Source organism: Chanodichthys erythropterus, chromosome 3 (assembly GCF_024489055.1).
Source record: "Chanodichthys erythropterus isolate Z2021 chromosome 3, ASM2448905v1, whole genome shotgun sequence".
Lineage (NCBI taxonomy): Eukaryota > Metazoa > Chordata > Actinopteri > Cypriniformes > Xenocyprididae > Chanodichthys > Chanodichthys erythropterus.
Window position 1 is genome coordinate 10,072,375 of NC_090223.1, and position 72,089 is coordinate 10,144,463.

General features: G+C 37.2%; 1 protein-coding gene across 5 annotated transcripts; it reads left to right on the forward strand.

Annotated features, from left to right (window-relative positions):
* Positions 1 to 6,882: 6,882 nt before the first annotated feature.
* On the forward strand, positions 6,883 to 50,902 carry LOC137017037 (uncharacterized). 5 transcript variants are annotated; one of them, XM_067380933.1, is made up of 14 exons: positions 6,895 to 7,215; positions 10,783 to 10,822; positions 14,452 to 14,632; positions 16,025 to 16,351; positions 16,703 to 17,047; positions 21,933 to 22,046; positions 23,961 to 24,287; positions 31,809 to 32,099; positions 33,896 to 34,222; positions 38,527 to 38,835; positions 44,562 to 44,873; positions 49,139 to 49,444; positions 50,359 to 50,385; positions 50,751 to 50,902. In XM_067380933.1, exons 3-14 carry the CDS (start codon positions 14,536 to 14,538, stop codon positions 50,849 to 50,851), a joined length of 2,883 nt encoding a protein of 960 aa, XP_067237034.1. In that variant the 5' UTR covers positions 6,895 to 7,215; positions 10,783 to 10,822; positions 14,452 to 14,535; the 3' UTR covers positions 50,852 to 50,902. The 5 variants fall into 5 exon arrangements, with proteins under 5 accessions (XP_067237035.1, XP_067237034.1, XP_067237033.1 ...); XM_067380934.1 differs by lacking the exons at positions 10,783 to 10,822; positions 14,452 to 14,632 and having other exon boundaries at positions 6,883 to 6,954; positions 7,066 to 7,215; XM_067380932.1 differs by lacking the exon at positions 10,783 to 10,822.
* Positions 50,903 to 72,089: the final 21,187 nt, after the last annotated feature.

Sequence of the window (72,089 nt, forward strand, 5' to 3'; positions counted from 1 at the left end):
ACAGCTCAGTGACGGCAGCAGGTTCAGGCTGGGGCTGCTCCGGGACGGCAGCGAGCTGCTCGGGCTGCTCCGGGACGGCAGCGAGCTGCTCGGGCTGCTCCGGGACGACACCGGGCTCGGGCTGCTCCGGGACGGCACCGGGCTCAGGCTGGCAAACTGGTCCATGGTCAAAGAAGCCTGAGTGCATCCTCCAGGCCCGCAAAACAGCCAGAACATAGAATGTGAGCACAGCCCTTCTGGCCATGACGGGACTGACAGGAAGCGCATGCGGGGCTGGAGCATTCTCACTGGCTGGAGCGGATTCTGGAGCGGACTCACTGGCTGGAGCGGATTCTGGAACGGACTCAATGGCTGGAACGCCCCCTGCATCCTTGAGCAACGCAGGGGCGGCCATCTTGCCCGTGGGCACTGGCAAAGCAGCCATCTTGTCCATAGCGTCCAGGGCGCTTGAGTGCGTTGAAACAGGCGAGCTTGAGTGCGTTGAAACGGACGAGCTTGAGTGCATTGAAACGGACGAGCTTGAGTGCATTGAAACGGACGCACTTGAGAGCGTTGAAACGGACGCACTTGAGAGCGTTGAAACAGACGCACTTGAGAGCGTTGAAACAGACGCACTTGAGAGCGTTGAAACAGACGCACTTGAGAGCGTTGAAACAGACGCACTTGAGAGCGTTGAAACAGACGCACTTGAGAGCGTTGAAACAGACGCACTTGAGAGCGACGCGGCCGGCTGATGCTTAGGAATGCCCGCCGCTCGGGCAGAAGTCAGCGGTTGATCAGCCACACTGGAACGCAGCCCTCTCGGCTCCCTGACTGATCTGGAGGTAACGTGACATTGCGCTGGGTGATCAACGAAGGCGTGACGTTGCTCTGGGAAATCAGCGGCGACGTGACATTGCTCTGGGTGATCAACGAAGGCGTGACATTGCTCTGGGTGATCAACGAAGGTGTGACGTTGCTCTGGGCGATCAGCGGCGACATGACTCGTTGTAGTGACCGTCATTTTGTGTGCGTTCTCGGGCTTGGCAGCCATTACAGGATTCTCCGTGGTGTCGGAATCCTCTGCGACACCCACAGTGAAAGTCGAACCAACTGCAAGCAAGGCAAAGTCCAGGAATTCTAGGAACGATCCGCGGGGACCATTGGTGAGTACGTAGTCCTTTAGTGGTTCGTTTAATCCGTAAGCGAAAAAGTCAATGAGGGCACAGTCCGGCAGATCAGATAGATAAGCAATATCAAAAAAGTTCTGAATGTGCACCTCGAGGGTACGGGTACCTTGGCGTAGGCTGACCAGTTGCATTGCTGGGTCCATGTTGCGACAGGAAAGACGCTCACCGAAGCTGCTGGATCTGGTTGTGGCTAAGTCTTCTGTAACGACTGGGAGACTCAGGCAGGGGATCCAAATGCAGCATTTATTAAAGATAAGCGTCGTCGTACAAGCAGGGTAAACCAGGGGCAAACAGGAACAGCAGAGGGTAGACAGAATCGTAATCCAGGTACAGGCAGAAGTCAGAACGGGCAGATAACATTCACAGGTCGGTAAACAAAGCAAGGGTCAGAGGTAGGCAGCACAGGATCGTGAAACAGACAACAGGCAGGAACAGTAACACAGGACAGGCAGACAAGGAATAACGCTTAGAAATGACACACGGGGTAATCAAGACTTAGCCCCGAGGTGGTGTGTGTGTGAGTCCTTTATAGTCCTGGTAATGAGTATCAGCTGGGTGCGATGATCAGTGTGGAGTGTGCATGGCTGTATGTGGCAACAGGTGATAGGTGGAGTGAGTGCATGTGATTGACAGGGAGGATTATGGGAAATGGAGTCCGGAGTGAACAGGAACAGATGGTGATCGTGACAATTATAACTGCTCCTCTTTTTGGTCAGAAGTTACCATGTTAGTATTCCTTCGTTGTAACAAATGTAATAATAATAATAATAATAATAATAATAATAATAGTAATAATAATATAATAATAAGAAGAATCCTTTCTACCATCATCTTTTTACTGTTTATACTTTTTGTAACTTCTTATTTTCCCAAATAGATAAACTATATCCATGAAACCAAGATTGTTTTCTAGGAATAACTTGTTCTCCACCTCATGTTGAAGAAAATGTTAAATGACAAAGAAAATTCAGGCAAGATCAAGAAAGAACAAAAAAAGATATAGAAAAATTGAGCATAGGCTTTTAGGGCATCCAAGTTAAAATAATGCCTTTAAATTATCAGAACATGTTTAATTTGTTCACTTCAACACTAACGTAACAGCCAATACACACAAAGACACACACACACTCATAATACATGAAATAAATTTAGAATTCTTATGCACTGTTGCCACTAGTTAGTTAACTAATTATTGTAAAATCAATAGTCTATAACAAATAGCCTACATCTACTAATGGAAATTTTTAAATGCGTTTAAAGGCGTCATATGATGCGACGTATGATGATCAGGCGTCATATGATGCGACGTACATACTTCAGACGTACCAATCACACGTCATTTTTTATGTAAATTTCTCACGTACGCTGCTGTCACGTCGCCGCCTACGATTAGATCTACAGTGACGTTGCCGTGACGTCGCCGCGGGTCTATCGTCTGTCCTCCCTATCAATCCCATTCAAAATTTGACACGGTCTGACGGTGACGTAAGGGTAGACTGCGCCTTATCCTTCGCCTGCTTAGCCTTAGAACTGGCACGGACCGCCCCTCATATGTGTGTTCCCTCTGCTGACAGCGCATGTGTCATGAAACACCGCTGGATGAACGGAAAGCGAAGAAGGACAAAAATATTGGCGCTACATTTAAATGTCTTGCACTGTAGCATAATAAAATGATTCTCACAGTCGTTTTATTTCTGTGAATTGAATTAATCTTGAACTTGTTCATAGTTTATGTATTATGCCTGAATTTAGTTTATTATGCCTGAATTTATTCAGTTGAATTGTGCCTGCTACACAAATTAGCTTATGTCCATGCTGATGTCCAAACTTGATGCCTCATATTACTGCCTTTTTATTTTTTAGCATTATTATTATTGCAAAATTTGATTCTGTTCCCTTTGGAATCTGTGTTCCCCTTTACACAAGCACAACTTGATGTACGGGAACCCAAAAGGTTAAAAAAGTATGTCTTTTTCCCCAAAACTTTTTTTAGAAGCAAGATTTTCCCATCAATTCAATCTTTATTCCTTTTCCAATTTAAAACGTATTACCGATTTCAATGTCATGTTTATTAAAGGTGCCCTAGAATGTTTTTTCACAAGATGTAATATAAGTCTAAGGTGTCCCCTGAATGTGTCTGTGAATTTTCAGCTCAAAATACCCCATAGATTTTTTTAAATTAATTTTTTAACTGCCTATTTTGGGGCATCATTAACTATGCACTGATTCAGGCTGCGGCCCCTTTAAATCTCACGCTCCCCGCCCCCGAGCTCTAGACTATATTACAGTGCATAAACAAAGTTCACACAGCTAATATAACCCTCAAATGGATCTTTACAAAGTGTTCGTCATGCATGCTGCATGCATGCATCGGATCATGTGAGTAAAGTATTTATTTGGATGTTCACATTTGATTCTGAATGAGTTTGATAGTGCTCCTTGGCTACAGCTAACATTACACACTGTTAATAAAGAATGAAGTTGTGTTTATGAATTATACAGACTGCAAGTGTTTAATAATGAAAATAATGACAGCTCTGGTCACCGTGAATACAGTAAGAAACGATGGTAACTTTAACCACATTTAACAGTACATTAGCAACATGCTAACAAAACATTTAGAAAGACAATTTATAAATATCACTAAAAATATCATGATATCATGGATCATGTCAGTTATTATTGCTCCATCTGACATTTTTCACTGTTGTCCTTGCTTGCTTACCTAGTCTGATGATTCGGCTGTGTGCAGATCCAGACGTTAATACTGGCTTGTCTAATGCCTTGAACATGGGCTGGCATATGCAAATATTGGGGGCGTACATATAAATGATCCCGACTGTTACGTAACAGTCGGTGTTGTGTTGAGATTCGCCTGTTCTTCGGAGGTCTTTTAAACAAATGATATTTATATAAGAAGGAGGAAACAATGGAGTTTGAGACTCACTGTATGTCATTTCCAAAAAGCACCAAAAAGCACATCAATGGCATTCTTGAGTTTATACCAGATTGACGTTGCATTAAAGCAATCTCCATTCTGAACCATGTTACGTCTTGTGGCTCACTGGAGAAGTCAATTGTAGAATTTTGCAGAATGTGTTCTGCAAACTGAAGTAATAATAAGACAAATTAACTTTAAAGTATTGTACCATTTTAATGAACATTTAATATTTTTATATAATGCTATGTCACACCTTCAAAGTAAACATGCCACATGAAAAAGCATCCCTCTGAAGTGGGTGATGTGATTGATTGATTTCATTAGTGCCCTTTGAAATATGTTAATTTTGTTAAGAATGTTATATTGCACCCTTGCATCTTGCATGTGAAATATACACTGCTCAAAAAAATTAAAGGAACACTTTGAAAACACATCAGATCTCAATGGGGAAAAATATCATGCTGGATATTTATACTGACATGGAATGGGTAATGTGTTAGGAATGAAAGGATGCCACATCATTTAATGGAAATAAAAATGATCAACCTACAGAGGACTGAATTCAAAGACACCCTAAAAATCAAAGTGAAAAAATGATGCAGCAGGATAGTCCATTTTGCTGAAATTTCATTGCAGGAACTCAAAATGGTACTCAGTAGTGTAGTGTATGGCCCCTTATGTGTTTGTATGCATGACTGACAACATCAGGGCATTCTCATAAAGAGATGACGGACAGTGTCCTGGGGTATTTCCTCCCAGACCTGGACCAGAGCATCACTGAGCTCCTGGACAGTCTGAGGTGCAACCTGGCAATGTCGGATGGACCAAAACATAATGTCCCAGAGGTACTCTATTGGATTTAGTTCAGGCGAGCGTGGAGGCCATTCAATGGTATCAATTCCTTCATCCTCCAGGAACTGCCTGCATACTCTTGCCACATGAGGCCAGGCATTGTCGTGCACCACGAGGAACCCAGGACTTTCATCCTCCAGTGTAGGTCCAAGGATTTCATCCCGATACCTAATGGCAATCAGGGTGCCATTGTCTAGCCTGTAGAGGTCTGTGTGTCCCTCAATGGATATGCCTCCCCAGACCATCTCTGACCCACCACCAAACCGGTCATGCTGAATGATGTTACAGGCAGCATAACGTTCTCCACGCCTTCTCCAGACCCTTTCACATCTGTCACGTGCTCAGTGAACCTGCTCTCATCTGTGAAAAGCACAGGGTGCCAGAGGCGGACCTTCCAATTCTGGTGTTCAATGGCAAATGCCAATTGAGCTCCACGGTGCTGGGCAGTGAGCACAGGGCCCACTAGAGGACGTCGGGCCCTCAGGTCACCCTCATGAAGTCTGTTTCTGATTGTTTGGTCAGAGACATTCACACCAGTGGCCTGCTGGAGGTCATTTTGTAGGGCTCTGGCAGTGCTCATCCTGTTCCTTCTTGTACAAAAGGAGCAGATACTGGTCCTGCTGATGGGTTAAGGACCTTCTATGGCCCTGTCCAGGTCTCCTAGAGTAACTGCCTGTCTCCTGGAATCTCCTCCAGGCTCTTGAGACTGTGCTGGGAGACACAGCAAACCTTCTGGCAATGGCATGTATTGATGTGCCATGAGTTGGACTGCCTGTGCAACCTCTGTAGGGTCCAGGTATCGCCTCATGCTACCAGTAGTGACACTGACCCTAGCCAAACGCAAAACTAGTGAAAAACAGTCAGAAAAGATGAGTAGGGGAAAAATGTCAGTGGCCTTCACCTGTAAAACCATTCCTGTTTTGGGGGTTGTCTCATTGTTGCCCATCTAGTGCACCTGTTGTTGATTTCATTAACTCCAAAGCTGCTGAAACTGATTAACAACCCCCTCTGCTACTGAACTGACCAGATCAATATCCCAGGAGTTTAACTGACTTGATGCTATTCTCTGATTAAAAACTGTTCCTTAAATTTTTTTGAGCAGTGTATTAAAGAAGGCAACAATGACAACATATAGTTTTATACATATTTATTTATTAATTTTTATTTCATATAAGGAACAAAATATAACATAATATCTGTTTGTGACAATAATTTGAGGAGCTCAAATTTTATCACGTGTACTTTGGAAACAGTGAACATTGTTAATACATTTTGTATACTGTAGATGTATATCATAAACATGTCATCTCTGTATTTTTTGCAATAATAATAATAATGCTAAAAAAATAAAAAGGCAGTTATATGAGGCATCAAGTTTATATATATTTTAAATAATTACATATTTTTATTTATCAGATCACATAATGATCTACACTCTTTTGAAAACTACAAATAATAGTAATAATACATTCCTATCATGAACGAGATTAACTGTCTGATGTGTCAAACCAGAAACTCCAGGCATTTAAAATGAGCTTAAGTAATTCAACTTTGTTGTGTGTTCTTATCATTGAAAGTCAACGCCCACAAAAGTAAACATGACGAAAAATATAAAATCATTAATTTGTTATCATTCCAAATGTAAGATAACTGTTATCTGATTATTAATACTTAAAGATTGTTGCATTAAGTTAGTAGAGTACTGTGATTGATTGATTGATTTCTTTATTTATTTTTACCATGTGTTTCTCATTTTCATTTTCTTTATTTCTGTAAACTAGTCTACACCTTCACTTAATTTTGTATTGTAGGCTGTTGTCCAAGAACTCAAAAAAGAGTTTGAGCAGGAGAAAAAGAGAGAATGATCTGGTCCATTCAAACAGCAGATGGCAGTAATGCTCAATTCTAGTTTGGGATCCGCTGCACAGAAGGAGAACCGTTATAGTCTCCGCCATTACAGGTTTCTGACTGAGCTTCTCTGCAGTCTTTCATGTACGGGACCGTCAAAGTTCTTCTTTTTTAGTAGCATATAAACTATAGCCTAATGAAAATGTATTAGTCAGTTCCAGTCGGTATTAAGATCTCTCTGTTGGTGTTTAGCAGGTTTTAAACACTCATCGCTGTCGGTCGGGAGGGTGTGGTTCAGAAACAACAGCGAACATTAATAATATTCATCGAAATCAGATTTTACTGGAATCTTCGACAGCATGAAGAACAATTTCAAATTCGTTCAGATGTTTCTACTAATGTGCGGTAAGTTCATGATTTCTGTTTATTATTACTACTTTCGGTTTCACTCTGACACCGGAAACAGAGGACTTGGGTAAAGTTGGTTTTATATTCGCACATTCGGACATCCGTATTCAATGGCCTTTGTAATCACACTACATTGGACATTCAGTGGACATTCACAAGTAAATATGCCATTAAAACAATACTTGCCTATTCTGATCGACTGTGAAAAATGTTGACAATCGTTGGTTGTCAATATCATGTCGCTGCTTAAAATTCGCAAACATTAATTTATTGCACATTTATTGGAAAGTCTGAATTTATCAGAAGTCCGAATGTGCGAATATAAAACCAACTTTACCCAAGTAAACCGAGGCCGGGGTGGACAACATGATCCTGGAAAACCAGTCATGCAGAGTTTTGCTTCAAATTAAACTCTGAACAAGCTAAACTAGGTTTTACTGATTACTGGGGAGCTTCGGGCAGGGGAGTTTTTTATATCATGGTTGGAGATAGGCTCTCCAGGACCGACATTCGCCACCCCTTTTTTAACTTGTCCTTCACTATTTGTAGTCTCCTGCACTTTTATTAAATACACGTAGGTGCTCTCTTGTTGAATGGAAGCTGTGTACGATAAATTAATTACAAACAAACCGCGACACGACCGAAAATGGCACGCTTAAAGGGACATGGGGGCACGAGTTTGATATTCGCTGCATGTTCGCCTAGGCTTCCACTGGGTGGCGCTTACACGAATATTCATGATATCCTGCTATTGTGGGCGTGTCCTTGAGACAACGCGCAAGTGAAAAGAACTGAAAATATTCGGGTTTTTTTAAATATTATAATTATGATAGGAAATTATAGTTTAGTTTCGTTTTATTTAAAGTTTGACAAGGCAGGATATTGCAGCACAAAACCCTGAAATGTGTCAAACATAACACATAGGCTACTCAAACAACCTTATGTAGGCCTACCTGATTTAAAACCATTTAAAAAGCAGTCAAATAAAATAATTCTGATAATAATAATATCATTTATTTCTGTGAGGTAATACAGCTCAAATACTTCGGTAAAGTTGGTTTTATATTCGCACATTCGGACTTCTGATAAATTCAGACTTTCCAATAAATGTGCAATAAATTAATGTTTGCAAATTTTAAGCAGCGACATGATATTGACAACCAACGATTGTCAACTTACAACATTTTTCACAGTCGATCAAAATAGGCAAGTATTGTTTTAATGGCATATTTACTTGTGAATGTCCACTGAATGTCCAATGTAGTGCGATTAACAAGGCTATTGAATACGGATGTCCGAATGTGCGAATATAAAACCAACTTTACCCAAGTAGCACAAATGCACAGGAAAAAAATAAGCAGCTACTTTACAAGATGACGTTATACTTGTTATTATCACCAATGTCATATGGTTTTGTTTTGCTTTTGTGATGTTTCCACATCATACTCATCATCTTGTAAAGTCACTGTCTGTTTTGGATTGATGTGAGAGCTGAAGTCTTGGATAGCTCTGGCAGTGTGTGATCCGGACATAATGAAGGCTGTTCCCGAGTGCCAAGGCCCTGTTTATATATTTACCTCAGAACCTCACATTGCCTCTTTTCACACATTGTTTTTTTTAATGTTTTTTCAATTTGAGTTACATTCATAGAGTAATTACTTCTGTACTTGTTATAACATTTAATGTCATTAATATTTAGGCTAAAATCTGCAAAAAAAGAGTCAATTTTCAGGATAATATTTTAAAGATAATTTTGTACAATCCAAATAAGCTTTACAGATCTTTAGAAAGGGTTTTAACATGTCTGTCATGTCTTTCAATTATTGCACATGCACCTATAGGTCATCAGTTACAATAACTTAGGACACTAAAGAGACCTTTCTACTGACTCTGAAAAACAGCAGAATAAAGATGACCAGGGTCCCTGATCACCTGTGTGAATGTGCCTTAGTCCTGCTGCAGGAGGTATGAGGACTGCAGATGTGAACAGAGCAATAAACTGCAATGTCTGTAATGTAAGATGCCTGAGACAGTGCTACAGGGAGACAGAAGGACAGCTGATTGTCCTTTCAGTGCCAAACCAAATGTAACCATAAGTCCCCCCAGACATGTTTGAGAATGTGAAATGCCTTGATGGAAGAGTGGAGTAACATCTCACAGCAAGAGCTGCAAATCTGGTGCTGAGGATGAGATGCACTAAAGCAGCTGGTGCCACTTCAGACTTTCAAATACTCTGTCCATCAAATGTCTGTGAAATTTGTTCAGTTTATGTCTCAGCTGTTGAATCTTTTTGTTTGTACAAATATTTACATATTAAGAAATTTGCTGGAAAAACAATTGAAAGTGAAAAACTAATAATCAAGAAATTAAGGATGACAGAATATTCACAACAGTCTAAAGCTTATTTTTATTAGAACACAGATACATTTGTAGAGGTTTATTTCAAGTTGTCAACACTATGAATGACGATGAAGAAAGCAGGCTAATCAAACTATTCAAAAATGTTTTAAAGCCTCAAATAATAAAAATAATAAAAAAATCATTACGTTAACAGTTTATCTGAATGCCTGTCTTGTACTCAATCAGGCAAAATAGCTCAGACGATTTATCATATTACACAAACTATGCCTTGTTTTGAACATGTGAACTGTTGACTAACATTGAATATTTTATTATCTTTTTGAAATAATCCATTTAACCGAAGTGATTTGAGGAGCGTGTAATATTTTCAGTTCCATTCGCCTGCGAGTTGTCTCAAGGACACACCCACAAAATGAGGATATCATGAATATTCACGTAAGCGCCACCCAGTGGAACAGAATATTTCAGGAACCGAATATTTTGTAACAACGTTCTGCAAATTCCCCTCACTGCAAAACTAAGTCAAATATTTCTTTCAAATTAAAGGTGTCCTAGAACGTTCTTTCACAAGATGTAATATAAGTCTAAGGTGTCCCCTGTATGTGTCTGTAAAGTTTCAGCTCAAAATACCCCATAGATTTTTTTTATTAATTATTTTTTTTAACTGGCTATTTTGGGGCATCATTAACTATGCGCCGATTCAGGCTGCGGCCCATTTAAATCTCACGCTCCCTGCCCCTCCCGAGCTGTCGACTCTATAATACATTGCATAAACAAAGTTCACACAGCTAATATAACCCTCAAATGGATCTTTACAAAGTGTTCATCATGCATGCTGCATGCATCGAATCATGTGAGTAAAGTATTTATTTGGATGTTTACATTTGATTCTGAATGAGTTTGAGGCTATGCTCCGTGACTAAAGCTAACATTACACACTGTTGGAGAGATTTATAAAGAATGAAGTTGTGTTTATGAATTATACAGACTGCAAGTGTTTAAAAATGAAAATAGTGACGGCTCTTGTCGACTTTAATGTTTACAGGGCAATAGTAAATGCCTAGTGGGCAAAGGAAGCTATTGTATTTTGCCTGTATCTCGCTTTAGACAGTACCTCCCCTCACGTACGTACAGTACGCACATATTTTTAGAAAAAAAAAGTACAGCGATTTACAGAAATGGTTTTGTTTTCATGTTCCAAAGGTTGTAATACATTCCTAGACACAAGACTGGGTTACTACAGGTGAGATTTTGACAATATCTCCCTTATTTTCATGAAAAAAGTACAGTAATTCAACAAAAGTTTTTTTTTTTTCTTTTTTCTTGTTCAAAGGCTGTACGTTCCTAGTGACCAGACTGACATAGTGCAGGTGAAATTTACCAATACCTCCATTACCGTATATACAGTGCACAAATATTTTTAGAAAAAGGTACTGTAATTCGCCAAAAAGGTTTTGTCATGTTCCAAAGGCTGTAGTACGTACCTAGATACAAGACTGGCTCTGCTGAAGACTGATTTTTGCTGAAATTAACCTGTTTGAGAATAAATGAATTACAAACAAATGGATAGAGCAGTGCGTTCTGAAGCACAACTAGTTCAGATAAAGGTGAGATGATGGACAGGAAGGGAAATGAACACTGCTGCCACTGGCCAATTCATACTTAAATGACAATGTCACATAGGGGTCATTCCGTGTCAAATCAACCAGAGGTCCCCGGCTCAAATTTTGTTAATACTTTTTCTGTTGAAATACAAACATAAATAGTGATGAAAGCCAAAATATTAAATGTCACAGATGTATTACTGAGTAATCCACTATTTTGTAGAGGGGGTCAAAATGACCATTTTCACCTGAGATTTGGAGCTGATTTACAGGGGAGAAAAAATGACTTTATACAGATGGCAGAATCATATTTTTACATGGGGAAATTGATAGATCTATTAATAAAATCTGTTGAATTTAGCAATCTTTGTTTCATTATATGCCAACAGTGACAGTTCAAACCTGGGGAAAAAGCACTTCTTGTGTTTTGTGCCTCAAGTTTGCATGCCTGCAACTCTAAAAGTATTCAAGATATCTTAATATCCTTCTAGATTCTTATTCTTAATAAACTTTCCCTTTTGAAATCTTCATTTTCGAGGCCCTATATAGTTTAGTGTTTAAAAAGTTAACTACATTTGGTTTGTGACCATTGAAAATGGGGAAAAAATTCAACAATTTGAACATGAAGTCAAAAATATGAGAAGTATAAAATATGAGAAGCTATACAATAAGAAATAAAGACAAGCAAACAATTCAGTCAAACGTACAGCGCACTACAATGGTAAAGTTATATATATAAAGTTATGAAACTTCACTTTGCCCTCAGCCAAAACGATTTGCCCAGAAACAAATTATAAATTCGTGAGACCAAAGATTGCCAAGATGAATGATATCTCGTTTTTAACCACTACAGAGACATCTGTGCCAGCAGCGAATGTCAGAAGGACTAGCCGAGGTACAGCTGCTCTCGGCTGGGTACATGAGCACCGAGCGCCCGGTGATCGCCTGGATCTCACAACTCCAAAAACATCAGATCAAATTTTCAAATAGGCGCTATCTTTATAAATAAACCACAGATTTGAGCTTTAAACAACTACATTCTTGCCTGAAAAACTTTTAAAACTACATTTCCTGACACAATAAAATAGTTTCTAAATTACGCAGGTTTTCTCCTCCGCTCGCTGGTAGGTGTTGCTGCATGGACGTCTGAACTTTGCCCTCCTTGGTATCAAGGTTATTATAGTTTTGCATTTTTCATTAGTTTTTATTTTTATTTCATTTTGACTTTTTGTTTTCAAATTCAGTTTAGTTTTAATTAGTTTTTAAAGTGGGTTTGCTAGTTTAGTTTAGTTTTTAGTTTTTGAAAATGCTTAGTTTTAGTTTAGTTTTTATTAGTTTTAGTGTTAGTTTTAGTCTTTTTTTGTAATTTGGGTTATTTGCCAAGGGCAAGATTCAAAAAGGTCAGAAAAAGTATTGTGTAATAATAACTCAACAAAAACATCATACAATTTTAGAAAATATTCATTCAAAAATAAAACCAGTACATAAAATGTACATATGGGCACAAATATGTACAGTCTCAACACTCCGCAGTAAGTGCAAAATGTGTAAGTGACGTGTGCCAGTAAAAAACCTAAAGAGCCAACAGACTAAGGAAGACATACATGAACCGCATGTATTCAACCCATTTTTAAGCCACAACAAGACATTTCTGTCAGATTGTCAGGGAGCTCAATCTGAGAAAAGAACATGACAAATAACAAATAATAATAAAAAAAAAACTTTAAATACAGCTTTTCAATTTTTTTAGTGTGTGTGTGACACCACAAAATTGCCAAAAAATCTACCAAAAATCTACACATCTTTTATACAGAATTCACACCCTATACAAATACCACAGCTGTACAATTTTCACACCCTATACTAAATTTACAATAGCCTACTCTAGTCTGGATTGAAGCAGCAAACATTCAGTGTAAAGGCCAATTCATACCGCACTGACGAACGCCAACAAACTCGTCTGTTGGAGTTTGATCGGATCGGTGCGATACACCTGTTGGCGTTGGTCTGAGTCGGTTTTCACCGGACTGAACATGTTTAATCGGCGTTAGTTTGGTAGTCTGAGCATCCAACAAACTGCAACCAACTCTGACGTAATCTGACCTGACTACGAACCGTTGCCATGACGATGAGGCAAGTCCCCTGCAAAGACACCTGTTTGATCGCGCCCGCGCCTCACGCACACACAACAAAGCAGCGGAAATGTGACATCGCAGCTTGTTCGTTATAAAAAATAAAATACAGTTAAAAAAATGAAAACATACAAAAGCTACAATAGTCCATAGTGCAATCTTTGCCATTCAGCAAGAGCACGTTAAGAGAGGTAACGTTAACCACCATGCAACGCAGGTTTACCTTCAGTGACACTAAAACTCTGTAAACTTGATTTTTTTTCTCTCACAGTCATTTTCATTTTGGGTGAACTATGCAAACACATTTGGATTGAAGCAGCAAACATTCACTGTAAGAGTAAACAAATGACATTATTTAATATTTGAATCACAGCTTATATAGTGTTTTGCATTGACAACCCAAGTGCATTTTACCTCAAACTTGCGTCTAGTTAACGTGCTGCAGTAGCAATCGCTTCTCGGGTCGACATTAACACGCTGACAAAGTTATATTCAGAATGAAAAATATTTTTATACCACTTTTTAATGTGTGTTTGTGTAAAGGTGTTCACGAGATACCAACCTTTAGCGAACTTGCTTTCAAAGTCGAACACTCGTTCTCATGGAGACGCGGTGTGCACGGAGGGGAGGGGCTGTGTGTGTGTGTGTGTGTGTGTGTGTGTGTGTGTGTGTGTGTGTGTGTGTGTGTGTGTGTGTGTGTGTGTGCGCGCGCGCGCGCGTGTGTATGTGAGAGACGCAGGGAAAGGAAATGCAGCTGAACTTTATTTGCTCTATGAAAGACATTGATAAAGACGAAAACTAAGGACATTTAATCTATAATTTTATTTTAGTTTAGTTAGTTTTGCCAAACACACATTACAGTTTTAGTTAGTTATCGTTTTTTTGTAATGCCTCGTTTTTATTTTATTTCAGTTAACGACAATGTTTTTTCCCACCTAGTTTTCGTTTTTTCGTTCGTTTTCGTTCGTTTTCGTTAACGATTATAACCTTGCTTGGTATTCTGAAACACTGAATGTTGGTGTTCAGCAAGCAAAGCTCGTCTTCGTCTTGTGACAGACCGCTTCAAGCCGAGACACAAGAACAAGATCTGCTGTATGTACTCCATTGATGTTTACTGTGTCATTTTCTTCTTCGAGAATGACGTATATCACTACAGTCCAGCTACACCACGCCTATCAAGTAAGGGTACTGTTGGCGGTGGAAACGCAAGCCTGATCAAGATGTACCGTACTGAACCAAACCGAAACTGTACCGAACCGAACCGTACCGCTCAGTGGAAACGAGGCATAATTTGGCTCCAAATCTCAGATGAAAATGGTAATTTTGATTACTCAGTAAATATACATATGTGACATTTAATATTTTGGCTTTCATCACTATTTATGTTTTGTCTTTCTACAGAAGAAAATGAACAAAATCAAAAATTTGAGCCAGGGACCTCTAGTTGATTTGACACAGAATGACCCATAGAAGACTTGTCAAAAGTACTGACTTTGTAAATTTACTGAAAAGTACTGAAATTTTGAGCGGATTCATAAAAATCTCTGATTGTATTGATGCACTCCTCTGATATGTCTGTTTGGCTACAACTGGAAATATTTCCCTTACTGTATGTACAGTACACAAATATTTTTTTGAAGAAAAAAATACTGCAATAACTCTAAAAGTTTTCTTTTAACATGTATTGGTGAATTGCAGTAACTTTTTCATGGAAATATTTGTCCTGTACATACAGTAAGCGAGATACTGGCCAAATTACAGTAAGTCAGTCTGACAAATATTAATGTACTAAAAGCTTTGGTGTTAAAAGTCATCTTTATTTACCCAGATCAGATGTTTTTACACAGTTGGGGAATTGGCAGATGTTCCCTTAGGCATCATGCACTGTGTTAGTGTCAAAGCATTCTCAGATAGCTTAACTAAAACCAAACTGTTTAAAAAACGAACAGTTGAACATACATCAACATGATAATAACTACCTAAAATGACAGAAATCAATTTGAAAAAAAAAAAAAATGAATTTTTTGAAGTGTAATTTGATTGTTTCATTTGGCTCATGTCCCATTTGTTTACTTGGGGATGGTGGAGTTTATGACCTATACTTCAGCCACCCACCAGGGGGCAATCGAAACGATTTGGCTTCACTTGTTTTCAGGACAAGTGTGCCACACCCGGTGCTGGCCCACATCATTTAATATTTGTTTATAGCATATTAGTCAGTGCACTTAAGAAATGTGGATATTCAGAGTGGTATTTTGGTACTTTGTCATAAATGCACATGAAATAAATGGATAAAAATAGCTCAAAGTCCAACTCTGTAATTTTGTCACCTGAGGTATTACCTTTTTGGTGTTGTATTATGTAACATTGAGAGTGCATTACCTCCCAATCTTAACATTTGTTGGGGAATTGTACAGTTTTATTGTTCTTGAGGATTCTATTAAATAGAGCGTTCAGACAAAGGGTAAAAACTGGTGCTGCAACAGTGTAAATTATAGTAAAAGTTTTCTTGAACATTAAATCATGTAAACCAATTTTGCAGACCCAATAAACAAAATTATGAACCCATAAATGAGCATAATAGGTGCCTTGTAGTAAGTCAAATATTGTTTCTAAGTCAAGACTGATTTCTGTTGAACTGTTCAGTAACATGAGCAGCAGTGTTATATGAGTTTAATCTCTGAGAAACTGTTTGTGTTTGTTCTGCAGGAGTGTTTGGTGCTGAAACAGATGAAGAGAAGACTGTGTCAGTGATGGAGGGAGATTCAGTCACTCTAAACCCTGATCTTACTAAAATACAGGGAATTAATCGGATGAAGTGGAGGTTTAGAGATTCACGTTCAGTCATCGCTCTAATCGAGGAAAATGACATTTCATATCCCACTGTCACTGAGATGTTCAAAGACAGACTGAAGCTGGATCAGACTGGATCTCTGACAATCACAAACATGAGAACTAAACACTCTGGACTTTATAAACTAGAGATCAACCACAACACTGGGACCTCAGATTTGAGTTTCAGTGTTACTGTCTATGGTGAGGACACTTTTTTATTTTTGAATAATTAGATGTTTTGAAGTTTATTGTTGTTTTATCAATTAAAATGAATTAAACTGAGATTTAAACTGCAGTCTGTAAATCCTACAAAAACAATCATAGAATAGCTTTTGCCTATAGAGGGAGCAGATTCAATCAACACAAATAAAAGATACACTTAAAGAAATATGTTTAAGGAAAATTAAGTGTAACGCTTACATTGGATTAAATAGCATAAACTAGTTAATAAATGGTTCCTATATGCCTTATGTAGTAACCATAAGAAAATTGACTGTTAAAGTTAATATTATAATGCCAGTAACTGTTTAATGTTTAATCTGTCTCATGCAGAGTCTCCAGCTATTATTGATGCTTTTAAAGGTGAAAATAAGAGTGTATCAGAGACAGAGGGAGAATCTGTCACTCTTCAGACTGATATTAAAACACATGGAGATGAGCTGATAGTGTGGAGGTTTGGAGATGAAGGAAAACTCATAGCTAAACAAGATCTAGAGACCAAGAGTCTAAGATTATATGATGATCCTGATGAGAGATTCAGAGACAGACTGAAGCTGGATCATCAGACCGGATCTCTGACCATCACAAACACCAGAACCACAGACTCTGGAGTTTATAAAGTGAAGATCAGCAGCAGCAAACAGATTTTACAGAAGAAATTCACTGTTACTGTCAGCCGTGAGTAACTCAAGACTATTAATGTAATGATTGTTTATCAGCTGTCTGTAAATGATTCATAACTTCTCACCCTGAACTTTTATTATCTAAAACAGCTTGTCTGACACCTGTAAATACAGTAGATCTGATAAATAATGACTTTCTTTATCACTCAGGTTATATTGTGCTGATGTTTATAGTGTTTGTTATAGATCAGACTCATTCACACTAATGACTCTATCATTACAGTATCAGATCTTCACTCAGGTTATATAGTGTTGATGTTTATAGTGTTTGTTATAGATCAGACTCATTCACACTAATGACTCTTTATCATTACATTATCAGATCTTCACTCAGGTTATATAGTGTTGATGTTTATAGTGTTTGTTATAGATCAGACTCATTCACACTAATGACTCTTTATCATTACAGTATCAGATCTTCACTCAGGTTATATAGTGTTGATGTTTATAGTGTTTGTTATAGATCAGACTCATTCACACTAATGACTCTATCATTACGGTATCAGATCTTCAGTCAGGTTATATAGTGTTGATGTTTATAGTGTTTGTTATAGATCAGACTCATTCACACTAATGACTCTATCATTACAGTATCAGATCTTCACTCAGGTTATATAGTGTTGATGTTTATAGTGTTTGTTATAGATCAGACTCATTCACACTAATGACTCTTTATCATTACAGTATCAGATCTTCACTCAGGTTATATAGTGTTGATGTTTATAGTGTTTGTTATAGATCAGATTCATTCACACTAATGCCTCTTTATCATTAGAGTATCAGATCTTCACTCAGGTTATATAGTGTTGATGTTTATAGTGTTTGTTATAGATCAGACTCATTCACACTAATGACTCTTTATCATTACAGTATCAGATCTTCACTCAGGTTATATAGTGCTGATGTTTATAGTGTTTGTTATAGATCAGACTCATTCACACTAATGACTCTTTATTATTACAGTATCAGATCTTCACTCTGGTTATATAGTGCATATGTTTATAGTGTTTGTTATAGATCAGACTCATTCACACTAATGACTCAATCATTACAGTATCAGATCTTCACTCAGGTTATATAGTGTTGATGTTTATAGTGTTTGTTATAGATCAGACTCATTCACACTAATGACTCTTTATCATTACAGTATCAGATCTTCACTCAGGTTATATAGTGTTGATGTTTATAGTGTTTGTTATAGATCAGATTCATTCACACTAATGCCTCTTTATCATTAGAGTATCAGATCTTCACTCAGGTTATATAGTGTTGATGTTTATAGTGTTTGTTATAGATCAGACTCATTCACACTAATGACTCTATCATTACAGTATCAGATCTTCACTCAGGTTATATAGTGTTGATGTTTATAGTGTTTGTTATAGATCAGACTCATTCACACTAATGACTCTTTATCATTACAGTATCAGATCTTCACTCAGGTTATATAGTGTTGATGTTTATAGTGTTTGTTATAGATCAGACTCATTCACACTAATGACTCTTTATCATTACAGTATCAGATCTTCACTCAGGTTATATAGTGTTGATGTTTATAGTGTTTGTTATAGATCAGACTCATTCACACTAATGACTCTTTATCATTACAGTATCAGATCTTCACTCAGGTTATATAGTGTTGATGTTTATAGTGTTTGTTATAGATCAGACTCATTCACACTAATGACTCTTTATCATTACAGTATCAGATCTTCACTCAGGTTATATAGTGCTGATGTTTATAGTGTTTGTTATAGATCAGACTCATTCACACTAATGACTATCATTACAGTATCAGATCTTCACTCAGGTTATATAGTGCTGATGTTTATAGTGTTTGTTATAGATCAGACTCATTCACACTAATGACTCTATCATTACAGTATCAGATCTTCACTCAGGTTATATAGTGTTGATGTTTATAGTGTTTGTTATAGATCAGACTCATTCACACTAATGACTCTTTATCATTACAGTATCAGATCTTCACTCAGGTTATATAGTGCTGATGTTTATAGTGTTTGTTATAGATCAGACTCATTCACACTAATGACTATCATTACAGTATCAGATCTTCACTCAGGTTATATAGTGCTGATGTTTATAGTGTTTGTTATAGATCAGACTCATTCACACTAATGACTCTTTATCATTACAGTATCAGATCTTCAGTCAGGTTATATAGTGCTGATGTTTATAGTGTTTGTTATAGATCGGACTCATTCACACTAATGTCTGTCTTTATCATTACAGTATCAGATCTTCACTCAGGTTATATAGTGTTGATGTTTATAGTGTTTGTTATAGATCAGACTCATTCACACTAATGACTATCATTACAGTATCAGATCTTCACTCAGGTTATATAGTGTTGATGTTTATAGTGTTTGTTATAGATCAGACTCATTCACACTAATGACTCTTTATCATTACAGTATCAGATCTTCACTCAGGTTATATAGTGCTGATGTTTATAGTGTGTGTTATAGATCAGACACATTCACACTAATGTCTGTCTTTATCATTACAGTATCAGATCTTCACTCAGGTTATATAGTGCTGATGTTTATAGTGTGTGTTATAGATCAGACTCATTCACACTAATGACTCTTTATCATTACAGTATCAGATCTTCAGTCAGGTTATATAGTGCTGATGTTTATAGTGTTTGTTATAGATCGGACTCATTCACACTAATGTCTGTCTTTATCATTACAGTATCAGATCTTCACTCAGGTTATATAGTGCTGATGTTTATAGTGTTTGTTATAGATCAGACTCATTCACACTAATGACTCTTTATCATTACAGTATCAGATCTTCAGTCAGGTTATATAGTGCTGATGTTTATAGTGTTTCTTATAGATCAGACTCATTCACACTAATGACTCTTTATCATTACAGTATCAGATCTTCACTCAGGTTATATAGTGCTGATGTTTATAGTGTTTGTTATAGATCAGACTCATTCACACTAATGACTCTTTATCATTACATTATCAGATCTTCACTCAGGTTATATAGTGCTGATGTTTATAGTGCTTGTTATAGATCAGACTCATTCACACTAATGACTCTTTATCATTACAGTATCAGATCTTCACTCAGGTTATATGTTTATAGTGTTTGTTATAGATCAGACTCATTCACACTAATGACTCTTTATCATTACTGTATCAGATCTTTACTCAGGTTATATAGTGCTGATGTTTATAGTGCTTGCCAGAGTCCTGCAACGGGTCGGGTACCCGCATAAAAGTGGATAAAACGGGTGGATTGTGACATGCCTAAAATTCACGGGCGGGGATGCGGGCGGATAATTAACTCCTTGCGGGCAGGTAGTAGCGCGGATGAAAAATATGCACAATATTTGTATGTCTAAATTACCATTATACGCAACAACGATATGACATTTGACCCATCACGTCACCACCACTGTGACATTGCGACTTTTGTTGATGCTTCTCGTAACCTAGTTGCACAGATGTCTATGGCCTAGTTGGAGCAAGCGTTGCATCTCCATGTTTTCTGTGCTGATGCGGTCGTGATGAGTTCATGTAGGCTAACATGTAAGGGTTGCGCTGCCAATTTGCCGGTTCTTTGTGACAGCTTTTAGGTGCTTTATTCAATAAAGCACCTAAAAGCTGTCACAAAGAACCGGCAAAAAAGTAGCCTTATGATTATGTAAAATATAGCAAGGAGACATGTTAATTGTTTATTATTAAACAAGTGTTTTCTGTGTCAGTGGCTGCAAAGATGAAGTTGACGATGCTGACTCGCGATCTTCGCAGTAGTGAACGCGCCTGAGAGAAATGCACATTTCATTCGGATTAAGCAGAGAGCAGTCTGTTTTCTTTCGTTTTGAATTGCTCTGTTTAAAAGTAGACATTCCAATATAGATATTTTCCTCAGGTCTGTGAGGCAAGTAGGCTAAGTTACCTTATACGTTCATTTATGATACGAGCTCCAGTTCTCCCCGGCGCCTCCGTGTCGTGATCATCTATTGTCTGCTATATTTACTTATTTATTAAATACAACAAGCAATTGGTTGATGAAATATTGATTAAAATTAAGATACAATTAATACAAAACAAAATTAACTTTAAAGAATTTTAAGAATTTTTTAAAAGTTAAGAACTTTAAATTTTAAAAAATAAAGCACTTTAATTGGAATGATTTTAGCATGTGTGATTTATCGCGGGCACGGGTCGGGTAACGGGCCAAATATTAACGGGTCTGGGCGGGTGCGGATTTAATTTTGATATTATCACGGGTGACGGGTCGGATCTGGTGCTGAACTTTGCGGGTACGGGCAGGAGCGGGTCTCCAAAAATGGACCCGTGCAGGACTCTGGTGCTTGCTATAGATCAGACTCATTCACACTAATGACTCTTTATCATTACAGTATCAGTTCTTCACTCAGGTTATATAGTGCTGATGTTTATAGTGTTTGTTATAGATCAGACTCATTCATTCACACTAATGACTCTTTATCATTACAGTATCAGATCTTCACTCAGGTTATATAGTGTTGATGTTTATAGTGTTTGTTATAGATCAGATTCATTCACACTAATGCCTCTTTATCATTAGAGTATCAGATCTTCACTCAGGTTATATAGTGTTGATGTTTATAGTGTTTGTTATAGATCAGACTCATTCACACTGAGTCTTTATTATTACAGTATCAGATCTTCACTCTGGTTATATAGTGCATATGTTTATAGTGTTTGTTATAGATCAGACTCATTCACACTAATGACTCTATCATTACAGTATCAGATCTTCACTCAGGTTATATAGTGTTGATGTTTATAGTGTTTGTTATAGATCAGACTCATTCACACTAATGTCTGTCTCTCTGTCTTTTCCATATTCAGGTTGGTCTTCATCTGCTGTAGCAGGGATTGTTGTTGGTGTTCTGCTGGTATTATCTGCTGCTGCTGGTGTTTTTTACTATCGTCTCAAAGTCTCTGAACTACTAAAGAAAATGAGTAAGTATTACAGCTGATACAGCAAGAGGAAAAACATTGAGCTTTACTGTAGTATAGTACAGTTTAAATGTATAATACAATTTTTCAATCAATATTTCTACCTTTTTACCAGTTCTGCTTGTGGTTTATTTAGTGCAGTAATCAGTGATTTGTGTTATTGTTTTTGGAAATTGAGCTGAATAACATTAATACTAATTGCTGAATCTCTGTCTGTTTAAAATTCTGAATTTAAGATCTTTTGATAATGTAGTTCATGTAGTTTTGTTTTTTTTGCTATTGAAGGTCGAGCCTGCTGTCCTTTCTCTGTCATTTTGAGTTTTATCTGGGCTGCCTGAGCTCTTCATTCATTTACACATCATAGACTATTAATACAGAAACCCTAAACTGAAATACAAGAAAATGTCAAGAGAGTTTGTATGTCTACAGTAAATGACAAATTGATGTTTATAACTCAATAAATATATCACATCATCTCTGGTCAGTTAGTGATATTTATCCCTATAATGGGATAGTTTATTCTAAAATATAAATTCAGTCATCATTAGCCCAGCTTTGTCATTGAAAACAGGAACACTTTACACAATAGTTTTTAGAGCTTGTGTTTTCGTCAAACAAGTAATAAGTGTTAACTGTCTAAAAGTATCATGTGACTCGTTTACTTGCTTTTTGGAAGTCTTAAGGTGTGTGATGGTTTTTGTGTGAACAGAAATATGAGTAATTATTCACCGATTGTTTTCCCCTTCACTAAAGCGCTTAAAAAGCAACACACAAGGTATTTGGGCACAAACAGACCACCAGATTACCTGTCGTCAATGATAGAGAGAAGTAGTTGTTGAATGTTTCATAGGTGAACTTGATGTGTTTTGACTGTGAAAAATAAGTTTTAAGAAAAGATTTTGAGGAAACAAACACTGGAGATACTGATTTTTTATGATTTTTCACAGACGTGACGCATCACTGAAGCACAGTGACAAATGGCTCTTAAAAATTAAAAAGCAGTGCTCTTCTGACAAAATGAGTGTGTACTTACAAACAGATGTATATCTTTAATATAGCAAAATATATTGAATGAACAGTTTGCAAACAAGTTTGTTCCTTTGACTAAAACCTGTTTGTTTATTTATTAATTAATTATTATTATTTTTTTTCAGTGCTAATTCAGTGGTGAATTATTAAAGGGTTAGTTCAGCCAAAAATGAAAAATTCTGTCATTTATTACTCACCCTCATGTCATTCCACACCTGTAAGACCTTCGTTCATCTTCAGAACACTAATTAAGATATTTTTGTTAAAATCTGAGTTTTTCTGTCCCTCTATTCACAGTTTACACAACTACCACTTTCAAGGTCCAGAACACTATTAAAGACATCATTAAAGTAATTCATGTGACTCCAGTGATTTTAAACTCAATTTTATGAACTGACATGAGTGCTTTGTTTGCACAAAAAATATAATTTATGACTTTATTTACAAAATATTAATCTCCAATATGTGTTTGCGTGATAAATTGAGGATAAACCACTGGAGTCACATGGATTATTTTAAAGAGGTCTTTACTAGAGTTCTAGACCTTGACAACCGTAGTTATGTGGACTGTCAATGAGGGACAGAAAACTCTGATTTCATCAAAACGATCTTCATTTGTGTTCTGAAGGTGATCAAAAGCTACTGGTGTGGAACAATATGAGGGTAATTAAGTGACAATTTTCATTTTGGGTGAACTAACCCTCTAACAAATGAATGTATGTTAACATGAAACATTATTGCATTGTTGCAATACTTTAGTTATAAGTCCAAATGATGAAGTGATTATTAGAAGCACATGAAGAGTCACACAGTATCCTCTCAGTCCTTCAGTTCACTCTCTTACAATCTCCTCTTTTCTCTGTTTCTGTGTGCTGCTGTGACATGAAGTGAAGACAGTCATAGAGGGAAAATCTCTCACTCTAACCCCTGGCATTGAAATAAACAAAGATGATCAGATACAGTGGCTGTTTGGAGATGAAAAGAAGACTGTCATAGCTGAAATCAAAAGAGGGACTGGAGAGATCACTGTTCCTGATGAGAGATTCAGAGACAGACTGGAGATGGACAAGAAGACTGGATCTCTGATCATCACAAACATCAGAACTGAAGACGCAGGAGTCTATGAACTGAAGATCACAGGTGGCAGACTTGTACAGAACATGTGCAAAAGACTTGTGCAGAACTTGAACAAAAGATTCATCATTTCTGTCAGGGGTGAGTCACTCAATGTTATGATGATTACATTCTTCCACATACATTCAGATTTTTCTGTAATTTAGTGATATGTTGTATGTCATGTCCTTTAAAACGGCATCAGTTTCTGTAGGTACACTTGGTTAGTTGCATTAGTGGGGTTAGTTGCATTTGATTAGTGGTTAGTTGCATTTCTTCTGGCACTACACCAAAGATGGAAGACAGAGGATTCGGATCAAGATCTTTCTTGCATATAAATGAAACTGTTCTGAAAATGTCTGACCAGAATTTAGTCAGCCTAAGGCATCCTTAGAAGATGTGACTCAGGTCTGCTGGTTCCAGACTACATCTGGGGCACTTCGAGTCTAACCCTGGATACATTTTAGCCAACTTACTCTTAGACAGATGGAGCCTATGAAGCACCTTAAACTGCAAGAGCCCATGTCTAATACATACTGAAGATGAGTGCACTAATTTTATTGCCCACTGCCAAGCTGAATCTAAGATTTCCAATCCCAATTCCTCCTCCTATTGCCTCCTTATACGATCGAGAGATGGGGAAGCGGTTCTTTGGATGTTCTCATATAGGATAGACACCATACCCCTAAGAGAAGGCTCCATGTTTAACAGATCATCTATCCAGCCACCATCCGGTTTGTTCAAAGAAGGAGAGAAATGTTTTTTGACAAAACTACGGACCTGTAAATACCTAAAGAAATTGGATTGAGGGATCTCAAAATCAGTTTTTAACTGCTGAAATGAAATAAACGCGCCATCTTTGAAAAGGTCCTTAACACGCTTGACTCCATTTCTAGACCATAGTTGAAATGCAGAATCTATAAGGGAGGGAGGAAACATAGGGTTCGATAGGATGGGTGCAGAGGGTAAAGCCTGTTTACTATTAAAGTGAAGTCTGAACTGCAACCATATTTTGAGTGATCCACGAATAATTGGGTTATTCGTCAAATAACATTTGCTTAGGGGTATTGGGGCACAAAGCAGAGAATGCAATGATACTGGGTTACATGTGTGTTGCTCCATAAGTGACCAAACTGGAGCTTCATCACTCAACGTATCAGAGAGCCAGAATGTCAATTTATGAAGGTTAGCTGGCCAGTAATAATACAAAAAATTTGGCATTGCCAATCCACCCTCCTCCTTCTTCCTTTCCAGATATTCTTTCCTTATGTGGGGAATTTTTTTATCCCAAATAAACATAGAAATACAATTACTCAGATCCTTAAAAAATGATTTAGGAATGAAGACTGGCACTGTCTGAAATAAAAATAGGAACCTTGGTAAAATTGTCATTTTAATGGAGTTTATCCTTCCAGCCAGAGATAAGGGTAGGGTTGACCATCGTACCATGTCCTTTTTAGCTTTGTCTAATGCTGGTTTAAAATTACTATTGAATAGATCCTTATACCTGCGTGTTACACTCACACCTAAATAGGGAAATTTGTCGAGACTTACTGAAAATGGAAAAGATTGGAATGACATTTGATGTGCTCTTTCATTAATGGGGAAAAGAAGACTCTTTGTTAAATTAATTTTATATCCCGAAACACTCCCAAAATCTGAAATAATTGAAAGAGCAATCGGTATAGAGCAATTTGGATTAGACAAAAAGAGGAGGAGATCGTCTGCATAGAGCAGAAGTTTATGCATGTGTCCCTCCCTTTGTATTCCAGTCAAACCAGCTGTATTCCTTAGCATAATTGCAAGGGGTTCAATAGCTACATCAAAAAGCAGGGGGGACAGAGGGCATCCCTGCCTTGTCCCCCTAGAAAGCAAAAAGCATTTAGATATATTATTTGTTAGAATAAATGCTTGAGGCCTGGTATATAGAATTTTGATCCATGAACAGAACATGGGACTGAAGCCAAACCTTCTAAGTGTTGTAAACAAATAATCATATTCAATTCTATCAAACGCCTTATGAGCATCTAAGGATATTAGGATCTCTGGAATAGTATTATCCTTGGGTGAGTAGATCACATTAAATAAACGACGGAGATTACTAAATAACTGTCTGCCAGCGATAAAGCCAGTCTGATCAGGATGAATTATCTTCCTCATGACTGGCTCTATTCTGGTTGCCAGCACCTTGGTCAGGATCTTATAGTCACAGCAAAGTAAACTGATCGGGCGGTAAGATTCACACTTAAGTGGGTCTTTATCCTTTTTAAGAAGGACCGATATGGTTGCCTGCATCATGGACGGGGGAAGAGACTTTGAATCAAGGACCTCCTCAAATACTTTACTCAATAGAGGTGTTAATTTGGCAGAAAATTTCTTATAAAACTCGGCCGGGTAGCCATCAGGGCCTGGCGCTTTTCCAGATTTTAGTTTCTTAATTGCACTGTCAATCTCAAGAATCATTATTGCCTTCCAGAGCGGATTTGTCAGATTCATCAATTGATGGCAACTCCTAAGTTGTTGAAAAACTCTTCTATTCGCTCAGTGTCATTCACCTTAGAAGTATATAGAGCCTCATAGAACGATTTAAACTGATCATTAATACCCTGCTGGTCTGTAATAATGTTATCCTCACTGTCTCCAATTGCCGGAATAAAACCTGCTGCTGCAGATTGTTTCAATTGATAACACAAAAACCTGCCAGCCCGCTCGCCATGTTCATAATAAATCTGACGTGATTTCAAATAAAGGTCTTCTGCGTGCTTGCTAGTCAGAGAATCAAATTCGGCTTGTAACAGGAGTCTCTCCTTATGCAGGTCATCAGAAGACAATGTAGAATGTGATTGAGCAATTGTATTTATTTTATTTATTATTTCTGTAATCCGCTTTGATTTCTTTTTATTTGCACTAGCTTGATATGAGATAATTTGCCCCCTCACAAATGCTTTCAAAGTATCCCATAAAATACTATAACTTATCTCTGGGGATTCATTTGTCTCGAGAAAGAAGTCAATTTGAGCATCTATGAATTTAACAAAATCATCATCTGCCAGAAGCCTTGAGTTTAGGCGCCATATACGCTGAGGGATTACATTACCTGGGAAACGAAGCTTTAGTAGTATTGGACTATGATCCGAAATAACTATGCTGTCATACTCTACTTGTGTCATTAGGGGAAGTAGTTTCCTGTCCAACAGAAAATAATCAATCCTGGAATACGTTTTATGTACCGGTGAATAAAAAGAAAACTGTTTTGATGATGGATACTTAAATCTCCAGGGGTCACTTACACCATATGTCTGGAGAAATGAATTGATGCATTGCGCTGATTTACTTTCCGCAATAATCGTGGAACTAGAGCGATCCAGAGTTGGGTATAAGACACAGTTCAGATCTCCTCCTAAAATTAAATTATATTTGTCAAGACTGGGTAAAAGTGAAAAGAGATCACTAAAAAACTGTACATTATCCCAGTTAGGTGCGTACACATTGGCCAGGACCACAGGCATGTTAAATAGTTTTCCTTGAATTATTACATATCGGCCATTTTTATCCATCACAGTGGCCTCCGCAGCAAACTGTACGTTCCTATGTATAATAACAGCAGCCCCCCTACTCTTACTATTAAAATTAGAATGGTATATTTGTGTAAAGCCTCCTCTGTGAAGTTTAGCATGGTCCTTGTTCAACAAATGAGTCTCTTGTAAATATACTATGTCAGATTTCAGTTTAAGGTGGGTGAATACCTGGTTCCGTTTCACTGGGTGATTTAGCCCTTGTACATGCCAACTGACCAGCCTCGTTTCAGCTATGTTACTGAAAGCCATCGCATAAAGTACTCAGAAATTGCACCAGAGGACTCCTTTGGCTCATCAGCAGTATTAAGAAGGCCATGGTTTGTGAAGAAAGAAAGAAAAATAAAAGGGAGGGAGAAAAAAAAACAAAAAACAACAACAATGTGAGGGGGTCCCTAAACACACAGACGACATATGCATGATTATACACAACAATACAAAAGACTTACATTGACCAAAATTATATTATTAACTCCTTGCGTTTGAATCCGCAACTTCTTCCAGTTAACCCTACTCCCAAATAGCTTACCATGTGAGCACTCACATAGAAAAAGAATATTATAAGGCTCTTACATTAGTTAAACTTTCAAAGCTGAATCCCAGAAAATAATAACCTTGAACATATATTACAAGTATAATTAGAAAAACGAACAAAATGGTAATGTATTAGAAGTAGTGTCATTCAGTTAAAGTTGTCCGTTTTGCATTTGGTATTAAACGTAACCAAAGCAACGGTGCCTAATCATTCCATCTTCATTAGCCACGCGGCTGCTGATCACCTGTACATCTGCTGGCCAGGCTCTTTAAACCAAAATCCTTAGCATACATTGAGCCGCAGTTAAAACGCCGATGTTTAAACACGCATTCGCTTGTAGTGTCCCTTAATTATAGCATTTAATGTAGGCTGGTAACCCAGGACTCAATATAAACTTAGAGTGAATAATACGCAAAACTTAAGATAAAATTAAGAGTAATATTTAACATCGGGTAACCATAATAATGTAACATAACCTGCATTTAAACTTGAACTACACAGTCATTAACCCGATGCTCATGTTTAGCCAACCGACAGCATGGTGTATGCACGATCGTCACTTGTCCTTACAAGTCAGGTTCTTCACAATGAAATCTTTAGCTTTTACCGGGTCCTTGAAGCTTGTCTCTTATCCATCCCGTGTCGTGATCCTCAAAACTGCAGGGTATCTCAGCCCAAAGCGAACCCCTTCAAAGGTGCGGAGTAAACTACTCACCTCATTGAAAGCTGCTCACTGCTTGCTCACCGTCTGGGTGAAATCAGGAAGGATCCGTATTCGATCGCAGTGGGCTGTAGTGACTAACTTCATTTCTATGGCTTTCTTCAGAATGTCCTCTTTTTCAGAGAAATAATGACACCTCACCACAAAGGCGAGCGGTGGTTCATTGTCGTCAGTTCGTCTGCTGCGAAGGGTGCGATGAGCTCGGTCTAAGAGTGGGGTTTTCTCGAGGTTGAGGGCCTCTTTCAAAAGACCGGCCACAAACTCAGTTATCCGTTTGCCGTGCTCTCGACCCTCCTTTACTCCTGTAATGCGAATGTTTGAGCGGCATGACCTCACCTCCAGATCCTCACTCCGTTCTTTCAGTACGGCCAACTCCTTTTTCATAACAGTAAACTCCTTCTCAAGGGTAGTAATGGAGTCCGAATATCCCCCCATCGCGGACTCCAATCCGGTCACCCGTTCCTCCGCTGCTCCCACTCTGGCATTGACACGCTCCACGGCATTGCGTAACTTGGTCCAGAGCTGGTCAATTTGGCTGCAGAGTTCAGCTGATTGAGCAGCAGCGTTTTCTTTGATTTTCGCAATCAGGTCCTCTTTGAGTGAATTAATTGCTTGGAGAACCACATAGTTGTCGCTCGCTGCGTCTTTCTTTGAAGTAGTTTGGAGTTCGACATTAGCATTACTGCTAGCAGCAGATTCTGCATCTCTGCGGTTACTCCGGCTCTTATTCATTTCACTTCAAAAGTGGCTCAAACTGGATTCAAACAGACTGTTAAGCCCTTAATAACACGCAAAGGCAGCTTTAGGATACTAGTGCATAAAATAAGAGCTATATAAAAACGAAATTTGAAGTTGCTTGTGAGGAGCTCAACAACTCTACGTCTTTACATGGCGCCGCTCCAACCGGAAGTCCGACATTTGTTTTGTATGTAATTTATACGTTATTTGAATAAGGTTTTTTTTTTTTTTTTTTTTTTTCCTCCTCCATGCAACTATGAGGAACAATGTGAAGTGTGTTTAGTCACACTCTTCATTTAGCAGGAAAATAATTTAGAAACTTTGTTTGTTTTGGATATGTACAGTAGATATCAGTATTGGCTCCTGACCATAGATTTAACTGGAGTAGATTCTGGATTATAGCAGTAGATAAAGCCTTACATAATGTCCTTACATAATTCAGCCTGAGGGTGGCGTTGTAATGTGGATTGACTCTAAGTGCACACACATACAATCTCCAAGTTTCTATCTAAAGAATTAACTTATGCAAAAAATTGGAAAACTGCATAAAACATCTGTTTCGGTTGGGGCAGAAATGAGACTGCCCCACTTGTTTTTACATTACTTTACATAAACTTAGACTATAACAGACTATATAATTTATTTTATATGATTATTATTATATTCAGTGGGTTCTCATACTTAGTGATATTTAGTTTGTTAACCCTTAAATGCATGACTGTTTCACCAATCATTCTTACATATTCGGGTCTTTATCGACCCGGAACTATATCTAACATGGAAGGATCTCTACCTGTCGCGATAATATAAAACTCCTCTGATATTAGAGTAACAATTACAGAAGAATAAAATAAATCGTATTTTGTTACCTTTTGGAGCTTGAAAGGGCTCATTCTGAGCAGATGTGTTATGTCATCATCACTGTCCTCATCAGAGCTCATTTCCCAGTAAATTCAACAAATAATGGGCTAGTTTTATGTTTCTGGTAACGAATATGAGCCCATTCGCAATCTCAAACATATTCTCAAAACTATTTCATTTTCAACATCTTCAAAATCAATATTTCTATCACTAACAGCTTCACCAGATCAATCCAGTAACAGTTACAGTCATATTTGATTGCGTTCAGTACTTGCTCTGCAGTAAATCGCTGAGCCATTTCATGTTGTTATTATTATTTCGTTTTCTGTCTGAATGAGTCGTCACTTCAGCATTGTGTATCAGACACTGCCACCTTGTGGAATAAAGGTGAATCGCACTTATTCCGTCATCTAAGATTCAATTATTGTTGTGCAGAAAAATATATGTACACTCATACACACCTCGGGTCGTTTGCGACCCTATACATTTTTTACAAAAAATGAATACAAAAATAGGCATTCTTTTATAATTTTATGATTTTTTTCTTGTTATATTCTTTATAATGAATTGATTGAGGAATACCAAGAAGGTTGATGTCTAACTTTAAAAAATGAACGAGGAGGAGGGTAGTGAATGATGTCCCGGGTCACAAAAGACCCGATGTATGCATTTAAGGGTTAATCAGGAAGTGACAAGCTTCAAGCTATTTCAAAAACATTTAGCATTAATTTACTTCCATTTAATGATCCTTATTTTGTTAAAACGGTTAACATTTTTCATATTCTGCAAGGGGTATGTAAACGTTTGAGCTCAACAGTATGTCAGTTACCTGTGTCATCACAGTTTGCAGTCGACACACCCATCTTAAACAGTTTCTATAAATCGCTTATCTTGCCTGATACATAGATAACATCCAAAGTAACAATGAATTAACACACTGATATCCTAAAAACTGACCTGTCCACTGACACTCTGTTACGCTGCAAATCAGGTGATTCCTGAAGTATCAGATAATCCACATCATTGTAAAATGGATTTGGCTACTTATATTTTCCTGTGGTTTGAGTGACAGACGTGGAGCAAATGATCAGTGTTGATTTTCTGATTTCTGATGTTGTTTTAGTTTTCTGGTTCTAATTTCTGATCTCTATTTCTCTGTTTCTGTGCTGCTGCAACACACTGAATAAATCAAGTGAATAAATCAGTGGAGAAGGGAGATTCTGTCACTCTGAACTATGATACTGACATACAGAAGGATGTTAAAATAAAGTGGAAGTTTGGAGAGAAACTCATCGCTGAAATGACTGGAGAGAACCGTGAGAACCCTCAATGGACTGATGAATTCAGAGACCAAATGAAGCTGAACCCTCAGACTGGATCTCTCATCATTCAACAAACCAGATCTGAACACACTGGATTATATAAACTAGAGATCATCAGCAGTGATTATTCAGCATCCATACTCTTCAGTCTTATCGTCTGTGGTGAGTAACACAAAGTCTTTCAGTGAAACAGCAGCAGTGTATATGACAGACCTTGTGTCAAAATATGATTATAAAAGTGTTCCAGTTGTGTTATATTAATGATGGAGAAACTCTGAGCTGTTCATCATATCACTGCACTGCTTCCATAGCAGATATACACTTCCAGTCAACAGTTTGGGATCGGTGAGATTTTTAATGTTTTTAAAAGAAGTTTCTTCTGCTCACAAAGGCTGCATTTATTTAATTAAAAATATGGTAAAAACATTTAATATTGTGAAATATTATTATTTTATTATTTATTATTGTTTTCAGTTTGAATATATTAATATATAAAGTAATTTATTCCTGTGATCAGAACTGAATTTTCAGCATCATTACTCCAGTCTTCAGTGTCACATGATCCTTCAGAAATCATTCTAATGTAATGATTTGTGTGCAATTGTACAAAATATTTGTGTACAACATCTTTGAATAGAAAGTTCAAAAGAACAGCATTTATTTGAAATAAATATTTTGCTCGATTTAATGCATCCTTGCTGAATAAAAGTGTTAATTTCTTTCATTTCTTTTCAAAAAAATGAAAAAATAAAAATTCTTACTGAGCCCAAACTTTTGAATGTGTATAATGCTACAAAAGCTTTGTATTTCAGATAAATGCTGAACTTTTGAACTTTCTATTCATCAAGGAATCCTGAAAAGAAAAGAAAAAACACAACTGTTGTGAACACTGATAATAATCATAAATGTTTCTTGATCATCAAATCATCATGTTAGAATGATTTCTGAAGGATCATGTGACACTGAAGACTGGAGTAATGATGCTGAAAATTCAGCTTTGCATCACAGGAATAAATTACATTATAACATATATTCAAACAGAAAACTGTTATTTTAAATTGTAATAATTTCACAAAATTACTGTTTTTACTGTATTGTTAACTAAATAAATGATGATGAAATTTCTTTTAAAAACATTAAAAATCTTACCATGTCCAAACTTTTGACTGGTAGTGTATATTGTTGCTCAAATCAACACACTGTAATGTCAGGATCAAGACCTTCTAGTGGAATTAATGGACAGAGTTCAATCATTCTGGACTGAAAATGTGTTCAAATGTGTCTCTATTTTATCAAAGCTGTAAGACTCAAAAAGGTCATGTGGTATTTTTTCATGAAGTCAACTGTAAATGCAGGCAGTTGCTGATTAATTAATTTGAATTGAATAATGAATTAATTTATTAATGTATTTAGTCAGAGCTGGTTTGTGGTGTTTTAGACAGATGTGGTTCCTCAATGAAGCAGCTTCAGACAGTCTTCTTTCAGATGCTGTTGTCTGTTCTGAAACTGTTCTTCACACAGACTGTGTTGCTTCTGTCTGCAGGATTGTTTGATCAACTTTATCAGTCACAATCCTCCTCATTATTCCTGATCATTATTGAACTGCAGTACAGTCATTATCTGATCACAAATCAAACATTCAGAAGCGCTTCTTCACACAAACACAATTCAACACACTCATATTTCATGTCATTTGAGTGGATTTTTACTCTTAGAAACACAGACTGGAGTTCAACACAGTTTCATCAGTCAAACACACATGAGCTGTAGAGATTTATACTTACATTCAGATTTCTACAATGACAAGTTGAGCTCTTTTCAACTTAAAATAGAGTAAATTATATGTTTGTGATACAGTATGTCAGGTGTGATATGACAATGTTTCTTCTGTTTATTTCTGCTGCTGTTGGTTTTCTGGTTCTGATTTCTCTTCTGTATTTTTTCTGTTTCTTTGACAGATGAAGAGAAGTCAGTGCCAGTGATGGAGGAGAAGGATGTGACTCTATGTGCCAATACTGAAATACAGACAGGAGATAAGATATTCTGGATGTTTGGACATGACAACAGTCCTGTAGCTAAAAACACAGAAGAAGAGTGTGAAGAAGAAATTGCTTATTTTGAGTCTAACTTCAGTGATTCTAGATTTAAAGACAATGTGGATCTGAATCCTGATACTGGAGATCTCAAAATCAAGAAAATCAGTATTTACCACATTGGAGAATACAAACTAAAGATCATCAGAAATGGCAAAGCCTCATTCAAGTTATTCAATGTTAATCTTTCTGGTGAGTGAAATATTTACCTTCATTGTAATTATGATTTTATTTTATATCAGTATTGTCGTTCTTAAAGGATAATTCAGCCCAAAATGTCCTCATGTCGTCCTGAACCCTCAAGACTTTTATTCATCACAGGATTTCTGTTCGTCCATTAAAAGTGGGGAAACAAAACTTCAAAGCTCAAAAACTCCTCATACTTCAGCAGTTTGAATTTGATTTGGACTTGGACATTCTAAATTCTTGCTCTAAGAGTATTTCACAAAGCATTTTAGCACTAAAACTAGCTCTTTAAACTGTGAAACATTAGGACTTTTCTTGAAATTGATCCATATTTTAAGAAGTGATGTGATTAATTTGAATATGGAAATTTGAAACAAAATTAACCCTTGTGCATTATTCAGATTTACTACCCTTTCGTTATGTTCGTGGATGAAAACATCCTCTAAATTGAACTGCTGTAAAAATGCATCAGATAAATCATAAATCTGTGCATAAATCTGTTAATCAACCTCAGTCCTGATCAAAACTACTAAATGTTTAAAAAAAAATCCAGGATTTTTACTCTTTTATTGCCAAGTTTATAAATGATGTCACTGATTTGGAGAAAAAAACAAACAAAATTACTTATTTTCAATATAAAAAGTGATTGTGGACTGGATTACCTTTTATCACAGTCTTGGCCATGTGAAAGATTAGTAACAACATTGGTTTTGATGCATTGTTAGTTTGTGTGCAGCATCAGATTTTATTTTTTTCTCACACATTTACTGTTCGTGACTGTTTTTGCCCCATTGACTTCCATTATAACGACATTTTTTGATTGCAAAGCCATGACACCATATAATCATGCATTCTTGATTGATGGTGGTTTTCCCTGTTGGGAAGAGGTAAAATTTCTCATTTTTACAGTTGATCACCAGGTGGCACCATTAACCCTTTAGATAGGCTTGTGCAAAAAAAAGCTTAGTTTCTGGCTTTTATATGGAGTTATATGGAGTATAACGGTATATTATAGTGTGTGTGTGTGTGTGTGTGTGTGTGTGTGTGAGAGAAAGAGAGTAAGACCTTTGCGCACTTACCTTGATGCGTCTGAGAAAATTAAAATATGCACCTCAGCTCTCAGAACTACATGGAGCAAACAAAAACAAAGTAAGTGTATTTAGGCACCTGCTGCCTTTTGATGGTGAGAAGTACGGACGGCCTATGTGTAAAATGCTTATCTTTTCTTGATGGTAAAGCCAGTTTAAAACCTTAAAATCCTTCAGTGATACACTTTTCCATTTTTTTCTGTAAAAAATCTAGTCTGCATCAGATTTATGAACATAATTTATTATGAAACCAAAGTGCAACAACTCCAGTTTCTCATTGTGCGGCGCCCATGGAGGTTGGTCATGCTGACAATGAGGTCAATCATCTCCTCCGTAAAAAACAGATTGAACACAGAATCCACGTTCTGGACCCTTGCGATAGCATAAAGGCAGGAACACACCAAGCCGACAGTCGGCCGTCGGGCAGTTTTTGTTCCTTGGCCGACTAAGTTTTCTCAGTGTGTTCCTCACTGTGAAGTTGTGCTGAAGTCCTCATCAGCTTTTTTTCGGACGATTCGACATGTTGAATCGGCGTCGGAGCTCGTTGTCCGTTGGGCCATCTGATCATTCTGATTGGCTGTTCAGCTACTGCTACCTACTGGTGTGGAAAGGCATTTCATCTTATGCAGGCACAGAACGGACGTGCTACTTGGCCGTCGGCTGTCGTGCGTTGGTTTGGTGTGTCACGGCAACTTTGGACCCAGACCCTGCCGACTAGTTCGTCGACGTCGGCTTGGTGTGTTCCTGCCTTAATGCGACGGCCCTGGAGTCACGCTGCAGGATGGCATGCAAGTGTTTAAATCCACTTACCTTGTTTTTGTTTAGTCTGTACTTCTCACCATCAAAAGGCAGCAGGTGCATAAATACATTTACTTTGTTTTTGTTTACTCCATGTAGTTCTGAGAGCTTTTGATTTTCTCAGACGCATCAAGGTAAGTGCACTAAGGTCTTACTCTCTCTCTCTCACACACACACACACACACACACACACTATAATATACTGTTATACTTCATATAACTCCATATAAAAGCCAGAAACTAAGCTTTTTTTTTTGCACAAGCGTATCTAAAGGGTTAATGGTGCCACCTGGTGATCAACTGTAAAAATGAGAAATTTTACCTCTTCCCAACAGGGAAAACCACCATCAATCAAGAATGCATGATTATATGGTGTCATGGCTTTGCAATCAAAAAATGTCGTTATAATGGAAGTCAATGGGACAAAAACAGCCACGAACAGTAAATGAGGGAGAAAAAATTAAAATCTGATGCTGCACAAAAACTAGCAATGCATCAAAACCAATGTTGTTACTAATCTTTCACATGGCCAAGACTGTGATAAAAGGTAATCCAGTCCACAATCACTTTTTATATTGAAAATAAGTAATTTTGTTTGTTTTTTTTTCCCCCAAATCAATGACATCATTTATAAACTTGGCAATAAAAAAGTAAAAATCTTGGATTTTTTTTTAAACATTTAGTAGTTTTGATCAGGACTGAGGTTGATTAACAGATTTATGCAAAAAAATTAGAAAAAAAAAATTATCTGATACATTTTTACAGCAGTTTAATTTAGTGGATGTTTTCATCCACGAACATAACGAAAGGGTAGTAAATTTGCCCACAGTGTATTTTTGAGGTTTTGAAAATTTTCAAAGCATTTTCCCAAAATATGTATCAAAATCATCACCAAAAATCATTCCATTTGCTGAAACACAGAAAAAGTTGTGGCCAAATTAAGACTAAAAAACACCCCATAGTGGATGAAAACCCTTATGTGTTGTTGGGGATGTTAAGTCTTTCTTCACAAAAGATCTTCATTGTGTGAGAGCTCTCTGATGCACATTTATGAGAGAATCTCAACACAGTGGTCAGCAGTGCAGATCCTCAGGTTGTGTCATGAGAATGACCCCATTTACATGAACTCAGTGTTTCTGACTGACTTTCAAGGTATGACTGACGATGTTTTTTGGACCCAAACATTTTTCATATCTTTTATTTCACAGAAGAAAGTCATACAGGTTTGGGATGACATGAATGAACTATCCATTTAAGCACATCATGGTGCTGTGAGACACACTAATCCATTACATCCATTTCTAATCCATCCATTTAAGAGTTCAGGGGTCGTATTCACAAAACATCTTAAGGCTAAAAGTAGCTCCTAACTTGCAGATTTAGGAGAAACTAGGAGAAAATAATGGGTGTGCCAGTCCTACTTTTTTGATCTAAGAATATTTCACAAAGTATTTTAGTGCTAAAACTAGCTCCTAAATCTGTGAAACGTTAGGTGTAGTCAAGAGGACTCCTGAGTCACTAAGTCCAAATCACAAACAATCCTAAAATGGCTGTTGCCGGTTGTCTGCCTCAGCAATCCACCCAAAGACACTGAACATCATTGAGTCAATAGTGATAAAGCCTTGAGTCTGAACCTTTTCTTCATAAAATACATTTTTTGATTTATAGATTGATAGATGATGATGGCATAACATAAAGGTTAATTTATGCACAGGCAATATGCACTGAATGAAAACATATTATCGTTGACACTGATAGTCTTATTAATACAATTCCATGGCACAAACTGTCAGTAGCTCAGATATAACTTCCTTCAGTCTTAGCTTGTCTGTCCTAGTGTACACTACACTGCATTATCAAATCACTGATGCGAAACCTTGATTATTTTGCATTCATGTCACTTTCTGTTCTGATCAGTGTGTCGCTTTTAAGGTTTTATAAACAGGCTGATGTTTGCTTGTTATCTGTCTTGTGATCGACAATAAAAGTTTTTCTAGCATTTTGGGATGAACAGAGGAACATGTCAGATGTTCTTTGAGCAAATTATTGTTTGATGTGAATTCAGACTTTTTTCACACATTTTTCCCTGTATTTTTTTGTTTGTTTGTTTAAAAGAGGATCTTTAAATAGTCAAGCTTAACAAAATCTGTAGTCTGATGTTTGTTTTGTGGATTTCAGGTTGTTCTGTTGGTCAAAACACACATTAGATTTGAGGTCGACTCATTTAATTCATTTATATCTTCATGTAGATTTCTATAATATAGTAGAATCAGAGAAAGCTGAGTTCATTACTGATATTTATAAACTGAGTGAATGAAACATTTGAGATGTTGAACAATTGATCAGTAATGATTTGTTGTCTGATGTTGTTAGTTTCTGTTTCTGATTTCTGATCTCTGTTTCTCTGTTTCTGTGATGATGCAGCAATTCGAATGAAGAGATCAGTGCTGAAGGGACGTCCTTTCACTCTCAACTATAATGCTGAAATACAGAAGGATGATAAAATACAGTGGAAGTTTGGACCTGAAGAGAAAATCATAGCTGAAATGACTGGAGAGGACCTTGGGAGCCCTCAATGGTTTGATGATGAATTCAGAGACCAAATGAAGCTGGACCTTCAGATTGGATCTCTCATCATTCAACAAACCAGACCTGAACACTCTGGATTATATAAACTAGAGATCAAGACCAGTGATTATTCAACATTCAGAGTCTTCAGTCTTATCGTCTTTGGTGAGTAACACAAAGTCTTTCAGTGAAACAGCAGCAGTGTATATGACAGACCTTATGATTATAAAAGTGTTCCAGTTGTGTTATATTAATGATGGAGAAACTCTGAGCTGTTCATCATATCACTGCACTGCTTCCATAGCAGATCTATACTGATGTAGAAATCAACACACTGTAATGTCAGGATCAAGACCTTCTAGAGGAATTAATGGACAGAGTTCAATCATTCTTGACTGGAAATGTGTTCAAATGTGTCTCTATTTTATCAAAGCTGTAAGACTCAAAAAGGTCATGTGGTATTTTTTCATGAAGTCAACTGTAAATACAGGCAGTTGCTGATTAATTAATTTGAATTGAATAATAATGAATTAATTTATTAATGTATTTAGTCAGAGCTGGTTTGTGGTGTTTCAGACAGATGTGGTTCCTCAATGAAGCAGCTTCAGACAGTCTTCTTTCAGATGCTGTTGTCTGTTCTGAAACTGTTCTTCACACAGACTGTGTTGCTTCTGTCTGCAGGATTGTTTGATCAACTTTATCAGTCACAATCCTCCTCATTATTCCTGATCATTATTGAACTGCAGTACAGTCATTATCTGATCACAAATCAAACATTCAGAAGCGCTTCTTCACACAAACACAATTCAACACACTCATATTTCATGTCATTTGAGTGGATTTTTACTCTTAGAAACACAGACTGGAGTTCAACACAGTTTCATCAGTCAAACACACATGAGCTGTAGAGATTTATACTTACATTCAGATTTCTACAATGACAAGTTGAGCTCTTTTCATCTTAAAATAGAGTAAATGATATGTTTGTGATCCAGTATGTCAGGTGTGATATGACAATGTTTCTTCTGTTTATTTCTGCTGCTGTTGGTTTTCTGCTTCTGATTTCTCTTCTGTTTTTTCTCTGCTATACCTACTTCCTGCTTCGCTACTGTTCGGACGCTCTTGCTTACAGCTCCGCACTTTGCTCTATTGCTTTTATATTTTATCTCCTAATTTTAACTACAGCAAATAGGCACAGTGCTCAAACGACAAATCTTGGCACCAACAATCTTTTTAACTGGAAGAATTGCTACAAAAAAGGGGAATTTTTATCCAACCAGCCTCCCACTGACGGCAGCCATCAGCTTACATTCCGGAGAAGGGAAAACACAGCTGCCTACATCCAAAAGGATTAGAAATAATATGCCTCCTCTGGTTGAAGAATCTACCTGCTGCACATACTGCCACAGACTTCTACAAAGGATTGCAGTTCTTGAAACAAAGTTACTTGCGGGACTACCAAACGAGACGGAACACACAACAGAGCTTCGTCATGGACATCCTCAGCACACAGTCGGTGAGTCCCATGAATCTAATGCCCCTAAACAGATCGTACTGAGTGCCGAAATTGATCAACATATTAATCGATGGCACACACAGGGAGCGAGACCCAAAGGCACTCGAGACATCAGATTGTCACGAGTATCACATATAGCTCAATAGCTCCCTACCACCGCCAATACATCTGGAGAACAGATTTGAAGTGTTAATGAATGTGGGTGAGGAATCTCCAGACATGATGAATGTGGGTGAGGAATACCCAAACATGATCGGACACAGATCAAATCAGCCAGCAGCTAACACCGATGCTAACTGCTGCTCAAGATTGAACAGTCAGCGGCACTCAGCTCAGAGAGCAGCCGAGCCCAGGACTCTGATAGTGGGTGACTCTATTATCAGAAACATTAGCAGCAGGGATACAACTACATGCTGCCTTCCACAAGCAACAGTTTCTGATGTAAACAGGGAACTAAAGAGCATTCTGATGAAATATAAGACTGCAAATCGACTAATCATTCATGTGGGGAAGAATGATATTCGGAAGGAGCAGTCAGAACTCCTTAAGAGGGATTTCAATGAACTTTTTGAAATGCTCAGAAGACTAAAAGTTCAGTCGTTCATCAGTGGACCACTCCCAGCAAGAGGAACAAATAGATTTACACGGTTGCTTGGTCTTAACACATGGCTGCAAAAAACCTCCAACTTAAAAGGACTGAATTTCATCGACAACTTCAATCTGTTCTGGAGTCAGAGACAACTGTTCACTCATGATGGCCTGCACCCAAACAAACTGGGCTCAAGAGTGCTAAAGGACAATATCTACTTCTGCCTCCATCATCCTTCAGCAGTGTATGCAAATCCACTCAACCTGAATGGCACAAACACACCTGGACAGAGTACAACTGACCACAGGACTTCATTTCAGCACCTGAATGGACATGCAGTTGACACATCCCACAAGGTCAATGATAACACCACGCAGCCACAACAACCACTGCTCACGGACACAATCTTGACTGAGCCCTGCCCACAGAGCTCACCGAGAGACAGTGACGTGTTAGAACTGCTCCAAGATTCAGCACCCAAGGACGACTTTCGGGAAAACAGCCAGGGAAGCCAGGACAACATATTACAGCCTCCGGTAACACCAGAGCAAAAGCCCCTCTCACCGGACACGTTATCCCTTTCTCCAGCATCCCCTCTTCTGTGCTTCTCAGAGAAAATGGAGGAACTGGTATGCTGGAACCAAACTCTCCCACTCTTTTGTGGAGGACTTTACAGAACTGTTATCAGCAATTTCCTCTGAGTTTGACTGTTTTGCTATTACTGGGGACTTTAACATCCACATAGAAAATGCAGAATCCAATATGGCAAAAGAAATCATAACTGTTTTGAATACTTTTGATCTGACTCAACATGTACATGGACCTACACACAATCGTGGACACACTCTATATTTAATTATTAGTAAGGGTCTAAACATTTCATCCATTGTCATTAAGGATGTAGCGCTATCTGATCATTTCTGTATTTTCTTTGATTTATTGATCTCTCTGACTGTTGAAGCTAGATCTAGCTCGGTCAAAAAGCGATGCTTAAATGAGAATACTAGTGTACTGTTTATGAAGGCTATATCTTTAACACCAAGCATATCTGCAGACTCTGTTGATTTTCTCCTTGATTCTTTTAACTCAAAAGTACAGAATGTTATTGATAACATTGCTCCTGTGAAAGTCAGGAAGAAAAGTGGCAGACAAAAAGCACCATGGAGAAACTCAACAGCAGTGCAAAATATGAAAAGACAATGCAGAAAAGCTGAGCGCATGTGGCGAAAGACAAAACTTGAAATCCATTATAACATCTATAAAGATATTCTTCATGCTTTCAATGTGGAATTAGGCAAAGCTAGACAGACCTTCTTCTCAAATATTATAAACAAAAACTTAAACAACACCCGCACACTTTTTGCTACTGTAGAGAGACTAACAAACCCCCCAAGTCAGATTCCCAGTGAAATGCGCTCAGGCAGCAAATGCTGTGAGTTTGCTTCCTTCTTCTCTGAGAAAATTAATAATATCAGAAAGGCGATCAGCACATCCTTGAGCTGCACTGGGGTAAAACAGATCAGATCAAAATATCAGAAAGCAGCTATTATGTCTGTTTTCGAAGCAATTGATGGTAAAATTTTGGAAGAAACAGTACAGCACCTTGACACACTTCCCACATCTTTTTTCAAAAGTGTGTTTAACTGTTTAGAAGCAGATCTCCTAGAAGTGGTAAATGCCTCACTTCTCTCTGGGACTTTTCCAAAATCCCTGAAAACTGCAGTTGTCAAGCCCCTCCTGAAAAAGAGCAATCTGGATAACACCATATTGAGCAACTACAGACCAATCTCAAATCTTTCTTTCATAGGCAAGATCATTGAAAAAGTTGTTTTTAATCAGCTGAACAAGTTCTTAAGCTTGAATGGATACTTTGACAACTTTCAATCTGGTTTCCGACCGCATCACAGCACAGAGACAACACTCATAAAGATAATAAATGACATTCGCCTTAACACAGATTCAGGTAAATTATCAGTGCTGGTTCTACTCGACCTCAGTGCTGCGTTTGACACTGTCGATCACAACATTCTTCTTGACAGGCTGGAAAACTGGGTTGGGCTTTCTGGGATGGTTCTTAAATGGTTCAGGTCATACTTAGAAGGGAGAGGTTATTATGTGAGTATCGGTGACCATAAGTCTGAATGGACATCCATGACATGCGGAGTCCCTCAAGGTTCAATTCTTGCACCCCTCCTGTTCAACCTATATATGCTGCCACTGAGCCAAATAATAAGAAAGAACCAAATTGCATATCACAGCTATGCAGATGACACCCAGATTTACCTAGCCCTATCACCTAACAACTACAGCCCCATTGACTCCCTGTGCCAATGCATTGATGAAATTAAAAATTGCATGTGTCTAAACTTCCTTCAGTTAAACAAAGACAAAACTGAAATCATTGCGTTTGGAAACAAAGATGAAGTTCTCAAAGTGAACATGTACCTTCACTCTAGGGGTCAAACAACTAAAAATCAAGTCAGGAATCTTGGTGTGATTTTGGAGTCAGACCTGAGTTTCAGTAGCCATGTAAAGACAATAACTAAATCAGCATATTATCATCTCAAAAATATTGCAAGAATTAGATGCTTTGTCTCCAGTCAAGACTTAGAGAAACTTGTTCATGCTTTCATCACCAGCCGGGTGGATTATTGTAATGGGCTCCTCACTGGTCTTCCTAAAAAGACCATAAGACAGCTGCAGCTCGTACAAAACGCTGCTGCCAGGATTCTGAGCAGAACCAGAAAACATGAACACATCACACCAGTCCTCAGGTCCTTGCACTGGCTTCCAGTTGCATTTAGAATTGATTTTAAAGTACTGTTACTTGTTTATAAATCACTCAATGGCATAGGACCTCAATACATTGCAGATATGCTCATAGAATATAAACCTAACAGATCACTCAGATCATCAGGATCAAGTCATTTAGAAATACCAAGGGTTCACTCAAAGCAAGGAGAGTCTGCTTTTAGCTGTTACGCCAGCTGCAGCTGGAACCAGCTTCCAGAAGAGATCAGGTGTGCTCCAACAGTAGCCACATTCAAATCCAGACTCAAAACACATCTTTTTATCTATGCATTTGCTGATTGAGCACTGTGCTATGTCCGAACTGTTTGCACTTTATTTTATACATATTATCTTTTTATTCTTTTAATTCCTTTTCCTGTTTTTATTACATTTTTAATGTATTTTATGTCTTTTATGTATCATCTTGTTATTCTGACTTTTAATGCATTTTAAATATTGCTGTCTGGTTGAAAGAGCTGGGAGAATTAGGAAGAAAGTGATTAGGTTAAAATTTGGTAAATTTGGATAAGGGGACAAACCATGGGGAATTTTTAGCTGTTTTGCATGGTTAAGATATCTCTGGATTACAGTCAGGACACCTTCCAAAGGGGGAAATTTCCAAAGGGGTAATTTGAACTACGTTGCATGGATAAGATATCTCCGGAAGGGGGATTAGGGCTGTGTGGTGCAGTTTGAGGTGTCTTGGCAAAAGGGGAGATTGAAACTGTGTTTATCAGTTTGAAGTGCCTTAACAGGTAGCAGTCCTGTCGTGTGAGGAAGATCCATTCTGATCCGTTCTGATGGATAGATCCATTTAGATCCACTCTGATGGACAACAACAACAACAAACTCCCTGAGACTTCCTAACTCTTCCATCCAGATTCTATTCCTTATGTTCTATTTTTATTATTCTTTTTTATGTAAAACACTTTGAATCACCATTGTTTATGAAATGTGCTATACAAATAAAATTGCCTTGCCTTGTTTCTTTGACAGATGAACAGAAGTCAGTGCCAGCGATGATGCGGGCGAAAGTGACTCTACGTGCCAATACTGAAATACAGACAGGAGATAAGATATTCTGGATGTTTGGAGATCACAACAGTCCCCTAGCTAAAAACACAGAAGAGAAGTATGAAGAAGAGCTCAAGTACAGAGATACTAGATTTACAGACAATGTGGATCTGAATCCTGATACTGGAGATCTCACCATCAAGAAAATCAGAACTATCAACACTGGAGAATACATACTAAAGATTATCAGAAATGGAAAAGCCACATTCAAGTTATTCAATGTTACTCTTTCTGGTGAGTGAAATATTTACTTTCATTGTAATTATGATTTTATTTTAGATCAGTATTGTCGTTCTTAAAGGATAGTTCAGCCAAAAATGTCCTAATGTCGTCCTGAACCAACAAGACTTTTATTCATCACAGGATTTCTGTTCGTCCATTAAAAGTGGGGAAACAAAACTTGAAAGCTCAATAAATAAATAAATATTATGGGGTATAAATTAGGGCTGCAACAACAAATCGATAAAATCGATAAAATTCGATTATTAAAAGAGTTGGCAACGAATTTCATTATCGATTTGTTGTGTCGCGCGACTATTACGCCTCTCAATAAGACGCGGAGATGTTTGAGTATAAAAAAGCGCGGTTGAGCGCGAAGCAGAGCGGAGCATAAATAAATAAATAAACAGCAGAGCGGAGGTAGACGAAAGACCATCGGGGAGTAAGCAAGTTTGTGAATATTTTAAATAAACAAAAACAAAATAATAGCGATCCATCTGTCATAGGCTACAGTGTTTTTATTGTGGCTGCGTTCAGCGCTCGTGACACGCAAGACGCGTCGCTATGGAAACATTAAAGGCAAACGTTCTAAAATAACGGTCGCCTTAAAACTCACTCTGGGGGGGTCAGTTAGAATATTTTAAACTCACGCCCTCGAAAGGGTTAATATTAATCAAACAACAAAAGACAGAGAAAATCACTCACTGCTCTTTAGCTTTAATAAGGATTTATTATATATTAATTATATTTAATCCATAAGGAATGTTGTATGCAAGTTGTTATAAAGAATGCATATATCATTCATTGAAAAGAAGACATTGTGTTCTTCTTTAGGAGGAGTGGTTTTATTTAATTATAAGATAATATTTTTTTTATGTCACAGCAGTTAAATCTGTCTGTATTGCATGTTTAAATTGTAATATTATTCATATTAATAGGTTAATACAGTAGATGTTTTCTCCAGGAGTATATAATGGCTTTGGAAATTTTAGAGAAATTCTTAATGCATTACAATTTAACTAGATTTAGTCAACTAAATTCTTGTGATATTTAGTCAACTACTAAAACAATTCAAATGACTAAAACATGATTAAAAAAGAATGGCATTTTAGTCAAAAGACTATGACTAAAACTAAATAAAAATTTGCTGTTAAAATAAACACTGATCTGTTGTCATGTCCCATATCGGTTATTGTTGACACATATATTTTTGCGAGTGAGTGAGTGAGTGTAGTGTAGAGAGGAAGTTCTGCCGTTCAAACAAATCCTGTTAAGTTTTCTGATTTGTATTTTTCTTTATTTAAAAAAAAAATGTATTGTTGTGACAGCTCAGGTCCCTTTAAACAAAAATATACATCTTTTTGTGCACTTTATTTTTAAAAAAAAAACTATATATTTGGCAGATGTAAAGCATACATGTGTATGTTTTTTTTGTGTTAGTTCATTTGTTTTTTGTTTTTTATTACTTTAACAGCTCAGGGATGTTAAAAGAGCAGCCTGTTTTTGCACGTTCTGAGGATTTTTTGCACTGTGAATTCGCACTGTCAGTTCTGTTTTTGAATAAAAGGTTGGAAATTAATGTTTTTTCCCCCCCGATTCATCGATTAATCGTAAAAATAATCGACAGATTAATCGATTGAAATAATCGTTAGTTGCAGCCCTAGTATAAATACCTCTTTACTTCAGCAGTTTGAATTTGATCCAAATTAAGAAGTGATGTGATTGATTTGAATGTGGAAATTTGAAACAAAAGTTAAATCTTTCTTCAGAAAAGATCTTCATTGTGTGAGAGCTCTCTGATGCACATTTATGAGAGAATCTCAACACAGTGGTCAGCAGTGCAGATCCTCAGGTTGTGTCGTGAGAATGACCCCATTTTTATGAACTCGGTGTTTCTGGAATGACTTGTACAACTGACTTACTCTCTATGAAGCACTTTTCCTTCCATGTTCCTTCCAATGTTGTTTGGACCCAAACATTTTTCAGAATATCTTTTGTTTCACAGAAAAAAGTCATACAGGTTTCATTCAATGACATGAATGAACTTAGCCTGGTAATACCAGACTCTGCTACTTCACTTTGCTTCGTAGACAGAGTCTGGAATGGCATAATAGAGAAGTGTTTTCTCCCTCGCTAGGGGGCGCTTGTCTGAAGTTTAAAATCATTGGTTACCCGTAAGCCAATCAGATACGTTTAGTTATGACGTATGTTATGCGCCTGTACAGCCGCATCGAAGCACAGACATCATGCATCGAACTCAAATCTATGATTGAACTTCCACTGTAAACCTGTTGTAAACACATGATGATGCGAGCGAAATACCGGAGTGAACATGGCTGTAAACGACTTTTGCAGATTATGCGAAGTTAATGCATCCCGAAGTTTGCATCCCGTGTCTCGTTTCCCATTTCCGCGGTCGTTTCGGTTTTCGATTTCTCTAACCTATAGTGTAAAACTCGGCGCTTAGCATCTACGTCACGGCTCTCAGCCCGCCCTCTGTTCGTTGATTGGCCCGGCTGTTTCCAGGCCGGTGGCAAACAGAAAGCTCTGACGCTGTATCAGACTGAGTACAGAAGCGAAATGAAATTGAGCGGAAGTAGGAAGTCTGACGTAGTCAGGCTAGAATGAACTATCCGTTTAAGCACAAATATCAACATGGTGCTGAGAGGTTGAGGCACATTATTATACTAATTATATATATATATATATATACATATATATAGCTGAGAAAGACCATGTGAAAGTGCTCCTCCAGAACTTTGTTTATAAAACATAATTTGTTGCTTAAATTCTGCAATTTCTCAAGATGCAGACATGTGAGAGACTGACAATTACCTGAACACATACTAGTTTAATTAGTGACAGCCTACATTTTACATATTTATTTGAATATGACATTTTTTTTAAAAAAATCTTTATTTGAATGTGGAAACATGACACCTCATTCTACAATATTTCTATGATTAAATCGCTGACTCCGCCCCCATCAGCCAATCACTGTGTGTATATTCCATGGCAACGAGGTCAACCCCGCCCTTACTCTTAGCTTAGGACTTCAGTCTATTCCTTAGTAAAAGTTTGTCTCAGCAGCTTTGTGAATAGGTTTTAAGAGAAAACTCTTAGCTAAGAACATTTACTGCTATTTAGGAGAACTCTGTGGTAAGATAAAATGTTTTGTAAATACGGCCCCTGATCTCCAGATCTGCAGTGAGATTTTCACTCTTTAAAAAAAATAATAATAATAATCTGTCGATAAGTACATAGTTGAAAACCAAGAAATTCATTGTCATTTCTGCCTTATAACAAAAAACAGCTAACAAGCTAAAAAACCCAGAAATAAGTTTTTTGTCGCAGAATACGTTCCCCTCCAGTGTATTTCTATAGTAATATGACCCGTTGCGCTCTGTCTCACTGCCTGTATCCACTTTTGTGTCCTTAAACATTTGTTTTTTTGGGTCGACAGCTTATAAAAACTTATTTCTGGGTTTTTTAGCTTATTAGCTGTACACCTTGTCACACAGCAGCTTTTAGACATTATGTTTTTTGTAATAAGTCATAAATGACAAGAAGGTAGCTTCACGCAATACAAAGTCAATGGAGACTGTTGGATTGTTTTTCCCCCCGGTGGGCGTGGTTTTCAGATTATAATAAATGTGCTCTGTCTCTATAGTATAAAGCCTGTAAAAGAAAAGTCATGAGATGGCAAAATTGGATACGTTTACAAATTTCCCAAGTGGTTATCTAGAGAATACATAGGATTAAGAGAGTTTATTTGTCCTTCTCAGAAAGAATGAAGTCAGAGTCACTAATCTCTGCAAAATTCTTTCTGATCGTAAAAGTACCATATATCTGTAACAGGACACCTAGTTCTGCCTGTGGTTTAGCTACTTTTGGGATGCTAGTTGCCGTTTTAGGGTAATGGGTTCACAGAACTTTGATAGAGTGAGTTATGGGTAATTCATTAAATACAATGAATAATTGCTACAACAGGCTGATGTTTGCTTGTTATCTGTCTTGTGATCGACAATGAAAGTAAGTTTTTCTGAATGAGCAGACGAACATCTCAGATGCTCTTTGAGCAAATTATTGTTTGTTTGATGTGAATTCAGACTTTTTCACACATTTTTCCTCTATTTGCTTCTTATAGTTTATTTTATAAACTGAGTAAATGAAACATTTATGATGTAGAACAGTTGATCAGTAATGTTTTGTTGTCTGATGTTGTTTGTTTTCATTTTCTGATTTCTGATCTATATTTCTCTGTCTCTGTGGTGCTGCAGTACATCAAATTAATAAATCAGTGCTGAAGGGACATCCTGTCACTCTGAAGTGTAATACTGAAATACAGAGTGATGATAAAATACAGTGGAAGTTTGGAACTGAAGAGAAACTCATAGTTGAAATGACTGGAGTGAACCGTGAGAATCCTCAATGGTCTGATGAATTCAGAGACCAAATGAAGCTGAACCCTCAGACTGGATCTCTCATCATTGAAGAAACCAGACCTGAACACTCTGGATTATATAAGATGGAGATCAATACCAGTGATTATTCAACATTCAGAGTTTTCAGTCTCATCATTGTTGGTGAGTAACACAAAGTCTTTCAGTGAAACAGCAGCAGTGTATGAGTCAGTGACAAATATGGTTTGGCAAAATGAGAAATTCAAAAATCTTACAAACTTGTTTTAAAAGCATGCATCAGGTATGTTAAAGTGTATATTGTGTATCCATGTTGATTTTATGTAAATAAAAATGGCGTTTGCATTTTGCACCATTTTTACGAAAGTTAAGAAAGAATGTACCTGAAAATGTAAAATGGTGTAACTGCCAAAGAATTAGAAATATTTAATATTGCATCCACCTAAGCATATTCGTAGAAATATATAGAAGGAACTTTACATTTTAGTTGCTTATTTTGGTAGATGCTTGAGTTCACAAGTACAATAAATATGATGTTCATTTGTGAGAAAAGTGTTTAAAGCAGACTGAACTTAAATAAATAATGACACAGTGTGATATGTCATGTGGTGGTGTTCATTTGAGGTTTGATTTTCCCAATTTTAGTAGGCTACCTACAGTACCAAGGACCAGATGATTTGTGTGTGTGTGTGTGTGTGTGTGTGTGTGTGTGTGTGTGTGTGTGTGTGTGTGTGTGTGTGTGTGTGTGCGCGCGCGCGCGCAATGCTGAATCTATATTGCTGAATTAATGACTAAAGTTTCTAAATGATTTAAGTTTTTGCATCACCTCAGTGAATTTGCTTCAGCATTATTTATATCAGTGCTCTTTAAATAAAGCACAAATGTGTATTGTTTTCTTCTCTCCAGAAACAGACTGTTCCAGAGCAAACTGTCATTGTCTGTTTCATACTGATAAAACAGCATCTGAATGTTTATATAGAAATGTCAAACACATATTCATGTTTTAATTGCAAAAACACACTTTGTCTAATGGCAACATTCTCCTTGTATTTCTTCGTTTCTATGTGCCGCTGTCACAGATGAAGAGAAGAGGAAACTATTGAAGGGTGAGAATCTGTCGTTTGAATATCTTTAAAGCCTGATCATGATTTGATGTGAGATGCGGCTTCATTCACTTTAGTTTTTTCAGTCAGTTTTCAGATTTCAAATACAGTTTAAATGAACTTTACATTTTAGTTGCTTATTTTAGTAGATGCATGAGTTCACAAGTACAATAAATCTGTTTATTTGTGAGAAAAGTGCTTAAACCAGACTGAACTAGTCAAATAAGTGAGATGAACTTCTGACAGTCTGTTACATGATTTTGTACATGTAAATGCTTGACTTTAGTTTTGATGTCTCATATAATATGACTGAATCCAGATCAGTACATCTCTTTTTAATTTGCCATGTTCTGTGTATTTTCTGACAGACTCCACAGAAAAACGAGGGAATGAATCAGTGACTATAGTGATGCCGCTGCTGAAAGCAGAGAATCGGGATGGAGTGAATGAGCAGGACAGTTCACTTTAATGAGATTAGACACGCCCACCAGTGTCAATCACTCTGACATCATCAACACTTTCATGAGATAAGACACGCCCACCAGTGTCAATCACTCTGACATCATCAACACTTTAATGAGATTAGACACGCCCACCAGTGTCAATCACTCTGACATCATCAACACTTCATCTCCAGCAACAAAAACACATTTCTGCTTTCATAATCCTCTAGAATCCGTCCAGTTACAGAGAGAAATGAACCGTGTCTGTTGAGATGATGAACCTGCATGTAAAAAGCTGCTGTGGTTTATATGAACCAAGAAACAAACACTTTCTTATATCATTTAATAATGTTACTCTTCACATCTGTACCTCTATTAACACAATACTAGAGTGAGTCTCACAGCTTTGACTGTGTGATTATCAACAGTGAGTTGGAGGAATATGATTTTCATAAGATGTTTTACCACAGTATTTGAATTTGATGTTTTATGTAATTAACACCAGTGTCACATTAACGTTCATGTTCAGAACTAATCACATGTCTTTGAGATCACATGACCTTCTCTTCATGTGTAGAAATTCATTAGTGTGTTTGAGACAAACAGCTTCGACCATTCAGTGTTATTCAGCGACAATATTATAGTAAACATAATAATAACCAACTACTTAAGTTGACATTCTTTTTATATATATATATATATATATATATATATATATATATATATATATATATATATATATATATATATATATATATATATATATATATATATATTTCTTTTAAGTTTTAAATGTGTGGCTTTTTTTTGCTCTATGATGTAATTATGCTTGAATAAGTGTATATTAAAGATATGATGTGAAGTGAATCTTCATGTCTGATTGTAAATGCTGAAGCACTTAAAGTAGCCTTATTGAACTATTTAAAAAAAAAAAGATGGAAAAAGACATTTTGCATAATAGTGTTGTTGTTTCTTTTATTATTTTTTCAGAAGCATGTTATTAATGAATATTTGAATTTATAGTGCCTTTATATTCATGCTGAAGCACTTACTGAACTTCTCACAATAGATGAAAAGGAAAAAAACAAAAAACATTTTGTTCAGATTTAATACTTAGTGGAATTTGTTGTTTCTTGAGTTTTATTATTTTTTTCATAAGCATGTAATTGATGAATATTGATATACTTCTGATCTCTTCTGTCCTCTAGTGGACAAACACTGATACAGCTTTTGCTTCCTAATAAATCTTTTAACATGAATTATTGTCTATTTGTGTTGATTGTAATGACAAATGTCCAGCAATAAAATGAGACTTTAATCAGCTGTTGTTCAACTTTCAAGAGCACTAAATAATAACTTTGTGCTGATTTATAGTTGAAGAAGTTTATAGTTATAGTTTTTTTCTTTTTATTGCTAATTCAAGTACTGCATTTTCACCCAGTGCCAAGAAAAGGCTTTTCACATGCACTTCATCTTTTTTCTGTTGTGTTTTTATTAGTTTTGATACTTTTATATAGAAAAAAAAAAAATGAAGAAAGAACAAAAAACAACAGATACAGATAGCAGCAGATGGAAGAACAATTATGGTCATAATATTAAAATAACAGTAGGAATTACATTTAAAAGAAAAAATACAGTTTCAGCTATGGTCAAAAATATGATCATGCAGTTTTTAAAGCATATCCACCAATGGTGGGCGAATCTCTTTCTAAAAATGTTTACATTCCCAGAAGATGTGCATAATTGATCCTATCAGTGATTCATTTGGATACATTTTACTCAAAGTGAGGTGAGGAATTTATAATTCTGTCCTGTAATTTTGTTAAAGGATATTGAGGTAAAAACAATCTTACATATAGAGCACCACTGGCCTTCAAAGTTACACTCATGGTCTGTTTCCCACATGTTTAAGTGAATCATGAAGGTCTAACAGCGCTCACTTTTCCTTCTTAGTGTCGCTGAATTCATCAGAATCGCCTCTATTCTAGATCACTCCAGTGAGAGTCACAACTGCTTATCCGAGGATAAAATCTGCAAAAAAACTCTTGAGATTAAATCTGAAAAGGACTTTTTTGGGGTTAGTTCACCCAGAAATGAAAATTATGTCATTAATTACTCTCCCTCATGTCGTTCCAAACCTGTAAGACCTTCATTCATCTTCAGAACACAAATTAAGATATTTTTGATGAAATCTGAGAATAATGTTTACGTCCAGCGCTTCCAGGTTCTACGTCAGCTCGTCGACTCATTATTGGTTGGCTCTTGCATCAACATCACACACATCATGTGACCAGCTTTGGCCAATAATGAGTCAGAGTTCTGACAGAATCTGGAAGCGCTGGACGTAAACAAATGAGAATGACACAGAAGAGAAGAGATTGTTGTATAAATTTGATATTTTTGCACACAAACGTATTCTCGTCTCTTCACAACATTAAGGTTGAACCACTGCAGTCACATGACTGTTTTAACGATGTCTTTAGTACCTTTCTGGACCTTGAAAGTGTTGATTATATTGCATAAACCTCTCAGATTTCATCAAAAATATCTTAATTTGTGTTCAGAAGATGAATGAAGATCTTACTGGTGTAGAATGACATGAGGGTGAGGAATTAATGACAGAAATGTCATTTTGGGTGAACTAACCCTTTAAATGCTTGTGCTGAGAGCGAGTGAGTCTCTGTTCAACTTTACAGAATGAGCTCAAGCAGATGAAGAGCGATAACTCTGACTAAAATATACCTACATGTAAAACGAGTAAATGTACTTTTATGAAAACAACAACAGTAACTCATGTGTCATTCATTGTTTTTACAGAAGTGATGTCATCTCTTCACTGCACTGTGAAAAATACTGACAAACCAACAAGATTCATGATTTCATTTCCAGAGCTGCTGAAGTTACATAAAACTGCCACTTGGTGTCTCACAAACAGACTCTTACCAACTGACAGCAAATTGTTATTATCATGTGCATTCATATATCTGTATTATATTTCTATTTAGTTTCAGTATTGTCCATGTGTCAGCTTTTAGCAATGTATACATCACTACATAGAGAGAGAAAGTTAGAAATGATGCAAAATATATGCAAAAAAAAAAAAAATTATATTATATACAATATAAGAATGCAAAATAATCACTGTTCCTGAATCCACAGACCAGACTCAACCCTGCTTAGCTTCAGTGTGTGACGGGTCTTGAGCTACTGGGTGATTCGACTGTGACTGACTCACACAGAAGAGACTTTGTTGCACATTAACACAGAATCCATCTGGACACTGTAGGATCTCGAGTCGATGGGTTTTACCACTGTGTCCTTTCTCCAGATCTTATGAGGATCAGATGGTTGTCACCTAGTTTTAGTGTGTCTGAGTCTTTGGCAGTTCTGTAAAAGTATGTTTGTTGGTGTTCGTATTGTGAGATTTGGTCTGTCAGTAAATCAGAAAGCACATGAGAGGATCCACAGCAGAAAGAAAGAAGCCGCACACGTGTGATCAGTGTGGAAAGAGTTTTTCTTTTAAAAGTCACCTAAAGATACACATGAAGATCCATTCAGTGCAGAAACCACATCACCACAGTCTGAGATCAAGGTAAGTAGTTCATCTTTTAAAGAGATACAGGAACATTTAATGACCCCTAGAGACTCTAACCAAATAAAACAAACGGTAGTGAAACAAAGAAACGCAGGAACTGCTGACGCTTTTTATGAAGTTATGAAAAAGAAAAAAAAAGATTTTATTGAATGATCTTAGGTTAATTTTATCTGACCATATTTGCCAAAATAAAAAAGGAAATGAATGAGTCACAACTGTGAAGTTGAGATGACAATACAGCACACAACATAAATAGGCCTACATATACATAACTAAACAAAAAGTAACAGTAAAGTAAAATATAATGAAAAGTAATGAGTAAATGAATACTGAATATTTTAAGAAAATGGTACATAATGAAAATGCATATAAAAAAGAAAGAAACAACATGAATGGAGATGTTTGTGGCTGCCATCCAGATGTCACGCCAAAGGTGTTTAAATGCTGAAAATGCAGTTAAAACAATTAGTGTGTATTAATTTAACACCTAAATCTGTTGCACAAATGTCACCCTTAAGCATCAGGTGCTCGTGAAAATAAGTCTATTCACTATTGAAAGAAGAAATACAGGACAGGTGGCACTGGAAACACTGTATCCTACAGCCACAGTCTTACATCGGTCTTTCCCTGTAAACTGTTCACAATCTGATGATGTAACGCCACTGCAGAGAGACGCCCGTGCTCCTCGAGTCATGCGCTCATTATGACTGGTCGACTGTTATGCTCAAATGTCATTTGATTAAAGAGTTCAACAGGACAGTCTCAAAAACCAGAGCCATTCACAAACATACACATGACGATTTACAAATGCAGATTACACAATCAATTCATAGAAACATTCAGAAATGTGCAACCATACTGTGTTTGTCTATTTGTAAATTGTGTTTTGCTTATATGAATTAGCTTAATATTGCACATAATAGTCTACACGGATGCTGGGTTCTGTTTTCTGATGTATTCCACAGAACTGTTGCAGTGCAACAACAAACGCACCCAGTGCGGACATAGTGCAGATCAGGGATGCACCGATAGGATTATTTTGGGGCCGATACGATACTGATTTTAACAAACCAATATTGGACAATTTCGATACTGATATTTGTCCTTTGCTCTGTTATTTTTGTCATTAACATTGGTCATTAAAATGGATAATGTTTTGATCATGTTTCAGCAAAGTAAAAAAAAAAATAAACACAAATACATGCATTAAAGGATTAGTTCACTTTCAAATTAAAATTTCCTGATAATTTACTCACCCCCATGCCATCCAAGATGTTCATGTCTTTCTTTCTTCAGTCGAAAAGAAATCAATTTTTTTGATGAAAACATTCCAGGATTATTCTCCATATAGTGGACTTCACTGGAGCCCAAACGGTTGAAGGTCAAAATTATAGTGTCAGTGCAGCTTCAAAGGACTTTAAATGATACCAGACGAGGAATAAGGGTCTTATCTAGCGAAACCATCACTAATTTTCTACAAAAAAAAACAAGAAAAATGTTATACGTTTTAACCATAAATGGTTACTAGTTTGAACTAAAGTTTGAACTAAATTGTCATTTACAATATGCAAGTTAGAGGTCTTCACGGATCCAAAAATTCATACCCGAACCTGAAGAGACCCGTAAATGTGCTACACGGAACCGCCCCGGGCCCGACTATTATTTTGAAAGCTGGACCCGAACCCGACCGGGAAGACACAGACCCGTCTGGACCCGATCGGCACATAGGTCTATTCATCAGCAAATTGCTATTAATAAGTCAATAAACAAGTTGCGAAAATAAAACGTCATGTCTTATCTAATGTTAGTAGGCTATAGCTTTCTCCCTTGTACCTGACTGTGATGCCCTTGCCAAGAACGTTCATCCGTTATTCCTCTCTTGCCGATTTAAATGCTTAATCCACTCATTATTCCAGCTTTTTTCTTTTTTCAATCATAAACAAATGTTCAAATGGTGCGACATGCGCGATGGATACAATAAAGTTAAAGTGCAGCTGTTCCACCCTGAGAGATGCGCACAGCAGCACATACTCTTTTCCATCCCCACCCATTCACTACGCCCATAAAGAGAGCGGTAAGCCAGTCCCACCCCACACAACATCTTTATAAGCCATGTCTCAAGACGGTGCTCATAGCTGCAGCTACGGCGTCTCTTACAACCCTGCGGTTGACCCACTTCATGACAACACTACTGATACTATTCTGACGGACGAATCTGGGCCATCTGATACCGATAAACGATGGTTAGATAAATTCTGCAAAGAACTTGGATATCGCAACCTGAGTTTCTTAACGGGTCTGTCTGACACTGCCTCAACTGAAAAGGGATTCGATGCCCCAGACGGATGCTTCACCGACCTCGGATTCAAAATCATAAAAACTCTGATTGCCGTACTTCTGCAACATCTCATCAGCGAAAAGCTAAAGGATGACTGTGAAGGCTGCGCAATAAATCATCCGAAGCAACTGCAGCATTCCTGCCTGTTTGAACCACTGCCGTACTTTTTCGACACCCGCTTTGACGAGCTGACCCACAAACAGTGGTGTAGTCGGGGCGATACGCACGCATACGCCGTATGCTTAGTTTTTGCTCAGGGCTGTTTGCGTATTACAACATCTAAGGATCAGTATTTGCGTATACCCACTTGTTTTTTGCTTCGAAAGTCCATAAAATAATGTCCTGTTAGCTTCCCCTTTAACTGTGTGTCCAATGCTGTTGTGTAAACTCGCGATTCTTTGCTGTAATTGGTGCATGAGCACTTCTGCCATTCTACCTTTTCCCGCTCCTGATCGGCTAAAAACCAGGCTTCACAGTGCGTGTTCACGCTGCAGTGAGAGACTCCGATCAACGCCGCTCTGTGTTTTGAGCGGTGCATTGAGCGCACTTCTCTCACTGCAGCGATCACGGTGTGAGAAACATGGTGGTGAGTAAATAAGACTATTAATTAATTATATAGCCTACATCATGCGTTCAGAGCTTTTATAAGCGTTAAGTTCCCGTACAAACTGAAAAGACCATCAGCGCAAATGAAGCCTTGTTTATTTAATGCATTAGTGCGTGAATCAAAAGCGAAACATACTAGGCTGCTACTCTGAATCTTATTAAGCTCCAAAAGTTTGATAAGATTTCCACGAGCCATCCCGACACTGATGATAAAATGTGCGATCCATTTGAATTATATATTGAGAGTTAAACACTTTGAAACGCTATAGAGAAAGTCAAACGTGATCTAGACTGATGGACAAAATGAACAAAAGACTGAAAAGAGGACAAACATCATCTTGCGCCAACAATTATTAGGGAGCTTTTTAAACTATTTTCATGACTTACCCTTACTAGAATTTATATAGCTTTATTGTAGTAATTATGGTAAATTTGGCTAACTTGTAGAATTTATAATCTATTAAGGGAATCCACTAGATTTATATTACACCTGTGACATCTTCTGTTGTTTCTATAGGCTATGTGTAGATTGGTATTTTTCATAACAAATGCTTTGATAATAGAAAATGATATAGTTTGACTTCTTATAACACAATGAAGTAGAACATTCTGTCAAACTGATAAGCTTACATGTGTGTAAATAATATAAAACTGAGTTTACAGAGGTTACCGGGGAAACGGCTCTATTTCTGCTGCTCCATAAGCGCCACCTACTGACAGAGAGTGGTTTAAGTTTTCATTCAGCCTGAATACTGTTTTTGTTTGTTTGTGACCACATTTTTATAATGTTAATAAATTAGATTTTGAATAATTGGCTTTTTTAACACCCTTTTGAATAAAATGAAACTTTAATTTCAGATATATCACTTTTCACAGTGAATATAATTCCAAAGCAGCATGTTTAAATAATAGTCAAACTGTAAAGCATTAAAAATGTCAACCAATTTTAGAATGCACTGAATTTATTTGTGGGGGGGGGGGTCTGAAACACCACATTCATCACGAGCCATTCATCACTGCAAAACTACAAGAGACAAATTTCTGGACAAATCCTGTGAGAAAGTTGTGCACGACACCGTCGATCTCTGGCAAGGTTTCTCAATTGTGAATGGAGAGTGAGCAAGACCCCACCATCACCACCATGGGTGCTGTATGTAGTTAAAGGTGCATCACAGATAATCCGTTTAAAGGTCATTACAGAAGACAAATGATTGCGTTATTGAAAGATTTGATCAAAGAAGGCCTCGATTCGGATGATGATGATGAGGATGATGATGATGATGAGGATGATGATGATGACGATGAGGATGAGGTGGAAGCCTCACGTGTATCAAAATTAAAGAAATACACGTGTCATATCAGAGGGGTGGCTGATTCATGTGATGATTTGACAAACGTGTGTTAATGGGGCTGAACCATATTGCGAGATGATACGAAATGTTCTGGAGGTGATGACTCAATGTAGCGAAGGCTTTCGCCTCAGTGTATCTACACAGATGTAGCAGATGTTTGTGTTGAATTGGTTAGAAATCGTGATGTTGATTCTGACACCATCTGGATACCCAGCTCCAAGCGGATCTCGTTGACATGTCGGCCTATTCCAAAGACAATGATATCTGCTAACGTGCATTGATGTATTTAGCAAGTATGCATGGGCTTGTGTGTTAAAGAATAAGAGCGGGGTGGAAGTAACTAAAGCATTCTCGTCTATACTCCAAGATGGCCGCGTACCTCAGAAATTGCAGACGGACCAGGGAAAGGAATTTTTCAACAAACATTTTCAAGATGTGATGAAAAAGCATAACATTAATCATTTTGCAACAGCTACTGATTTGAAAGCCAGCGTCGTTGAACAATTTAATAAAAACGCTAAAAAGTCGAATGTGGCGATTTTTAACGGCTACAAATTCCCGGCGTTACACAGACGTTTTACGAGATATTTTGCAGGGGTACAACACCAGTTATCATCGTAGTATTAGGATGAGACCGGTGGATGTCAACAAAGAAAATGAGGGTCTGGTGTTTCAAAATCTGTATGGAGATATAAAGAGGAATGAAAAAGCAGTATTTAAAGAGTTACAAAAAATACTTGTGAGCAAAAACAAAGCATTTAAGGTGGAAAAGATTTTGGGGAGAAAAAAACCGGGGCGATCTATGCTTGTCTTAGTGAAATGGTTAGGATGACCATCGAAATTTAATAGTTATGTAGACAAAAAAACTCTGGTGGACTTGCAATCGCCTTAAAACACTTGAACGCGTACAGAATTAGATAATTTGAGTAAACGGGGTACCATGGGCGACGACGGATTCTACGTAACGCTACCATGCAACGCTTCTTTGTCAGTTTATCCAGAAAATCGTATCTCTAGTTACAGAACAAGGTTAGCGAGTCCTATCAACTTGAAAGGTAAATGCGCATTCGTTGAAATTGAATATCCTAGAAGTTGGTACTCCTTTAGCGATGAAGACGGAATTTTCACTCTACACACCGGCCCCGCACCCGTCCCGAAACATACACAGCCTAAATCTGACAAAGGACCATTTAAAGCATTACCAGGGGTTTTTTATACATCAAAGAATATACAAATACCTGGAGGGTACTACGCGAACGTTTGTGACGTGATCCGTGCGATAAGTAACATTCTCATTCCGACGGCTGCATTGTCTCACGATCCTTTAAAAAACAAAATGTATCTGGTCACGAGACCTAACATCACAGTATCCTTCTTTGGGAAACTTGTCACTATTTTAGGAATGAAACCGGATGAAACTCTCGGACCGGCCTACAAGAAAGATGCTGATTTTACAAAGAGTCAAACTACATACGCTCCTCATCAAGCCGATATCAATGCGGGGTTCTATACCATGTACGTTTACACCAACATTATCCAATATCAGTCAGTCGGTGATTCATATGTCCCCCTTTTGAGATGTGTACATATAACGGGTGAAAACAATGATATCGTCAGTGTTAGATACAACAAACCGCATTACGCGTCGGTCAACAAGGAGCTCATCACAGATATTACCATTGAACTGAAGGACAACCAAAACCGCAAAATACCATTTTCTTACGGTAAAGTCGTCGTAAAACTACACTTTAAACCAGCGAACCAGTCCATTTTTAAAAAAAATGGCATATTACAATCCCTGCGGGATGGACGCTACTGAATATGTTAACTATTACCAAAATCAAGCTGGTGGTGCTCTACCGGGGTATTCAGGGGGTGGTGTTATGTACGGGGCAGGGTTAGGGGGTCTGTTTAGAGGTCTGTTTAGGATGGCAATACCGCTGTTGAAAAGGGGGTTCAGTATCGCTAAACCCCACCTAAAATCGGCTGCTAAAAATATAGTATCCGACGTCGTCTCAAACACATTGTCAAGAACGTATAACAATAACGCTAAATCTCAAGATGATAGGGGTCAAAGCGGCATTCATGACCATGATGAAAACATCCGTTTGCCTTATGCCTTATCCCTGACTTTTCGTAGAAACCATCTAAAAAGAAACGACCGATTGACACTCATCACAGCATGATGAATATCCACCTCTCAAGTCTTTTTTACATACTCGAGTCATTCGATCGAAGAGTGTGAGTAGGTCTTACTCTGTTGGAAGTATGCGTTATTGTGTGTCAGAGCCAGTGTGCTTCTTTTTTTGAAGAAGAGCGATACAGCACGATGCTAGAGTAGTAAAGCTGAATGGATCAATTTGGGGATAGGGAAAATATCCTTTTTCCGTAGTCGTTAAGTTTAGCACCGCTGGCATCTTAGACAGTGCCATTGGTATGAATGCGTAGCTGTTGATGTACCGCTGTGCAAAAGTTTTGTCGTACATGAAGATTAATTTACAACCTTGCATTATGACATCTAACGCAATCCCTGCATTGCAAAAATACTCCAGAATTAGAAACGAATCAAATCAAATGAAGCAGTATTCTTTGTATCGCGGCTGTCTGAAGTGTGTGATTAACTGCGCTATACAGCCGGGACCTTCTGCTACAAATTTTTCTCCTTCAAAAGTGATCGCGCAAACAAAATTGGCTATATGTTTTCCATTTTGATAACGTGTTTCAAAATCATAGAAAATGTAATTCTTGTTAGGTTCCTTGGGTACTATGGGTTGTATGAAGCATTGGTGTAGCCCATGATCGTGCAGGTCTTTGCCTCAATGGTCGCAACGGTTGGGACTACATTTGTGTTGAGCTCTCTTACCTTGACCTATCACATTGAATCGTTTGTTATACAGTCCGCAATATTTTATAGCGTCGCACGGTGCTTTTTCCCATACAGGGTGTGTTTTTTATGGGCATTGTAACAGTAACTCGACTTACAAAATCGCAAACAATCGGGGCAATGCGTGGTTCTTTTAGGATGTTTGTAACAATCAGTGTCAAAACATACATTGCAGACGTGCTTGCATTGATGATTTCTAGGGGTTGAGTACCCTTTGAAATAAAATTCGCATACATAGTCAACGCCGACGAATGCCGTCAAATTCAGAATCCTATAGTAATGATCATTGTACGAATAGAGACATACCGTTTTAGGGTGAGGTTCATAGTGCAAGTTTCCAATGCACCGACATTCGTCCTGTAAAAAAAAACAACAATTTTAATGTCTAAAAGACTTTCAAACACATTTAAATCACCAAAACCAATTTTTTCTTGAATTGAGAAGCCTGCGTCATTGTGGATGGACACTGCCAGTCTTTCTAACTCATTCTCGGGCGATTGCAGATTGAGGAAATGCGCAAGGCAGAGAGAGTAGCATAATTTATTTGATATATTCGTGGGGCAAAATAACGACATCTTTTTGCGTTTGATGACCTGATCAAGTGCTAAATCTGTAAGTTTACGACGCCGACCCCCTCCTCGCCTGTTCATGGCCACGTCAACTTCGACCGCGAGTGCATCGTCCGTCAATATCTGTTCATTACTTTGTAAAACTCTCTCAATTTGATCGTAAATAGATTGACGTCGTAATTATTCCGATCAGTTAAAATGGTTTGAATGGGTGATGACAGAGAAGACCCCGTTAGGGTCATATTGATTACGCTGGCATCACCGCCAATGTCTCTAGCAAAAACCACTATTTTGCTAAAAGCGTCGTGTAAAAAAATGTGGTACGACGCTAAATCTGTGGAGTTAATCTCTCTCAGATTCAGCAGTCTTCGCAATTGTACGCTATTGAAATGAGGTCTCGGTAATACGTGGTAACCATTTACTTCCCCGCCCTCACGAATCAAAGTATTAATGTCTGGCTGTGTTAGTCGTGACGTGCCTGTAGGGGGATCAGGGGGTGATGCATTGCTGGTTGACGGTCGCACCGGAGCTGCAGGCTCAGCCGTGACAGTAGATGCATTACCTATTGATCCGTGACTATTATTTAAAGCTCCGCCATCTTGTGCGAATCGTATGTTGCATGTGTTTCATAATTTCTCTTATCATTCGGACAGATTAATATAAGGAATTTGGTCAATAGAAGATTGCAATGTTCCAAATTAGAAGTTTGTTGTAATGGTACATCATTAAAAGTTGATTCTACAAAATCTGGATACATATTTTTCAATTGTTGTAATCTTTCACACAAGAAATGCGGATTTGCATTTTGTATTTCACGCATTCTCTGTAACAAGCCTGAGAGAGTTTGGTCTGGTTGACTAACGGTTAATTGCCTTTCTCTCAACTGATAATTTAACTCTCTAAGGATACGCTCATGATTCTCTTCGATACATGTCTGTAATCTATGGAGAGATTCCTCTAGTGACTGATTCAGCTGATATAAGCGATCTAATATTTCAGGAACCAATGCGTTAACCGGCTTCAATCTGTTATGAACTTCAAAAAACTCTGCCGCTATTCTGTCACAATTTATTTGAAAGTGGTAATCCAATTTGTTATGAATTGCTAAAAATTCAGAGGCGATTCTGTTTTGATTCTCCTTGAAGTGCCCGTCCAATCTGATATTAATGTCATCCAATCTGCTATTAAGTTCATCAAATCGCCTATTAATGGTAGTTGTGATGTTACGTCTCGCTATGGCCTCATCATCTAATCTTTTAATGATTTCACGACACAGAGTCCGAACATCATCCGCTCATCATTTCGGCTTCTTCTTCCTTCATCGCTATGTAAAAAGGATACGGCGTCTGCCTGGCTCTCACTGTATCCTCATTGTATCGATCACTGGTCCATGATAAACGATCCCATTCGACGACCTGTGATTCCGTCCAGGATAAAACATCATCCACACTCCTGACGTTTCTATCTCTATAGATTATTTTTAAAAACCATTAAAACAGATTTTCCACATTAATGGATGTCATGCTGTGGAATACGTTGATTACTATAACTGTAAATCTGAAAATAAGACCTGAGGAGTTTGGTGTGAATTAGATCCTATTATGTTTTTCCGCTTCCTCCGAGGTTCAACAACGAATACAACAGACTCTATGTCTGAATCTGATGTGAGGTCGATTATTTGTTCAGCACAGCCGATGTCTCTCTCTGTATAAAATAAAAATAAATAAAAACACCAAAACTACTTTCTATATCAAATGTAATGCTGTGAATATCGTATTATTTTCTATAATAAAAATAATAAAAGAAAGATAGTCTTACCATTAATTACATTAACCTGAGGTGTTTGGCATGAGGTAGAGTCATCTATGTTTTTCCGTTTCCTGGGAGGTACATTGACATTTGCCTCAGACTCTTCGTCTGAATCTGACATGAGGTCTGATTTGTCCCGCCGGAGAACTCGCTGACGTGTAAGTAGGCTGAGCGTCTCTTATCCTATCAGCATCGCTGGTGCTAGAACCGTGTTCTTCAAAATCCTGCGTCAGATCAATAAACCCTGATTGTGTCACTAGAAGTGCTATTTCTATAAAAGTTAAATATGATTAATATTTTACATTAACATTATATAATATTATTACGAGAAAAAAAAAAAAGTCTTGATGTGTACATCATCCGGGGTCCCCGTCACTTTAAACAAATTACAGATTGGTAAATTTCATTTTGTATAAATAAATAAAAATAAATAAAATAAATAAAATATGCACTTACAGAGATTTATGGCAGTGAATGCATCCTGTTCAACATTTGATCCTATTAAATATATAAAAAGCCTGTTATGAATTTACACAAATAATAAGATTCATATTCAAACATTACAATTAACAATAAACCAGAATTTATCTCAATTAAGTGTTTCAAAAAAAAAAAAAAAAAAGCAGCAGTTTGTCGCCATCTCGTGGTTCAATATAGTAACAACAATACAGAACCCAAGTATACTTTTAACAGAAGCAAAATTTTATTAAATGTTTAACTTTACAAATGAAAAAGGTAAAAAATAGCATGTGAAATATATAACGTTTAAAACAGATGAAACCAAAATTTATCTCAATTAAAACATTGATTAAACCAGAATTTATCTCCAATAAAACATTGCATCAAAAAGCAGCACTTTGGCTCCATCTTGTGGTTCAATGTAGAAACATCAAAACAGAACCCTAGCATACTATTAACAGAAGCAAAATTGTATTAAATGGCTAATATTATGTTTAACTTTGCAGCATCATAGCATCGAAGCAAAAGTATTCATACAATATAACTTTCTAACAGACGTTTTTATATAAATTAATAATAAAATCATATAGACAATATATCATCAGTGTGTGAAAGCCATTTACACAGCATTAAGAAAAACTTTTTTCCACATATTGCCTGTAAAAATCACAGGATCATTAACCCCTGCTTAGCACGTATACAAGTCTCCAATTGCGTAATTGGACTGAAAAACTACATTTTGTCTCATACAAGTATATGTCAGCATGATCAGAGACTTATGGATGCCAATAACAGCCGAACATAATGTTGCAATCTTAACAAGCTACTCCATAAATATCAATGCATAAAAACAGTTGCATAAAAATTTTCACCAATTATGAAAACAATATGTTGAGCGAATAACGAACATAGTTCATTAAACAATAACAGAAAAGATTAAATGATAAATCGGTAGAAGCTTTTCCTCTTTTCAATGAAATACGTTCATCCTTACTAAAACATGTGCATTTTAAAAGCCACAGCTTAAATATTAAAAAGAAACTCACCGATCGCTGACATCTTTTTCGGAGACTGGAGAAAAGCAGCTGCAGATTTAGTTCAACTCGCAGAGAAGTGTAGCAGAAATATGACACAGTCCACTTTATATAAAGACACCGTCACAGCAGGGGATTAAGGTTTGTTTTAAACACCACTGAGTGTTTTTCCCTTGGACTGCCTTGTGATTTATCTGACTGTTTCCTGGATTACTCTGGCCTGACCATTTACCTGTCCCTGTTTCTGATTATGTTTTGCCTTGGACATTGTGATTGCTGGTATCTAACCCCTGACTGTACGACTACGATTGTTTATAATAAAGCTGCATATGGATCCCATCGATACAATGATATAAATGTTATGAAGTGGTTTTGTTTGCTGGTGACATCTGAAACTGATTGTTAGGGTTTAGTGCCTCTAAACTTTCTACTGATCTTGTGATACTGCAGCATTTGCTTCAGCAGTGTCATGAAAATCTGATCAGTTGAAGAATTAAAAAAAACAACAACACAGGACTGAGTTTGGACAGCGCTGAACTATTGTGTCATTCAGACACACACTGACATCAAGAATCCACGTATGAATCTCAGCAATGGTGACAATCAACAAAAAGCTAGTGCTATAGTATGGTAGAGTACGCATAACCTGTTTTTGCAGAGTTCAACATGTTCCTGGGTCTACATTTTTGTTGATCCTGGAACAACATTCAAATCAACCAATCAGATTTGAGGGACAAGTTTTTATTTATTTAATTTTATATTTCGCACTTGCACATGAGCAATTCCAGCGTTATGGACGTGACATTTGAGGTCAAAACTTGAAATATAAATTCTCATAGAATGTATTCATTATCAATATTATATTTTCTTAAAACCCTAATCATAGAATTCAGGCATCAGAAAAATATCAGTCTGTACACGTGTTTTATATTTTAGAAGAGGAAAATAAATATGCGTTACGGACGTGACAAAAAAAATATGCAGATTTTGGGTGACAACATACTTTGAAGAAATTCTGTGAATTAAAATGCACAACCCAAAAGAAATAATACCAACTGAAAGGATAAGGGTTGGCTCTCTATAGATCATAAATTATTTATTTTTATTTATTTTTTGTTTTTGCATTTATGAGGAAAAAGCATCGTTACGGACGTGACGTCTCTCCGTTACGGACGTGACAGATCTGAAATCGGCACTTGCCTGACTGTGGAAAATCAGATAAAATGCTTTAAAAACTTTAACAGAGACCTATTTGTCGGTCTCTGCTGGATATTTAAACCAACAAACTTTTACCTTTGAGACATCAGTACGGTAAGGATCCACAATTAATCAAATTAACACTGAAATCACTGTGTTATAGATTAGCCTATGTTCACGCGGATCTCTCGTGCTGTTAAATGCGTGTGCACGTTCAAAACTCAATTCGGACATGATACTGCTTGCTAATGTGGTGTTTACTTTAGACCCCGGAACATATAAAATTTCTAAGATACATCAGCAGCTATTAAATATCATATCATTAAGTTCCGGAGATCGCCGGTTTCCTCTCAGTCCACGGTTAGATGAATTGAGACATTGTCCGATTGTATAAGTGTGTAGGCCTGTGTCTATATAGGACAAACCGTGTGGAGAATGGTATGCAAAACACAAACGTGTGTCACAATGATCGCAATATTATGTTTTGTGTCAAAATGATCGTACTGTTTATACCCATTTTGCGTGGCTGAATGCGCAATCTTGAGTAAAAATAGCTGCGTTATGTTTGTCAAAATAATTGCAATATTAGCCAATGCATTGTAAGAATAACCGACATGTTATACATTGTCTCAAAATCAAAATTAATACTTCATTTCATTTATGCATGATTTACCGAGTTTAATAATGGCTGGCATTTGGATGTTATGAATATTAAGAAGAAGCAGTAAAACTATGTGTGAAAGTCCAAAAAAAGGTGAGCATAAAGTGCACTGCACAGAATATTTTAATTTATTGTTTACTGTGAACATGTTTAATAAATAATTGAAAAAAATAAAATTGACATTTTTTTCTACAAAGGTCAACATTTCTAACTGAATATTATTGACCATTCTGTAGCAACAAGAGCTCTGTAAAACAGATGTCCAGGAAAGGTAAGCATACAGTATATATTAATTGCTTATTATGAACATGAATCATTATGAATAAGATTTATTATAAAATATTTAAATTAATTGTAGGCAGAATCTTTACTTTTTACATGTTACTAAATATTGTAAAGATGTTTAAATTATCAAATATGAATGCAGTTAAAACATGAATCAAGGGAAAACAACAAACAATGCAAAATATCAAATTAATGAGAACAAATGTGATTAATTAGATGACTTCTGTTTGTTTTTTTTCCTCTCTATTCTGCAAAGACTGCCTCTTCAAAGTGATACCTCCCTCTGTTGTCTACTTTTGGGTTGAAAGTATTAATCACTTGGTCAGGTGTCACCCAAGCTTTATCTTCCATCACAGGTAAGATGTAGACAAATCCACCACTGTCGTTCCTTCTTAAGAACCTTATTTCCACTGCCTCCTGGTCTCGGTTGTTAACAAGTCCGACAAACTGTCTGAATGATTTGTTTGCCTTGAACTGGACCAAGACACAGTCTCCAGTTTTAATTGATCTCCAGTTGTTCTTTGCAGCTGCTGACTGGAGCTCAGAGGACTGGTGTCCAGAACTTTCAGCAGATGTGATTTCTGGAAGCAGAAATGTATGGACACCTGACTGTTCTGCCTCGGAGTAGATTTTATGTCGCACTTCTCCCCATGAGACTGGCTCAATGTGATGGACTGACTGAGTGCCCGAAACAGGTGTGGTACTGGCCCATCTATCAATCAGCCTATGATGCTCTATAAAATCTGTGATTTCAGTGGATGCAATCAGTTTGATTTTAGTGTTTGGGCAACTTTTCCTTGCAGAATCTACAAATGAAGCAGCATCCGTCACAAGGATAGCCTGTCTGCTGAGGACATCAGTGTTAACAGCACGTTTCACTGTTGCTCCCACACCATCCACTGCACCTTTGCCGTGGCTTGTGGCAAAGAAGTGCCACTGTACTCTTAAAGATGGAAACAGCTTCTTGAATGTGGTTGACAGGAAACACCAGATGAACTTGTTTTTAAACTGAGAGGCAGCTCCATCACTAAATATGTGCATCACTCTCATTGCAGGATGTTTCTCTTGAATGTCTTCCACAATCTTTGTGAGAAATGCTGCCACAGACCTCTTGTCGTGTTCCAGGCTGTCACTCACTATGGCATATGACTCTGGATCTCCATCAGACCACAGAACAGAGGGAAACACTGTGACCTGCCTTTGATGCCAGTGTGCTGACTGGATCTGATCCTGGTAAGCAGCGGTGTAGTTTTCGGCAAAATCTACCTGCAGCACCACAGTTTCCTTGTCTGATTTTGCTTGTAATTTTTTGGCCTGGAAAAATGTGCTTTGTTTTCTCTTAACAAAACAGTGATGCAGAAATTTTGTAGCAGCTGCCTTGAGAAAACCAAGTACATCACCTAGTGTGCCACTCCTCTGGACCTTATTCGGCAGCCCTCCTGTTGCTTGCCATGTGTACCAGGTCACATTCATTTGTTTTTCTTCCTCTGGGATATTACTGAGGACATGCATTTCCAGCAGCTTGCCATTCATGCATTCAGCACACTGACCTAACATACAGTGGGGACTGTCTGGATTGCAGGCCACAGCTTCAACAAAATTCTGTGTGCTCTGGAATGCTTGCCTTGGAATAATATGTTGTACACAATCCAGGGCCAACTTAATGTTTTCATGGTAACGGCAAAGACAAACATTTCTTGGAGTATCTGAACACCGGAGTACATGAGATGGTCGAAGCTCAGCAAATTTAGATTTCCCAATTATAGACTCTGGATGTTCAATCTTGAAGCAGCGGTAGGCCTCTAGAATAGACATTGTTAAATGCCGTTTCTGGATTTTCTTTTTTACTCGTCCCTCTCTGACTGTGACCACATCCCTCATCCCTGGTGCTTGCCTTGAGATGTCATCTCTCTCATAGAACTCCCTGACTTTATCATATGTAGTAGTTGTGCTGGTCATACTATTCATTTTCTTTTTTTCTGGAAGAAGGCACAGTGATGTTGCGATTTTTTTTATTACTGTACATTTTTTTCGAGGGCTGCTAGGTAAAGCTTGAAGTGCTCGTTTTACTGCCTTGCTCAGAGACTGTCTTGATTTATATGGTGAATTCTGTGGGGACTCCTGGAAAGCAGGAATCTGTGACTTCTTCAGTAAACGCCTTTTTTTCTGTCTTAGTCTTGCAAGCTTCCTGACTCTTTCTGCTTCTTGTTTTGATTGTGTTTCTTTCTTTCTTTGTCTTTCTGCTTTTTTTCTGTTCCTTTCCTGTTCCTTGAAATTTTCATTATCCCTCTTCCTCTCTCGGAATGCCCTTTGTCTTTCAGCATTATTTTTTGCCATTGCGTACTGTAGGATGAGATGTATATGTAAATTAATTTTATTGTTGTTTCTTTATTGTATTTGTTATTACTGGTTATTTTTGTTGTTGTATTGTTAATTACTGTTATTAACATTGATATTTTGTAATAAAAAATAGTTAAAACTGACTAAGCTGATTCTTTCATGGCCATAGTGTGTTCGGTGTAACCAGCATTTATTCAGACACCTTGTAGTTTAAAAGTGGTAAAATATGACGAGAATTTTTTCTGTGTCAGAAAAAAATAATCGTAATTATGTCAGATAACACTTAAGCAAAACATAGTCAGGTCAAAGTGTCTGAATAATTTTTGGTCCCAAATGTTTAACAATTTTACTGGTAGTCCACTGTATGAAGAATTTTTTTAGGTGTAATGTGTCACAATTTACTTTATTTTGCTATCCTCACTTACATAAATTAACTATAGTGTCCTGCAATAATTATGTATATATATATATAGTATTTTATACCCTATTCTCTAAATTAAAGTGTATATACATGTAAATATGAAATTACTTACCAATTACTGCAAATAAAGTAGAGATTTCTCCAGAAATAGATCTACAATCACCTCAGAAATAACTCCTCTTGGCCACAGAGGGCGCGCGCGGGAAGGAAAGTGAGGGAAAACTCGTCATCACGTGAGGTAGGAAGTACGCGATCAGCTGAATAAACATTTGCGCACGCCTGTTCATCTCTCTCTCTTTTTCTCTCTCTCTCTCTCGCTCGCTCTCAGATAATCTTTCAGGTAATAATGCTAACATTATGGTATGTAACTTTTCATGATGTTTTCGTTATTAAAAATTTATTTCTAAAATGTTATTAGAATTTGTTTTCTGAAATGTTCCAATATACAGTAATAGAGATCAATGTAATATATGTCAGTAAATTTAACAGCAATATCATGGTGAACAAATATGCGCTGGTCATATCACATGCATGGCCTATATTTATTATGAAACATCCGTAACGGTCACGTCCGTAACGCATCAATAAGGTTGTTTAGAGCAAAAAAGTTAAATGAATTGTAAATCATAATTAGCATTGACATATTTTGTCTTTGCTCAGAAAGTTTCAAATTATTTGTATTAATATTTATTATAGAATATAAACTTAATCTGTAAATCGTTACGGACGTGACACAGCACTGAAGCGTTGTGACTTCCTAAATATAGCCCTTATAAATTTAAAAGGCAGTGTTGTTATAACAAAGTAAGAGTATTTATATATCAGTCATGCCCCCATCTTTCTGCAAAATGCTTACTGTTAACTTTAAGTGTAAAAAAGGGAGTCTTTGATTCATCTTTTGAAAGCATGAAATATGTTTGGTTGAAAATGTAATTTTAGGATCTGTGCACACCTCATTTGTGGTGAATAAACAAAGCACTTTCCTTAAAATTTCCATGACAGCACACCAATAAAATATAATACAGACCTAAATGGATAACTTGTGACAGGTTTTGATATTTTGGTAAAAACTTTATTTTTTCATGGCAAGGTTGACATTTGCATGGAATTGCTCACTTACTACTTTAGTACTTACAGTAATGTGGTATTATATATTGTATTATGTCAAATTTACTTCTGTTTGTATTATTCTAATCTAAGTTATTCGTATTAAAGCATTTACTGAATGAATAAATAAATTAATAAATGTTGATGTAAGATATTGTCAGAGATCGGTCGTCCGTCATGAATCATGTCTGTCCTTTAGTGTGCAATACTGACTCTGTTACAGATACAGCTGTTTCCTTTTACACAATATAAATAAATATACATTTGTAGATGAACATTTATTTTTAATATTAAGATGTCATGTGATATCTGTTGGTTCATACTGTATATTCACCCAGCTAACCAAAATACGTGACTGTTACGTAACTGCAATGTAATTTGGTGACCAAACTTTCGTCGTGGCGACGTAACTAGTTACATCGTGGCAACCGGAAAAGTGAAAGGTGCCTATACGTCGCCACAACGTAACTTTGTGACGTTGCCAGTTAGTAACTGCGACGTCGTGGCAACGTTGTGTATCAATAGTTGTGTGTTGGTCATCAGTTGGTAATTCTTATATTTATTTATTTTTCTATGGGCGGACATGCAGTAGTTTAACCTAATTTAT

Excerpts from the sequence above, each read along its gene's own strand:
- LOC137017037 (XM_067380933.1), top strand. The coding sequence starts at position 14,536 with ATGTACCGTACTGAACCAAACCGAAACTGTACCGAACCGAACCGTACC. Across the intron at positions 32,100-33,895 it reads CTTCAGTCTTATCGTCTGTG|ATGAAGAGAAGTCAGTGCCA; the intron begins GTGAGTAACACA and ends TTTCTTTGACAG. Across the intron at positions 44,874-49,138 it reads ATTCAATGTTACTCTTTCTG|TACATCAAATTAATAAATCA; the intron begins GTGAGTGAAATA and ends GTGGTGCTGCAG.